At 42.0% G+C, this 62,508-nt stretch overlaps 5 protein-coding genes across 9 annotated transcripts; 3 read left to right on the forward strand and 2 right to left on the reverse strand.

The window, feature by feature from the left end:
* Positions 1-13,394: 13,394 nt before the first annotated feature.
* LOC147328517 (E3 SUMO-protein ligase CBX4-like) lies at positions 13,395-20,823 on the forward strand. The gene is made up of 5 exons (XM_086296942.1): positions 13,395-13,931; positions 14,131-14,174; positions 14,706-14,771; positions 16,619-16,685; positions 18,148-20,823. Exons 1-5 carry the CDS (start codon positions 13,641-13,643, stop codon positions 19,621-19,623), a joined length of 1,944 nt encoding a protein of 647 aa, XP_086153068.1. The 5' UTR covers positions 13,395-13,640; the 3' UTR covers positions 19,624-20,823.
* Positions 20,824-27,585: 6,762 nt separating this feature from the next.
* Positions 27,586-31,434, forward strand: cbx8b (chromobox homolog 8b). Its single transcript, XM_086296943.1, has 5 exons — positions 27,586-27,850; positions 27,981-28,024; positions 28,227-28,292; positions 28,408-28,474; positions 29,882-31,434. Exons 1-5 carry the CDS (start codon positions 27,782-27,784, stop codon positions 30,722-30,724), a joined length of 1,089 nt encoding a protein of 362 aa, XP_086153069.1. The 5' UTR covers positions 27,586-27,781; the 3' UTR covers positions 30,725-31,434.
* Positions 31,435-33,082: 1,648 nt separating this feature from the next.
* Positions 33,083-40,321, reverse strand: lg6h17orf67 (linkage group 6 C17orf67 homolog). 2 transcript variants are annotated; one of them, XM_086296950.1, is made up of 4 exons: positions 39,657-40,321; positions 35,380-35,480; positions 34,009-34,128; positions 33,083-33,285 (listed from the first exon to the last, which is right to left on the reverse strand). In XM_086296950.1, exons 1-3 carry the CDS (start codon positions 39,673-39,675, stop codon positions 34,012-34,014), a joined length of 237 nt encoding a protein of 78 aa, XP_086153076.1. In that variant the 5' UTR covers positions 39,676-40,321; the 3' UTR covers positions 33,083-33,285; positions 34,009-34,011. The 2 variants fall into 2 exon arrangements, with proteins under 2 accessions (XP_086153076.1, XP_086153075.1); XM_086296949.1 differs by lacking the exon at positions 39,657-40,321 and adding an exon at positions 36,609-36,732.
* On the forward strand, positions 39,708-51,044 carry dgke (diacylglycerol kinase, epsilon). The gene is made up of 11 exons (XM_086296948.1): positions 39,708-40,411; positions 40,878-41,037; positions 41,130-41,249; positions 41,354-41,497; positions 41,588-41,745; positions 42,743-42,791; positions 42,910-43,023; positions 43,181-43,252; positions 44,732-44,859; positions 44,973-45,084; positions 47,077-51,044. Exons 1-11 carry the CDS (start codon positions 39,960-39,962, stop codon positions 47,296-47,298), a joined length of 1,731 nt encoding a protein of 576 aa, XP_086153074.1. The 5' UTR covers positions 39,708-39,959; the 3' UTR covers positions 47,299-51,044.
* Positions 50,575-60,466, reverse strand: LOC147328521 (E3 ubiquitin/ISG15 ligase TRIM25-like). 4 transcript variants are annotated; one of them, XM_086296945.1, is made up of 11 exons: positions 60,449-60,466; positions 59,060-59,822; positions 58,299-58,394; positions 57,972-58,205; positions 57,693-57,861; positions 57,570-57,599; positions 57,367-57,432; positions 56,727-56,921; positions 53,553-53,663; positions 52,843-52,959; positions 50,575-52,568 (listed from the first exon to the last, which is right to left on the reverse strand). In XM_086296945.1, the coding sequence occupies exons 2-11, from the start codon at positions 59,798-59,800 to the stop codon at positions 52,420-52,422; spliced, it is 1,908 nt and encodes a 635-aa protein (XP_086153071.1). In that variant the 5' UTR covers positions 59,801-59,822; positions 60,449-60,466; the 3' UTR covers positions 50,575-52,419. The 4 variants fall into 4 exon arrangements, with proteins under 4 accessions (XP_086153071.1, XP_086153072.1, XP_086153073.1 ...); XM_086296946.1 differs by having other exon boundaries at positions 60,445-60,461; XM_086296947.1 differs by lacking the exon at positions 60,449-60,466 and adding an exon at positions 60,014-60,377 and having other exon boundaries at positions 56,727-56,918.
* Between the last annotated feature and the right edge of the window lie 2,042 nt (positions 60,467-62,508).

A 62,508-nucleotide genomic window follows, 5' to 3' on the forward strand; every position in this document is an offset into this window, starting at 1 on the left:
CCCCCTTGCTCTTAAATTTAAATGAGTTTGTGTGTGTGCATATAAAATGTGGATAACATGTGGCCTGTTTAAAGCACCTTGTGGTCTAAAAGACTGAAAAAGCACTAATATATTATATATATATATATATATATATATATATATATATATATATATATATATATATATATATATATGTGTGTGTGTGTGTGTGTGTGTGTGTGTGTGTGTGTGTGTGTGTGTGTGTGTGTGTGTGTCTCAGTCCCTTCTGTTCCAAGATCATGATGAAGTTTCCATCCTGCACCATTTGCATGTGTAATGAATAAAGACAAAAATGTTCATCTATACAGGAAATGTGAAATAAAGTAAAGTACAGCAAAATGCAAAAGTTGTCATGAAAATTCTGACATCTGAGCTCATAAAATTCTGCAGTAACAAAACAGCAGGCCGACGATGCAGCAATGGTGCTATACTTTACTGAAATTGCTTTAAATGGACGGCTCCAAAGCCAGGATGTCTGAGTTTATTTTATTTTATTATGCTGGTGCCTCAACTCATGTCTCTTCTTCACCTCCTGTGGTGGGAGAGGATGCAAGAAGAGGACACAAGGAGAGGAATCAGGGATGATTCCTCAGGGATGAGTGAGAGGAGTGGTGTCTGCAACATCACTCTGATTTTTAGATTTAGATTTTGACTGTGTGCTAAATAAATCAATGGAACTTAACATAATTTTGCTCAGATGATTTATGGGCAGACTGAATCAACAGAGAGTCAAGTCTGCCTTATTTCAAAAAGAGGAAATATTGTATTTTGCTGTGAGACTACACAGTAGCTTGCTGCTTTTCCTCAGTACTCTCTGAGTATTGACAAAAATCAATCATAGAATCAAAATGTTGTGAACAACAAAATAAATTGTAATTTTTGCTGTAAAATTTGAGAGACACATTTTATAATACAAACTCACAAACCAATCAATATGTATGAAATAACATAAAAATAGTAATTTTCATTTAATACAGCGTCTTATTATTAATCCAAGTAGGACATCTTGTAATGGCCTGAATTGAATATTCATACCCAGCTCTCTACTTTCCCTTTTTTCTCTACAAATAATCAAAAATACCATTTCATTTCCCCCCAGTCAGCCCCAGGTCATGTGCTGATGATGAGATGGAAAACACAGCATGTCGTTAAGCTGCCTGCTAATCAGTGTTAGCTAGTAATCCTCCCCCTTTCCATCTACCACACGGGCCCCTTCTCTCCCTCCACCTCTGCTTCTTCTGCTGCTGCGCTGCTGCTGTAGTCTGCCTGCGAGATGGATGGCACAGCCCTAATCACCCCCTGCAGTGCACTGTCAGCGTGGCTGCGGGCCGCTCTTAACATTTACACCACATGATCACACACGCACACGCAATAAACACAAGCCAATAAGTGAGAAAATCTACCCTCCTCCTCCTCTTTTCTCATCCTGCAGGTACCGGCTCCCTCACCCTCCACTCTCCCCTCCCCTCTGCCTCTGCCCAGGGCCCACCACGCACCAACACTTCTCTCACTGTCACCTTGGATGGATTCAGTGAGATGTGGTTATGTCCTGAGGGCTGAGATAGATAGTCCTCCTCCTCCTTCTTCTCCTCCTCTTCCACTGCCTCCTCACACTGCGCCTTCCTGCGGTTATCTCCAAGCTGGAGCCTCATCAGCCTGCACAGTAGCTCTGGCTTCCAGCTGTCTCACCAGCAGCTCCAACAGGGGAAGAGGCTGCCAGAGGAGCTGGGAGGGAGGCCGCTCCTATATCAGCATCCTCTCATGTGGCCGGCTTCAAGGTTCCTCTTAGGCAAGCTTTCAGTCTTTCAGACTCATCTTGAGGCACGCACATGGAAACACAGCCTCAGTGGTTGGCATGAATTTTAAGAGTCTCAGAAGTGCAGATTTTAGCCCAGTTTTTATGATTTTAAAACAAGCTTTGGTTTGATAGTGTCTGTGTCATAGCTATTATGTGGTCAAATAATAATTCATAATAATTAAATAAATCTAGTGCAACGAAAATTGAATGTGTCCATAAACATCACGAGGAAATATCGTGTGGATGTGGAAATTCTTTCTAATTGAGAACCAGATGTTCTTTCTGCATTCATACGGGAACAAATCAATCAGATATAGACAGAAGTTCCTCAGATAATAATGATCTGTGTTTATCAGATTTCTAAAAGAAACACGTCCAGTTTGAAGTCTTATTCAAGAACACATGATGTGCATTTTGTACATTTTGTTCCCTCAGCTTCTCAGATTCACTCTTCGCTCATTGTGTCTGGTTTCATAACACCAAGATGGCAAAAATGCTCAGCTCAGATGCTTCAGGACAGGACCTCACTAACAAGGGTGTGAAATCACAGTGGCTATTAAATCTTTAAAAAGAAAACAACAAAAAACAAACTTTGCTCTTAAAGTACATTTGACATAAAAAAAAATAATTATTTTCTCATGCAAAGGCACAATTTGGTCTCCTTTACACTCTCACACCACCGTCATAATACTTACAGATTCACTGATACATAGAAGTTTGATAGAGATCTGAGGAAAGAGATCAAGATCTTTTTTTTTGTTAATTTCCTCACGCCACTTTTGAAGAATGTTTGGGAGATAGCATGACTTGATATGCTTTTTTTTATGCTAATAAAGCAAACAGGCATCTGGGAATGTTATTTTCCTGAAAGGGTGTAACTGTTTTGCAACAGTTTTGTAGATTGTACCTGTTGAGAGTAACAGCCACATGTCAGATACCTGGGTTCTCAAGAACTCTACTGTCTCTGGCAGTCTCGATGTAGTCTCTTTCCCAGGTAAACGGTGCACAAAATTCACTTCTTCTATTGCTCCACGGTCCAGTTCTGATTCTCACATGCGAACTTCATCCACCTCTAAAACTCACCACAACGTCTGCAGCTCTGCAGCCTCTGTATGCAGGAAGCTGCAATGCTGTGTGTTTTCTGGCATCGCTCTTCTGTGGAACTGGACAGTCGTCACTCCCAGCATTCATCTGTGAGCCTTGGGCAGCCATGCCTCTGTTGCCAGTTCACTGGTTATCCTTTAATAGATATAATGAACACTGGGAAAATCCCACCACAAGATGTTTTCAAGGATGCGCTTACCCCGATTAGCAAACTATCAATACATTGGTCCTTGTCGTTAACTTCATCTGGTTTTAATGTGGTGGCTGACTGGCCACAAAAATCCTTTTTCATCTATTTCTGTTCAAATCTCTGACCTGGGTTATCCAGCTCCTCTTTGGATTGCTCCTCACCAACCAGGTCTCCTATTGCCTGGTTTGCTGAGTTTTTTTCCTGACTAGAGACATTTCTTGAAGGGGTTTTGAAAGAATCTTTCTTGCAAACAAACTTTTCAAACCATTATCCTTTTGACTTCCAGAGCTTTCAGAGATTGTGAAGTTACAGCAGTTTTTATACCTTCTAGAAGTCTTTTCTGTTGAGCTCCTCAAGTCTGTTCACTTTATACTACAGTCTGTCATCGATCTTCTGCAGGCGTGCAGCTCCAGTCTTCTCCATTATGGCCTCCAACCTGCCATTCTCCCTCTCTGGGAGAAGAAAGGCCTTCAGGGAGATTAACTTTATTTTTCCTCCTTACTTTTCTGACAGTTTCTTAAACTCTGCAACTGTTTCTGGTTCAAAGACAAAGGTCATTTTCCTGAAAGTTGCACATTTGTTCGTCTCTCTCACCTCTCGTAGCGTTTACGTCGTGCCTCCAACTTTGAAACTTTGAAAGCCTGAAGAGCTTTTTCTGACGAGAATTCCTTACTTTTGCTGTTCAGCGTTTATGTCCTCCATAGTTTTTCAACACTCCTGATCAGAAATATTCACATTATAAATAATTTAAAAGGTGAACCTAAAACAATAAAAGATCCTGAGAATTTATTAATTTGATGTTTGTTCGTATTAACTATTTCAAATATATATTATATTTTCTCAGTAATTAGTTCTTAGTTCCGAATTTGTTAAAAAAATGTCAGCAGCTAAGAAGGAAACAAAAATGAATTAAATGAAGTATAATTGTGAAAAAAACATGTACACATCGTAATGCAATTAAACCCATGATTGGTCCATTTTGGCTCACTACCCACTTAGGGGTGGGGATAGGTTAGGTTTTAAAAGCATGTTGTGCACATGCAGAAAGTACTCCGTTTGGGCTGGGGTACAGAGGCGGCCCAAAGCGAGGGAGCTCAAAGCGAGGAATCTTATTCACAAACAATGAGAAAGGTGGAGCATGAGGTGGAAAGGCAGATTTGGTGTGGTTGGAAGTTGAAACTTTTGATTTGCTAGTTCTTCTACATTCCAACACTCACCTGTGGAAATGAGATATGAGTGTTTCCACTGTTGGGTGGCTAGACTCGCCATTAAGGGTGCCAAAAGATGCCAGCTGAGGTGGTTTGAGTCTGGTCAGAGTGCTTGCTGGCTGCCTACCTTTGGAGGTTATCTAGGCGTGCAAGCTGGAGAGAAGATCTCATCTGGCCTGAGAGCACCTTAAAGCATCGGTCCTCAACCTTTTTTGCACCACGGATCAGTTTAATGTCCAACAATATTTTCACAGACCGGCCTTAAGGTGTCGAAGATAAATACAACAAAATAAAATGATACGACCAAGACAAAAACTGTGGTGTTTTGTAAATATAATAATAAACGCAAATTCACTGTGTAATTGTGTAATTTTGTTAGCAGCGTCCTCCTGAAATGTGCCAACAACATTGAGAGTAACATCCTCCTCTCTGCCCCTTAATGCTCTCTGGTCGCTATGGTAACGTGTAAATATTTCTTTAAAAATAAGACACACAACTACAACAAGGCAAAGATCCAGGGAAACCGAGTTAACGATAAAAACCCTGAAAACCATAAATTTCACACCCGAGTCTCAACTCTCGTGGCCCGGTACCAAACGACTCACGGGAACTCGGGAGAAGAGTTCACCAGACAGAAGATTTCGATTTACCAAAAAGGTTAAAATACCATTTAAAAAACAAAAACAAAAAAAGAGTTAAACCTAACACTACAGGTTGATAGCAACGATAAAAGGCAGCACTCATGCCTTCCACAATGGAAAAAGCTAATTAAATGTTATTATTCATTGACAATACCTGAGAACTACCAGTAAAACAAGACAATCCACTGGTATGAGAGACAATGAAAACTGATATTTCTAGTTTTTATAGAGTTTCACTCAAGCGTGACGTTCACTTTGAGGCTATAAATTAGTCAGCGTCTTGTTATGGCATGCATTAGCTGTGTTTTGTTTGGCACTTCACTGTAGCTTCCTCATATGCTTTTATTTTCCCAGGATGCCTGCCAGGGCAGTCCAGCAAATTCCCTGCCCCATTCTGACTAAGCACATGTGTGTTTGTATTAAACATGCCCACGTCTGCTCCTCTCATGACCTGCTGACCAGATCATCAAATGAAACCATGTGTCCACTACAAGGCCAGGCTCCAGATGATTGCACTCAGCTGCTGTCCCCGTCCCTCCTCCAGCCTCCCCGCCAACTACACACATGTCGGCTCCGCCGCTCCCTGCCAAATACATAATTATCCCGCTTTCCATTGGCATCAGCGGCATCAGGTGGAAGTGTGAAAGACAAAGAACCAGCAGGATGCCACTACACATCTCCTAGGAGGCAGTTTAACAGTTCAACTTGCTCTTATTTTTTTTGGCAGCTTCTTGCTTTCATTTGTTGTACGAGGACATAAGGAGGTACACTGGAGCTGATTAGTCATAAACTGCACACTGAAGTCAATATTCGCATTTATGGACTTTTGAGTGAGTCAGGCAGGATGGAAGATGAACTCTGGACTGACTGGAAAATTTAAAGATTTGATAAAAAAGTTTCAGGCCCATGTGATGTTTGCGGGAGGCTCAGCTCACGTCACTATCCGCGCAACATCCATTATGTACACTTTGCTGCTGTGAGTCACTCGGCACAGTGGTCACTGCTCATGACTGGTACCTGCCTTTGACGCACAAACACACACATCTTTATCAATTACATGTCTAGATGGGAGGCTGAGTCACTGCGATGCCGGAGCACATCTTTCCTGCTTCCACTCTAAAATGCACAGGAGAGGCTCACAGCTTGCGTCGTGGGCAGGTTGCCGCTGCTGACGTAAGCATGAGGTCTCTTTAGAAAGCCTGAGCAAAGCCTCTCAAGAGACTCATTTAACCCCTGAGTCACGCTCACCTATTAGCTTCCACATCATTACAATCCAGATAAAAATAACTTGCATATCAGGACGGAGTCTTGAGTCTCTAATTACATGCCAGTGATTTATGCACGAGGCTCGATTTCTGCATCTCTGAATCCTTTTGAATTATGCTCAGAAGAAGAGACAACACGTGCGACTCCATGAATCCCGTCGAATTGACTCTGTCGCCTCAGCAGGTTAAAAACATTTGTCACACGCTAACACGCGCTGGGAAATCAGATTCTTTAGAAGAGGCTCTCAGGATTTCATTTCGCTTTCATACAGTAACTCCCACAGAGACAAATCTCTGAAGACAGGCGTTTATGACAGGGTTGCTGTTTCTCTCCATCTATAAAATCACAGCACATCAATAAGTGGCTTTGACGCTCTTTATTAGAGTTTTTCCACTTTATTCTAGAAGAAAATAAAGTACTTTTTTACTGGGTTACATTTCTTTAAAAGCTATAATTAATTTTCATTTTAAAGGGACAGTTCACTCCAAAATCAAACGGTCATGTTTTTCCTCTCGCCTTGAGTGCTGCTTATCAATTTAGGTAGTGTGGTTTGCGCACTTCTGGAAATATCCACTGCAGAGTTGTCTCCCTCCTCTTGAATATCATGGATCTGACTGACACTCACTTTTTGGTGCTCAAAACTTTAAAACGAGCAGTGGTTTCTGGCACAACTTCAGCTACTTCTAAGGTGCATATTAGATGAGTACAAAGTCTGAAGAGGATAAGGTTCCAGCAAAACAATAAAGAGCAACTTTATTGTTTGACCAACATATTTTAGTCCAAAGAGCATCTGCCTTCCGTGGCTTTAATCCCGCAGAGGCATTAAGGACCACCTCATTTCTTATTTCTGCACCAAATGATGTTTTGAAGTAACTGTCTGAATATATGAGAAAATAAGAGATGTTACATTTTCTTAAGCCACCTTCTTTGCACAAGGATAATCCAGAATCCAACTCTGCTTGGAACAGTGTTCTCAACAAATACTCCTTTGCACCATACAACACCTCAGTGAAATCAGAGATGTCTGAAAAGACAAATTTCTGAAAGATGAAAATGATTACGAGAAGGACTACACCTCTCCAGCTAACACACAACCGGCATACAGTTTAGTTTAAAAACTCAAAGCACCAGTGCCTCTTTCTAGAAATCATCCTCCTGTATCCAGCTATTTTCTCCAAACTACACCCTACCAAGTGTATCATGCTGCAGAAGGAAGGGTCCATGCACACATCTGGAGACACTTGTGCAAAGAACTTCAAAATGCTCAAGAACACCCACTCTCTGGACTTCTGGTTTCATGGCGGGCGCTCGTGAGATGAATGAATGGGGCCATATGAGGCTAAAGGGTTCATTTTCAAAGGGGAAAAAAATAATAAATATAGCTCTACTTCTAGTTTTGAAGGGTTCAGTAAAATCTCTTTCTGTGAGCATTACAGATACCATGAGCTACTTTTTATGGCATGAAGTGAGCAGTATGCTGATAGCACTCAGCTTCACCAACACGTTTAAGCTTGTGCTGCGATTTAGCTGCACTTCTAATATCTCCTTTAGTAATCATTTGTAAGTGGGGCTCATCAAGAGAGCAGGTCAGTGTCAGCATGTATTACCTGAATGCCGGTATTTTATTTGCAAAGTCATCATCACTGTAAAAAGAACAAGAAAAAACAAACCAGAGATGTTGTTTTATATTATTTCAGATTTATCCTCAATACTGCTTTTGTCAAGGTTTAGCTGCCTTCAGTGAGGACTACCTGGGCCTGGGTTCCTGCTTGTAAAAACTGCTGTTTTACAATACAATACAACTTTATTTATATAGCACATTTAAAACCGAAGGTACACCAAACTGCTTCACAACAAGGTTAAAACATAAGATATAAGATAAAAGGCTATAACAGAGTACAAGCCCCCCCCCCAAAAAAAGTACCGGCAAAATAAGAAATAAGTTTTTTTCTTTTTTTCTTCATTTTTTAGTTGTGATTTCTGGGTAAAAACACGGCAGCTGGAATTTCCAAATCTACTTCTGGCACCCGGTCACCACTGGGCGAGAGCCATTTAGAGCTATTACATTCAATAGAAGGCAGACATGTCTATACCCGATATCTCCAAAACTGGGCAACTCACACTAAAACGACCAAGGTGAATAAAGAAACTCCAGGGGAAATATATGTAAATCTGACTTTTTGGGCTGAACTGGCCCTTTAACCTTTAGATGATTAAAAAAAAAAGACATGATGGGTTATTAAAATAAAGCATTAAACCAACAATTTTCTGGTTGGGCTCCCCAGAGTTTATACCAGTTCCACTAAACATTCCTGTCTCCTCTAAACGTCTTAGATGATTTCATTTCATGAAATCCAAAGCAGTAAAATATATTAATTAATTACTTCAGACTCAAACATCAAACACCTGAGTCGCTTAATGAATTAAAACTGTCAGACACGTGTCGAGTGATTTAAAATACTACAAAGTTAATGTGCTATATTTACAAAATTATACATCAAACCAAATGTGAAAGTCTCCTTGAAGAAATCTTTGTTAACATATTGTACGCGCTATATTTATTAGGGATTGAACCATCAGTGTGTCCATTCACGTTAAAACATTATGAATCATGCTTTCTTTGTCTCCCTCCCACCAGCCGTCGCTGCCTACCAAAGACGGTAGAACATGTCACGAGCGCAGGCTGAGAATGGCATTAAAACCTGTCTGTAGTGCAGCGCTGACTCGTTCATTTGATCTGTGTGGTGAGAAAAAAGAAGCTGCGGTGAATCCCAGCTGAAAAGGAAACGCGCAGTGAAATAGAGAGATGACAGACTGGGCTGTTCGGCTGTGGGCAACAACAAAACTGCAGCAGTTTGTACCAATAATGCAGATTTCATTATACTCAACGTGTGTTGGTTTAAACGGTTTGGTTTCAGGTAACAGTTTAAAAAACAGAAGTATTTTTAAACTTTGTGAAAATCTGCACAATTCAAAAGTCTGGAATCATTTGGTGAATGAAGTCTGTCATCCTTTCTTTTTCTATAGCCAGTCTCAGCAGAGAGTCTGACGTCTGCTGCTTTTCTCCTACATTAAAGAAACCTTTCAATTGATTAAATAATTGTAAAGCTTTTAGTTCCAAGGCAGCACTTTTCTTTATGTGCTTAATATGTACTTAAAGGATGTCAGCCGTGGTGGTTGGCTGACCTTTCACCAGAAAATATTTTGATTTAAGATTACTAAATGCCTCTGAGGTTAAGGTCAGACGACTTATTTATGGAAACTCCAGAAAACCTGAATCTCCCCTCCAAGTTCTTTCTTCAGAAGTCAAACAAACAGTAGTCGATTTGAAACTACACATCTGGATCTCAGCTTTCCTTTCACTGCCGTTAATCAAATCTTTTCTTCTGGACTTTAACGTCACCTCATCCCTCCATCTCCTGTTTTTCCTCTGCTATTATTGGATCTGCAGCACTGCGCTGTGATGCAGGCAGAGCGTCATGTCTTCCTACGTGGAAATGTCATCTTAATCAGATGTTCCCACTCAGAGAAAGAGCGTCATCAAATGCTGGGGATTGGAGGATTTTTGTAAATGAATATGAGCTTTCGTGTCCACCTGCCGATTCACCTGCTGAATACTTCAAACTTACATTGGTTTCATATAAATCATGCATGTAAGACACTTATGTGATGCATGAGGAAGAGTTTTCTCTTTTTTTTTTCTTTGTTTTTCACTTCTTGTAACAGTAATGTCACTTCTTCCCCTCCACTCACCCTGTCACTAATGAATCCAGTCATTATTTTACTTCAACCCCCCTCCACCGTGTGACACAAAGACTTGCAATCATGCGCTTTAGTTTTTTAGCAGAGGGGAAGTACTCCTTCTAACTCATAAAAACAAGCAGATTTACTTAAAGTTTGCATCTATTAAGACTGAACAAGCAGCTCATTACAGGTGGAGAAGAGTGAAGGGTTGGGCAGGAGTGGGTTTAAACGTTCTCCTTTCAAAACTAAACTTCAAATGAGCTAATTTCTCTGTAATTTCCTGTGGATTTCTCCTGTTAGTGCGCTCCCTTCATCCTGTCCTCTCACAAGCACTGATTTCATAGATCTGACTGGCACATGCACGTCGGGCTTTTCCATCTAAAGGACTTTCCTGTCCACACACATACGAAGGAAGACAGAAACGTTTTTCTTTCTTTTCTTTTTTTTGTTAATGGGAATGTGGCAGAAACTTCCAACATATCCCTGCAGCATCCTGATGCATTTATTAGATTTTTTTTAAACAGAAAGTTGGCATGAGGATGAATTTAGAAGGAGATCGAGACAAAAGCGAATCCAATCACGCGAGACCAGTTTGTTCTCTCTCTGCGTCACTTTTTTTTTCTCAGGTGGTTTTAAAATAAAACGGAGCCCGGGCTGTGGGAGGAATTAACGCCGAAATATTAAATAAACTGCGCTCGTGCAGCTGGAGAGAAACGGGCTTATTTGCGCTAAACTGCCGACGACTGCGCTGGTTTTCGTTCCTGCCGTTGGCGAATTTTAAAAGCGCAAATGCAGCCGCGCGGTGCTGCTCAGGTAAAGTTTCCGAGATACCGTTAATAACCAACACGCACGTGCGCCATCACATTACACCCACCCCTGGAGCACGTGCCCATGTTCCCAAAACACGAGACAAAAAAAAAAAAAAACGAAAAGAAAAGAAAAAAATATGTAGTATATCAACACTTGGCGCCAGCAGCCTTTTTTGCTCGAAGACAAATATGATACCTAGATACGATATTTGATCTTCAGCAGGTTTTGACATCATCAGGTTTGAAGTGCAGACAGGTGACACGTGCACGGCCGCGCGGACGCTTGGTAGAAGCTCTCTGGCGAGCACGTTATGGCACTGGCACCTTCACCTTCACCTTCACCCCCAGATTCTAATTTGCGACCTCGGCTCTTCTGCTCATCCTTAATTCAGGAGTGACGCAGATGAATTAGCAGACCGCACGAGCGGCGCTGTACGTGTGCGCGCGCCGAGGCTGCTATGCAGCCCAGCACAGAGGGGCCGACTTGATGAGTATTGAATGTTTTGTACATATGAAAAGCTTTTTTGGGGGAAAACAGAGAAGTGCGAGTGCGCTGCGTTCGTTCGTTTCAGGCGATATTTCACTGCCGATTTGCGCCCATTGCCTTATAAGGAAAGACCGCCATGCCTGCCTGCAATAGGCCCAGCGCAGCAGCCTGCGGGAACTCTACACTTTAACCCTTTCGCTGCTGAATTTTATTTAGTCCTGCCGTCTGAAACAATGCGGCCGGGGCTGCAGTGATATTTTTACGCTTTTGTTTTCGAATAGATGTTTATGAAATGACTTCCTCCCTCAGATTCGGATTAAATGTAAAGAATAACAGTGAACAGAGAGCTGCGTGTGCCAACAGCGGGAAAGAACAGCACATGTTATTTGTAACCTCCCTCTGTGTCCGTCTAATTATATCAAAATCCTCAACCTTCCCTCAGGTGTAAATAAGCGCAACCATTTCTAGCACAAACCGTCGGCTTTGGTGCTGCAGGTCCGTGTGCCCCCCTCAGCTTCAGGCCCGAGCTGGTTCAGGCTGTCCACAGGCTGTCCGTGCCAATAATGGAACCGGCTGGTGCCTGTCTTGTCGGGGCTCAGTCAGAAATAACCCCTCCGGAGTTAAAACTGAGGGCTAGAGTAAGAGGATGACCTACATCGGCTGCCACTCAACCAGGAGCTATCTTCTAACAACGCGAAAATCCACCAGAAAATCCCCGCGACACGCTGCCATGCGAAATGTCATCTCTTTGTGTGACCTTGACTCAGGGAAGATATGGAAATCTATTCATTGTAATGCGCATTGCAGCGTAGGGGCTCTGTTCGCAATTTAACTTTACACAGGGTCACGATTCATGCCGCATTATCCACACTACAGGGCTTCGGATGGGAATGTTTTTCCCGTTTCACTGGCATTTGCCGTAATAGAGAAGGCCTTGTTATGCTGGCGGTGATAAATCAATGTCAGACGGGCTCTGGCCTTGACTTTGGTTGGGCCTGTTGTGTATTTTCAGGTGGATGGTTTCCATTTTGAGGCATACAATCTTAAGTTAACCACCTCATCGTGTGGCCCTCATAAAACACATTTTGGATAGCGCTTTAGGTGCTATTAAGTGCGAAGGCGCAAAGATAAGAAAAAATATCTCGTATAAACTCGGACTGTTGATGTGCTGTGACTGCAAATACAACATTAATTGCAAGGCCTTGCTCAGATGCTGAATTCAGGCAGCACATTCGGGCCATCACGTTTCAGGATAAAACACTCACCATTCATAGCAGTCTCTTCCAGTTAGATCTGGCTTCGCGTTCAGCGACAAGGGAGGGAGGTGAGGCGTTCAGGCTCTTGTTTTGGCTCGTAACCTTTACTACCCCAGTCACGTTGTGTAGTGCACTTGTTTTTCTGATAGGCGTGTCACCCTCACGTTAGTTCTTTAGTCACAAACAGTCTAATTTGATCTCACGTGGGCCAATAAAAGGGTGGGATAATAATCCACTTTTGTTTCAGTATAAGGAGACTATTGCTCACGAACAGATAATAATCAGGCTACATCTTAAAGATAAGTGGAATGTCAACAATGCGTCTTCTGACAGGTGTATCACAAAGGTTCTGCAAGAACGCGAAACCTTCATACATAAAGTTTTATATGTATATATGTATTTAAATAATCACATAATCACAGCATTTCACTATTCGTGTTTCCAGCAGTTTATCAAAATATAAGAAAAAAACGTTGTAATTATATAAATGTTTGGTTTTTTTATTTAGAAAGCAAATCAAAGATGGTAAAGACATCACTGTATTTCTCTCACTTGGATGTAAAGCCATCCTATATGGTAGTTTGTACCGTATCTGTTCCCCAGAGCCACATATTGAACACCCTTGCTTTAGGTAGAAAGTTTATTATTATCTGTCAAGGTGATTTTCCGCCCAGACAAACAGAAGAGCAGGTGATTTCACACACTGGCATCTCCCCACAGTCAGACATGGAGGACTTAATGATATTAGAACTTCCTACCAACAGGCCGGAGAGGTACAAGCTTAGACACTGTCATGTAGGCAAAATTAGTGTCATATTTTTGTTTTTCTACAGGAAAAAAGTAAACGCCATTCATGTCTGGTTGGTGTTAATATCCTGGCACAATAAACTAGCCCACAACAAAATTTCAGCTACCAGATTTTGCCTTGGTTTTCATCCCTCGCCAAATTTCTCAAAGACATCCTCTACATCAGCCACTTACAGCTTTTTTCATGTTGTTTACGCGCCGTTGAAGTCGTGATTACACTTTTTACGACAGTCTCCGAATGCAGCACGGGAACAACCCCCGCCCCCAATAACCTCCCCCTCATGTAACGTCACACCAACGGCTATTTGCATGAAGTGTTTTCTGGCTGCAGCTCGAGCTCGGCTGCAGAGCGAGATCCTCAGAGGGGGAAAGCGAGGGAAGCGGTGCAGTGAAAATAGGAGGAGGGGGAGTCTTGTGTTTCACATCAGAGGAGCAGCGAGGGAAAACGGGCTGAAAGCAAGGATAAGGTGTCCGATAACAAAAGCAGAGAGGGGGGGGAAAGCAGAAGAGCGGCTTCTCTTGTATCGGAAAATGGAGCTACCCGCCGCGGGAGAGCACGTCTTTGCGGTGGAGAGCATCGAGAAGAAGCGCAGCAGAAAGGTTTGTCACAAGAGCACCGAAGGACATTTTTGCACACATGCACTTGGAAAGGAGGCTGATTTTTCTTTTTCACTTCTGCTTTCAGCGGAGCATATGTTGTTTTATTATTACTATTATTGTTATTCGATATTTTAAGATGACTGTGCAGCGCGGAGTAAAGTAACGTTACGCTCATTATCCCGTTTCTCCTCCTTCACAGGGACGGGTTGAGTATTTGGTCAAGTGGCGTGGATGGTCTCCAAGGTGAGTGCACTTGATAACAGAAATACACTCAACGAGGACGCCACATCCAAAACAGAAAGTGTGCGCAAGTGTAAATGCCTGCATTTTTCTGTGCGTGGGCGCGCGTACGGGGGGTTGCGCGTTCTTGCTCTGGGCACTCGGCGCGTTTATTGGCCCCGATGATGGATGTGGTTTCCCAATGTATGCAATCCCCAGTGTGCCAATTAGAGGAAGACATGTCTATAATTGAACACTATGTTTAAGAAATGCCACGTATCGAGATTTGTGTGGAGGCCGGACCGTTGTTTCCTCCCCCTATTACCGTGCGTAAAAGTTACCCATGATTTATTACACGTGTATCCACAGGGAGGACAAGCGTCTCAGCATGTTGTTTACATGCACGCCCACAATTATGACTCTAGGGAGATTTTATAAGTGATAGATTGAATTAGGTCCTGTCACCTGGGTATCTTCAGCCAGTGCCTGTTATGGTGAGCCGTTTTTGACTGGCCAGCGTGCACTCACTGCTCTCTGTCTCTCCTCTGTGGACAGATACAACACATGGGAACCAGAGGAGAACATCCTGGACCCAAGACTACTTGATGCGTTTCAAGACAGGTACGTTTGATAAAGAAGCTTCACAAGCTGCTGAAAAACATGATAGAACAGGTTTTAATCCACTGTATCTTACATTTCCAGTTTTTGTCACAGCACATAAAATATCTGTCACCCATCCCCAGAGAGTAAAGCAGGTTCCCCTGTAAGTTTTAGAAGTGTAGAGAGTTTGGTTAACAGAAAAGCCTTAATGTTTGTCTTTAGATTAAACCCTGTGTCATCAGAGTTGGATCAGGGTTAAGCTCAGGTTAGGGTTATCAGATCAAACTGAACCACTTTGTTGCGCATCTACTTTTTGTTACCTGATAGTTATTTGAGTGTCGGCATCATGTTATCCTGCTAAAGTGCTACCTGCTGTCCTGCCATCCACTCACCAGATGACCAGTGTCATTTTCCACAGCATGACTGTATAAGTGAATGATGATTGTTCAAAGGTTGTTTGATCCCTTTACTTTTTTGCAGGTTAGACTTTTTTCCCCTGGATTTTCTGATGTGCACCACTTTTAAGAACACAAATACAGAGGACACGAGACACCAATCACCAGCTTTCAGAGATGAATAACACTTAGTATTCAGCTAAAAGATCTCCATTAAAAATCAATGAAGTCTAGTACTAGGATCAGTCCACATCTACGAGACAGAGTTATGATGTCACTTTATACTTCTTTAGTTGTATAGGTGTACTGCTTATTTAAAGTATCTGCATCTTTCACATTGTTTAAATTGCTTATGGATTTGCATTTATACAGTTTCTAGTGCTATAAATCCAGCTTGCCTGCACACATGTTAAAGTCAGACTTTCTGATGGCACAAAAAAGCCTCAGCAGACAAATGTGAAAATAATTTAGTCACATTCTGCACATTACATCATCGTGCATGGTAGAGTTTAAATATCTGTCTGAAGGAACATGAAGCAAAGTGTATTTTGGAGTCGAGGGGAAGTTTACATTATGGTTCACATCTTTAAGTAATCGGCTCATGATGTGATGACGCTGCAAAAGCAAAGCAAGATTGAAGGAACTACATAGTATCTTAGTAAACGTATATATCAGAAAAATTCAAATATTACCCTTTAGCGTTGGCTACCTTGGTGACTTTAGCTGTTTGGCTAAATACTAAATACTCTCCTGAGTGGCTGACCAGGCTGCTCCGTGTGAAGGGCAGTGTAATTGAATTTCCTAAATGCATGCTGTGTTAAACTGTCACTGGCTTCTCTCTCAGTCTCCTTCAGCTTTTGCCTACAGCAACCTTTCAGGCGCAGGTCACACGTTAAAGCAAAACATCGACTTCACTCTACGGCTGTTTTCGCAATTATCTCTCGCTTGCTCCAAAGAGGAGGGATTTTATTGAAACTAATTGCATGCCTCTCGGGGGAGCCAAATCGTCTGAATGCCAGGCTATGAAAATACACTGAGTCGTCATTGTAATTAGATGTGAGGGGGGGAGGGTGGGGGAGGAATCTGACATCACTCCTGTCTGCGGTATTGAATTACTGTCTTGGAGGGACTTGGATGGAGACTGAGGAAAGTCAGAGAGGGGTTGGCCCTTATCTTCCACCATGGATAGAGTTTGTTTACTGGATTATGAGTGTTAGTATAAACTGACTGTTTAGCTTTTGTAGCAGCTGAGGATAAATGTACATTTGATCCTGTTTAAACAAAGGCGAGGACAGGTAAATATATGATGAACAAATAACAATGTATGCTCACCTTACATCAGGAAGTGTAACACATGCTCAGCGTTTTCTAATAGAGCATGAGGAGGACACCCATGACGTCGTGTTGCCATGCAACTGCAACTCATCTCTGTGTCATGGTTCACTGATTGGCTGGTCTATTCCTCTCCCGCAGGGAACGTCAAGAGCAGATGATGGGGTATCGCAAGAGAGGACCCAAGCCAAAACATCTTCTGGTCCAGGTAAGAAAAAAAACATATAACAAGGAAACAGGACTTCAGTTTTTCTGTTTTTTATTAACCAGAACACCAGAAAGGCAGCAGCTCAAATAGCATTGTTTACACACAGCGCATTCACACACTGAAATATACTTCAAAACATGATTCTAAATGCTAATCTTGATTATCAGTAATGATGAATGATGCTTAAGTTTCATTTTTATTTGTACCTCTCTCTCTAAGGTCGGGAAATTTCAGAAAATATTAAAGAACATGTGAAATATGTCACGTTTCATCATGTGAAAATGATGAAACATGTCATGAAAGTTGTGATACTAAAAAAAAAAAAAATAACGTTTTCGTCTCTAACATGGCTAAAGCTTTTGGTACCATTAAAGCCTACATTCCCCAAAATGCAACTCAAAGCTCCTTTTGTTAGACCCCGCCTGTTAAACGTTTGGGCTTCACACTCAAATTTTTTGGCTTTCAAGTTGAAGATGAAGATGTTCCAAATAAATATGTGGTTAATATGTTTTTCTATTTTGTTTTTGTTCTTGTTGTTATTTATACATGAATAAAAGCATCTTTGTATAATATGCATAATTTCATGTCTGTAAGCCACTTCACATTATCTTTTTAACGTGAAACTCGTGGGACACAGCAGATTAATATTGGCCACAGACATCTGTAAATGTATTTGGGTATCAGTCAAGTTGTTACAGATATTTGGCTGATATATCAGTATTCCCTATTTTAAACTGAGATGACCCATCATGGTTTACTCCACAGGGTTTTGTTTTACCTGTATGATGAGATAACAAAGCTTCATTTGTAAAAATTTAGGTGTTGGCTCATTTACGGAGTGAAAATTTGAATGAGCGAGGGACGTTATCTTCATTAAATTCTATAGGAATCTGTCTCCTGACCTAACAGTTGCAGTTAGGTGACTGCGATTGTACATTTAATGCATCAATCACTGGCCCAAAGGGCTAAGGGATCCCCTCGGAGGCATGTTTTTGTTCCTCTCAGGAGGGTGTTGGTGGTAACACATGGGATAAAGTCAATGCCGGGACACAAAGCAGCCAATGACATTCCTCCAAGCTGAGGTCACAGCCACGGGAGACACTTTGAAATGTCACTGTGATGGCCGGGCTGGTGGCTCAGAGAGCTGCAAGGGATCTGTAGGAGGGCTGTGTCAACATGGACCCAAGGCCTCTGAAATAAACCTTGTGCTCGTTTGGAGCCCCGTCACACATTCCAAGCACAGTGTCTTCATTGCAGCTCGTGGGCCCCATGAAAGCCTTTTTTTTGTACCCAAGGAAAGACACGTGTGTAGAAACTGGAGACTCTTAATCATTAATCAAATTCCCAGCTCAAAGGGATGCTCTTTATTTTAAATGCTCATTAAAACAACACAAATCATTTGATTCTTTATCGATGGGGCTTGGGCGTTTTTAATAATGCTGATTACTGTGTTTGCTCGCAGGTGCCTTCCTTTGCCAGGAGGTCCAGTATCCTGGCTGACCTACAAGAGGCGTCCCTGGATGAGGACAGCTGTCAGAACGCCAGTCCCATCCAGATGCTTCGTCCGCAGCCCCAGCATTACCAGCTGAACAGTAAGAAGCACCACCAGTACCAGCCGCTGTGCAGGGAGCGTGAGGCTGAGCAGCAGGCTAACGGCAAGAAGTTTTACTATCAGCTTAACAGCAAGAAGCATCATCACTACCAGCCAGACATTAAGGTGCACGAGCCCATATTTGCTAAACCCAAGATAGACGTCCAAGCTCCTGAGCTGGCTAACAAAGAGTATAACCTTCCTCCGGTGCTGCAGCAAAAGTGGGTTCGGGACAAGGACTCGGGCTGTCTGACCAAAGTGAAGGATATCACCATGGAGTTGAAGAAGCTTCCGGCAAACTTCAACGGACACAAAGAGCAAGAGAAGCCAAAACCTAAGGAGGACGCTTTACCACAGCCCAACGGTGTCAGCAGCAGCAAACTAAAGATTGTGAAAAACAAAAACAAGAATGGCCGGATTGTTATTGTCATGAGCAAGTACATGGAAAACGGGATGCAAGCAGCTAAAGTGAAAAACGGCGAGTGTGATGCTGCTGAAAAGCCACCGCAAGGCACCGACAATGGTGCGGAAAAGCACCTGGAAAAGATGAAGCTCGTCAAAAAGCTCGGCCTCATCAATGGATTTGCTAAAAGCCCCGTAGACAAAGCAACGTCTCTCAGTTCTGGATTTAATGGAAATTGCCCCAAAGAAAAGGAACCGTCCCTGAAAGCGGAGCTAACTGTGACAGAACAGGATAAACATGTTGAGGTCAGGGGTCAGGGCCAGCTTCCAGAGGATCAGCCTTTGCAATTGACAACCAAACCTAATCTGCTCTCCCGGCCTTTGAACAGGGGAGTCCCCTCATCACAGGACAAAAGAGAAGGCCAAGGTGGGTTTCAAGGGCTAAAGCGACACCTCTCTGACACAGATGGTGAGGAACGTGAGGGTAGTAAAAGGTTTTTGAGCTCCAGGAGCATAAGCACTCCCAACACAGCATCATCACCTGTCCAAAGCATTAACATCGACCAAAATGGACACCACAGTCACCCCGGGCTGCAGGATTGTGGGTATGTGGACCAAGTGGAGCCCATTGACTTGAGTATTGTCAAGTCGAGGCCTAAAGCTCCAGTTCCCACGGCAGCCCAGCCTGAAACGCACACACAGCCCGAGGCGCTAACACACACAGAGGAGGAAAGACAAACAGAGGCTGACACACAAACAGAAACTCAGCTTGAAACACAACAACCTGCAGAAGTGGAGAACGCCGAGTCGCTGTCCGTTTCTAACCACGAACAGAAAAAGGAGGACACATTTCCCTCCTTCAAACCTTTCCTTGGGAATATAGTCATCACGGACATTACCACAAACTGCCTCACCGTTACGTTCAAGGAGTACATAGCAGCGTAACAATCTGGGTACCAGCTGTTCATCTGTATAAATGTACATGACATATATTTGTATTTTTGGATGCTTGAATGTACAAATCGACCCTTGATGTTGTTTTCATTTTGTATATTGGTAGTTCAGATAACAAGAGAAACTTTTTATTTGCATATTTCTTCTTATAAGCTAACGAGAAACTGTCTATTTGCATATTTCTTTCTTATAAGCTCAACCTGTTGTTATTTCTGGAGATTTTATAACATGCAGTATCTTCTTGAAACCTAAACTGCAAAATTAGATCGAGCAAATGAGGGGATGTAATTAAAGATGCACTTACTCGTGTAAATAAATACGCTTCACTTTTCTATGGATGTAACTCGTTTTATACAGTCAACCGTCTACATGTCAGATAATGTCAAACAAATGTAGGCTATATGGAGAATTTTGTTAGGAAGAAAATTATATTGAATCCTGGTAAATTACACTGTGTGTGTGTGTGTGTGTGTGTGTGTGTGTGTGTGTGTGTGTGTGTGTGTGTGTGTGTGTGTGTGTGTGCGCGCGCGAACAGATGGACAGATTTAAAGGATGCGTGCTGCTTGGACAGATTATGCCATTAGGCATGCTTAAACAAGCAAATAAAGAAAAATGAAGCGCCTTTTTGTCAATAAATATGATTTGCATTGTTAAAAAGGCTTTTAAATGGAAGATTATTCAAGCTCGATGTTTGCTTCTGTTCTGTTTTTTAAGCCATGCCTCTCTGATGCCGAGCACCAGTCGCCTGTGACTCTGATAATTTATGTTTTGCAGCAGCACACTGACTGAACGTGGCTTCTTTTTCTTTTATTTGAATGACATCAGTCACAAATCTGCTAGTTGAGCTCTCTAATCTTACAGACTAATACCACCAGCTGGGTTCTCTGGATTCAACTTTTCATGTCTCTGTTCTTTGGCACCCTGACGTGTTCAGTGAAGGCAGTGCAGTTATTATGTATGGGATCCCAGAGGCTTGTCTTGACATAGTTTGCAGTGGAGCTGCAATTAGAAGTGTGTAAAAGCACTTTTCATAATCACTTCTGATCCCCTGTGTCTCTTCCTGCACTGCTGGAGGTGGATTGAGCTGCTCTGTGAGAACCTGGAGCACCGTGTGCTTTTGTGTGCAGAGGAAAAAATAATGGCTTCTTATGATGCATCATAATTTGCAATAATAAAATTGTTTGCAACTGAGTGTGTTTGATGTGTTTATTCTCCATGCTCCTATAGCAAAGGGGGGGTACCCTGGTACCCTTAATCACGTGATGCGACCTCGGCTTCCCTCAGAGAGCTGAATGTTTTAGCAGGAAGAGGACGGCTGCTGTTGTCTTAAAAGGTTGCCTCAGAAGAAGCTAAATCTGATCTTGGCTCTGTCTGTCTCTGTGTGTGCGTGCGTGTGGGCTGCAGGCCACAAGGATTACAGAGCCGGGGTGTATTTTCAGATGAGCATCCTACAATCCCACAGGCTGTTTTGGACCAGCATGTGTGCCATAGTGGAGCTCAAAGTCAGGCCTTTTCACTTGTATATGTGCAAATTATTTTAACTCACATAAAAAACTGCTTTTTACAGAAGTTTGCAGTTTAATTCTGTCCTATATCAGCAACTGAGTTTAAAGTGAAACGATCACAGGCCTGAATTATGCAACAGTAAAAGAAAGACCTTAAATATTGAATATATTGAATCGCTGAATTCTTTGACTGAAAAACAAAACGTCTGTTTTGTGCTGAAATGAATGCTAAAGAAGTACGTTTGTAATTTAAAGCTCATAATTTTGACCTGAACAGCTGTTCGCGCCAGGTGTTTCTTTGATAAATCATGCTGCCACGCTGAGAGACTCAACAGGAGGCAACTGATTTCTTCGCTACAGGTTCAGCTTTAATGGCAGAGGCGGGGTATTATTTTCACGTTTCTTGTTTAATGCATGCATATAGTGAAGGAGCTGGTTCGTGCAGGTGAGCTCAGTCCTAAAGCTGCCCGAAACATTTTTGTCTTGCCACACGAATGCATCATCTATCCGTCTGCTGTGAGGGGAAATGCGCGATATCCGTATTTTCCGACAATGTGTGTGCATAAATAATCTTTAGAAAAGCGATGAAATCTGACATTCCGACAACCGCAATGACAGAGATGGCAGCTCTCGACCATTTCCTCTGCTCCAACCCGCCAATAAAACTGCTTTCTGTGCGCATTAATATGAGCGTCGACAGAGAAAATGGCTGTCCTCTCCTCCTCCGTGCGCGCTCTTCTCTTGCGTCTCTCCGAAACGCTGAGCAGCAGCCCGCAAATTATTACCGCGATGTTCCAGCTGAGGAGCTACAGCGGGAAATTCCCCGCAGGATCTAAGACCAAGTTACTTCCTTTGTAATGGCTGTTTGCGCTTATTCGTGTAAAGAATCTAATAAAAAAAATGTGACAGACACCAAACAAGTTGGTTTCTTACTGCAATCATCTAAAGAAGAATTGCACAAAATGCTGCACGGAGGATTTGCGCTGTTTCTCTTCCTGATTTGTGTCAGGTTGAGCTGATTTTGCGTGTGAGTGATGAACAGATCCAGGGCTCGTCTCACAGAAGACACGTGCTTTTTGAATTGCCAAACTTTTATTCCGAGGGGAGTCTCGAGTGGGCCGGCACTTTCTCCACACACATCCTTAAGTGCAGATTTTGGACTGCGCCACACATCAGCGCAGTTACAAACCTCTTGACCCGCCTGCCCTTTTTAAATTTAGATCCGGTTTAAATGCTGTGAACTGGACAGAAATTTCCACGCGTGACAAAATTACTGACTGAACCCGACTGTTTTAGCTCTTTATGATGTGAACATTAGTTCCGTTTGTAAAATGGGGAAAAACATCCTCTCAGGTTTTGTCCCAAACCCACCAATGAGCCTGGTACAAATATTCCTCTGAAACTCTTTTTAAAGCTGCTCACATAAAGGAGTCTTTGTGTCGTTTTTACACAGAAAAAAAGTTGTTTGAAGGGGAAACGGGTAGGAATAGAAACTGGAGTGTAAATTGCACATAAAAACATTAGAGACTAATAGTTTCATTTACGCAGGCAGCCTGCTGGGATCCCCCTGCCTTTTCCAATGAACAAAGTGACTAAAGCTCCAGTCATCCAGCGGTGACTGGCAGATGAGCTCAGCCCTTGTGAAGACTGTGAACTCATGAAGACTCTGGTGGTGGTTTTTTGTTTTGTTTTTCGTGTCAACGTAACATAATTATCCACAGTGTTTTCCCTAAGTAGTGAATTGGAGCCCCGCGCCTCTGATTTCGGTCTATTCTCTGTTCTCTGATCATTTTCACCCTGCAGGCTGTACGAGCCCGGTTGGTTTGAAACCGGTTGAGCCTGCACGAAAATCAAGTTTTCATGAGACATGACGGGAATCCGTGAAAGGAATTCAGCTTTAAAATGAAGAGAACCATGAAGAATATTGACTACCTGCCATGATACCTTATTGAACTAATGTTTTTTCTTCAACTGCCCATTAGTGCGATTACCTATGGGAAAAAGGAAATTAATAAAGGCTAAAAATTGGGTCTAATGTAAACGTTTAAATCCCCAGACAAGTGGAAAAAAATGGGGGAAAGCTTTAATTGGGGCAGGATTCCTTCAATGCTTAAGCTCCACAGAACGGACTGAACTTGGTCAATTGGATGTCTGAAATGTCTGGTTATTATTGCGCTATTTTTCGTATTAGTCCCTTTGTGCTGTAGCCGGGGATTCCTGTTTTGTGCGCACACCGGGAACACGCGTCTTGCCCGGATACAAGCCAACCAATGGTGTTTTAATGGCGGCGGCACTGCTGCACTGCAGGCGCGCCGAGACCAATCGCATCCAGAGTCTGAGGTGCGCCCATCTTCTCTTTCTGTCTGCGCTCAGAAGAAAAAAAAGCCGAAGCATGGATCAGAACCTGTAGCCTGGAATAATCACCGGGCCAGCTAAAGGCTTAATCCGAGCTTTGCTTCCTTTAAGAGGTTCTGATATGTCACTCACCGCAGCCTACAGATCCAGAGTAATGCTTTGGAGATTAGGGCATCTTTCAAATATTTAGTTTGGGTTTGGTGTTCGACCATTCCCTTTGGGTTTCACCTCCGGGGGAAATTATCTTACATAAATGGTAAATATTTCCCTCTGTGCGCGCAACACCAAATTACTGCTAGTCAATTTCTGTTCTGGCTCTTTCAGGTGATTTTGAGCCGGTTTTAATGAGTTTTATTCGAAGATCCTTTCGCTCAGAAACTGAGAAGAACAGAAAAAATGTTTAAATTTGGTTTATTAGAAATTTGGGGAATTTTAATGCGTCGTGGCATCTTCACTCAGCCTGTAGTCACACCTTTTTATTAGCAACAGTTTAGGAATTTAAAACGACAAATGCTCCGGATAGTTTTAAATTTCCCCGAAATTGTTGGTGCTCAGTCGATCTCTGCTCTTAATTATCCCGATGTGAGGCCTCCTCACCCCCGTGTGGTTTTCATGTTTTTGTTCCTCAGTCAGTGATCGTGGGCCTGCTGGACCTGCGCGCATGATTGAGATTTTAAACCAACCTCAGTTATTTGTTTTATTACGCTTAAAGCAATAAAGGCAGCATATTGTTTACCATGTACCTACATGTTTAGCTTTACATGATAGTGTTTATATTTTAAAGTGATGAAACGTGAAAAAGAAAAAGGAAAACGTGTTTTATTATTCAATAAATATAAATGAGGAATGTTATTAAATTGAACACATTATGTCGGTCTAAAAAAATAATGTGTGTGTGTGTGTGTGTGTGTGTGTGTGTGTGTGTGTGTGTGTGTGTGTGTGTGTGTGTGTGTGTGTGTGTGTGTGTGTGTGTGTGTGGCAGAGACCTATACTGTAAAATGTAATTAGTTCTCAGAAAAAAAATTATGCAAACTTGTTGCCTTAGAAAAACTAAGTGCAGCTTACTTAAGATGAATTAGGGCATCTTATTCGTTGAGAGTATGCGAAGTTAAATTATGGATTTCTCTCACCCACTCACACACGCACGCACACACAGAATATATTGTTAGTGAAGGCATCATCCTCCTGCTCCTCACGGAGTGCTTGTTCTTGAATTTGTCTTCTCCGCATTTGTAGTTTGCACCAGGGCCTTGCCAGGCTCCTCGAGAAAATCCTTTGCTCTGGAGCTTTCCTGTGTTCCAGTGTGACTTTGGATATATCCAGATGATGAAAGCATTTCACGCTGGGATGTCTAAGATGTTGAAACATATCACAAGTATACCGTATAGGGTTCTCATTTTGCAGCTGTAGCCATTCACCAGCTTGCCCATGTCGTCCAGCCGTCCCTCTGTGGGATTATAATCCATGATGATTTCCGGTATTTGATGCTCCTGCTCAAACACTCTCACACCCTTGTGCGGCAGACTTTTCTCCTTTTTTATGTAGGACACTAGGAGGTCTGGGCTGTGAACGCACACCTGGAAGAGCTGAAAGATTTGTGTCTGGGCCGTGTTCAGGACGGTCCACCTTTGTCTGCTTCCTCTTTAGAGGCTCCGATCACAGTTTGTGTGACATAAAAACGCCATTGCATGTTGCATAATTTCCCTGTAAACAGATGCAAGTTGCATTTAAATGCATTTGATGACTTAGCATCACAAGCAGCCCTGCAGAGCTTCCTGATAAATGGCACCAATGCTCGTCCCAGAGGAATTCTGTGAACTCCCGTTAGAATCCGAAACCCCAGCAAGGAGTGCACGGGAGTGGATTTGGGCCATCTCTCTCATCCCTCTCTAAAAACGCTTCTTCCCTCTAAATCAATGTACCTCAGAGTGATTGAATGAATCCGGCACAGCCAGAAAAGGTTAAAGGGAAGACTGGATATCCAGCACTTGAGGAAATGACATCGGTGCTGCATTTTTACACTGTCAGCTCTGCGGGGTGTTTCTTTCTTTGGTGCAGGGAGACCATTTTCTTCAGATCCGTATTTTATCCCTTGCTGGCTGCTGATTGGCTGGCTGTTAATTGGCCGGTCCCGCGGTGTGCTGCTGAGCAGGGGTCCTGGGGCAGACTCGTTTTGGAAGGGGCTAGAGGTCAGTTTCATCCTCTTCTTCAAGCTCACCACAGCCAGAGTTTGAATGGATAGATGTAATGTTACGTTTCTGAAACATTGTCAAGCTTCTCTGTCTTCGAAAATCATATCTCTCTTGTGGTTACCCTAGCGTTACATAAATGACTCCTAAAAGAATATTTGGGAGTGGTGCTCAAGGACGAAATAAATAAAATAAATAAAATGTGTATGTGAAAGAATTTACATCAGTTTTGTGCTTGAACATATTTAACAGTAAATGATCGCAGGTAAGTTTAACCTGACCTGCTGCTAAGACGTAATAGATTTAGATGATGAGTCATGAGTCTGAGGCATTTTTGAAAATTTTTAATTTATTTAAAAATATTCCAACCCAAGAGGAATTAAATGCATAATTAATAACCAGATTGTATGGCCATCCTTTTTTTTTAGTTACTTACTCATTCGCTTCCCTTTATCGCCGCTGTCCTTGTGTTGGAATTCATTTCATCTCATTTTTAACTGACGAAGAAAGATCAGCCAGTCTCAGCAAAGATGTTCAAATGATTCAGCCAAGACTAACCGCTCTTTATATATATATATATATATATATATATATATATATATATATATATATATATATATATATATATATATATATATATATAAACGTAGTTATTCTTACTATTTCAACCTAATAAAATCGAATCTAAAAAATGAGCAAGTAAAAAATTATAAATATAAAAACAGTCTAATGAAAAAATAATAATAATAATGATAATAATAATAATAATAATGTTTTTAAATAAATTTTTATTTTATAGTTTCTTTATCATTACACTGATACCAAAGTAAATGCATAAATAATCGAATTTATTTAATTTGTTGTTTGTTTTTTTGCGGGTAACATAAATGTGGCACTGTATGGGAAAACAGGGATCGGATTTATGAGCGGAAGGGCGCCTCACTGTGAGAAAGGAAAAGTGAAAACTGCGGTTTAACTTTGACCTTTTTGTTTGATGTGCGTTAAAAACAAGGGGCCTCGCAGGAGCTTATCCATAATTTCCGATTATCTGGGCTGAGAAATCTCATTATCGGGAAAAATTAAACAAAAATTCAAAGATGGCTGTGTTTCATAATTCAAAGAAACAAATCACAACCCCCCGTTTCACTGAAGAGACCAATCAGATGCCTTTAAACCTCACACAGCGAGAAGCTTTCCCAGATCTCTTCCTGGAAAATTCGTCTTATTACTGCTTATCTTTGGGCCGTGACAGCTGTTTTCCTAACGTCTGATGAATCAGTGTCACTGAAAGGTTCAGTTTAATCGCTGAGATCCAATGGACTGACCTCTTACCAAAACACAAATTTATTTTATAACATTACAGGCATGTATTTGATTTAAATGTATCACCCACTTTGCATTTATTTCAAACAACAGAGCGCCGGCGTGTGATATGCGGTAAATCAGACGGCTGAATATAATTACAATATTTTCTCTTTAAGGTGAACGCGCAGAGAATAATTAGATAAAATCACGTGAACGGACCGGGCAGATATGTAGCACTTGGCCTGACGCAGGGAGGACGTGGAGGCGATCGTTTGGTGTTTATGGAATAACAAAAAATAACCTCCGCTTCATCAGCTGATGAATACGCTGCTGTAGCGACCAAACGCAAATGGGGGAAACTACCTACGCGCTGGCGCGCAATTCAGGCGCCCTCGTTATTTCCTACTCTCTCTCTATTTGCCTGACAAGGCTGGCGTGTCCGCATAACGAGACCGCGTGCATTTTTGCGCACATAACTTGCGCGAAATGATTCACTCGCCGCGCGGGGAAAAAAGCCACCATTTCCCCCTCCCCGAAGAATTCGCAGAGGCGCAAGCTCCTCCTCTCCACTTAGCAACCAGAGCACGTAGCAACGGTTCGACCAATGGGTGCTCGCCTAAAGGTTCCACCGACTGCGGTTCCTTAGCAACGCTGTGAAAAAACTGCGCTGACGTCCATTCTGTTCGGGAGTATTATGGTCTGTCGGGAATTCAGAGTGGCTGGGACTGGAGAAAAATATCTGCTCTGCTAGCGTTAGCGTCCACCCAGCTAACGGGAGGTAGCACTGGGGTAAACATGGAGCTTTCTGCCGTCGGGGAGAGGGTGTTCGCTGCCGAGTCTATCATCAAACGCAGAATCAGGAAGGTAGGCGGGAGATGTAACGTGCTCTTTTCTCCCAGAATGCTGAATAAGACCACCACCGCCGCACTCTCATACTACTGTTAACCCTTGCGAGCTAACCAAGTCCTGTCTGTTTGTTTCTGATGGCATGCAGGGTCGCATTGAATACCTCGTGAAATGGAAGGGGTGGTCTCCCAAGTAAGTCCCGCTACACTGAGCCTCATTATGTTTTCACCCCGCGGCTGCCCTGCCCGCACTGTCTCGGCTGTGGCTGTCGTTAGCACAGCACATCACAGCTAGCGGGATTAAAACTGAGCACGGTGGAGATTTTTAGCTCGCAGGCTAGCGCCGTGTGTCAGTCTCCGCTCCCTCTGTCTAACTCTGCGTTTTTAATTCGCAGATACAGCACTTGGGAACCGGAGGAAAATATTCTGGACTCCCGCCTGTTCGCCGCTTTTGAACAGAGGTAAGATGTCTGTGTGGCCTTTCTGGGCAGAGCCAGTGAGTGTTCGGTAACTGTACGCTGTCCTCGGTGCACTTTGCTCCCGTGACACTCAAAATGGGTGTCTGGTTTTTCACAGGGAGCGTGAAAGGGAGCTCTACGGGCCCAAAAAGAGAGGACCAAAACCCAAGACGTTTCTGCTTAAGGTAAAGCTGGCAGCTTGCTTTATTTTTTTATTGCGTGTCTCTAATAAAGCCCCAACAAACCCTTCCTGCGCTCTCTTCACTTCTGTAGATTGTGGCTTCTTAATTTTTTTCTTTGAGTGCATTAGTGAATGAGCAGGTTAAATATGCTAATTATGCATAATTAGGACAGCCTACCCATGAATGGGAGTGTATTCAGTTTGTTTATTGCCTAATGGGGATGTATTGACATGCTAAAACGGGCTTTGACTACCTAAAGACAGGGGTGTCAAACAAGCGGCCCCATAGGGCCAGAAGCACATCGCAAAAGGTGTCCCATCAGGGGGGCTTTTGTCAACTGGGGAAATTGAACTGTTAATTTTGTGGTGATACCAGGCATTAGAATATATATGATAAAATAATTTCTAGGTCCTGACAAATGGGTTGACCCAGAGAGTTTGGCATGTATCTGGTTATTTCTGCTTCTCTAAATGAAGAGAAAAATCAGATATTATGCAGCTGTTTTAATGGACTATAGCTTACATAAGGACTCTTTGTGTCCTGTTAAATAAAATGTGTTTAACAAACAGCCAGGCTGTTTTTCCATCTTCTTCTTTTTTTTACACGCTCTGGGTCTGTTGTCTCTTTATTAAAGCCACTTTTAAAGCAAAAATGGAAAAGCTCCAGGTGGCATGTAATAAATTAGAATTCAGGAATGTTTAAGTTCTCCAATTTTGTAGATCAGTAATAAAAAAAAATCTCACTTGAATTTTAATGTACAAATTTATTTGCCTCTAAAATATAGTTGTAAGAACTATAAAACTACTCTACTTTAAAGGACATGAGGTGTTTTTCTTTTCTTGAACACATGCCGTTTATGCATTTGTTGTCCCTGTTGTGTAATTTATAAATAGATTAAAAAATATAAAACAAATAGTTTATATACTGAAATGGATATGTGTCTGAAATAAATTATTTAATAAAAATTTTATGATTACATGTTACTTTCCAATGAGCCGAGGAAAACATCACGGCCTGATGCTTCATCTGTTCAGAGCGGTGAACCGTGAAAATTGCTTAATGAGCGGCAGTTTGTCTTGAACAAAATGCCAGAGTCTCCACTGACAGGGCTCGTTTAAAGGGGATTGGTAGAAGTTGAGTAATAAACATGGTGCCCTGAAACTAGTTATTGCTGTGAATTATTGATGTAAGATTAATATCCACTCTTTCGATAGTTAGTTTATTAGCAGTCCAATATGACAGGTGTAGGTAGAAGCAATCAATAGGCTGTTTAAATTACATTCTACAAATTAATAGAAAAAGCAGACGATAAAAGAATGAATGAATCCCTTTTAACTGATTCAGTTTGATGTTCGCTATGAAAAATGGTGTCATTTTCTTAAAATACTAATTTCAAAAATTTTCTGATAGGCTCAGGCAAAGGTGAAGTCCAAGTCCTATGACTTCAGGAGCGAAGCAGTCCGAGGAATGCGCGTCACCTACCCGACCCCAGAACCGATTGCCACCCCCAGGGCCAGAGAGGGCCTGAGAGCTGTCGTGCCCACCATCTTCCCACCGAGTACCGTCAACCGTGGAGAAAGCGTACGCGTCCGACCGCCTGAACTGAGCCCTCGTGAGCACCAGCAGTCTTTGCTTCATACTAGTTCAGAAGACCTCATCCACATACCTAAAAAGAGAGGTCCCAAGCCTAAGCCGCGGTTTAATGAGGTCTTCTCTGAGCACCATAAAAGGAGAGGGGAGGAGCAGGAGAGCCACGGCCCTCACAAACTGGCTAAGCTCCAGGGGGGCGAAGACATGAGGCTGGTCAAACTGGCCCACAGACATCCAGAGAACCACGGCCACAGCCATAAACATCATTACCACCACCATCACCACCACCACCACCACCACACACAGCGCTCTGGGGAGAGCTCCTACAAACAGCTGTACTCAGACCGCGGCCTGCATCCTCACAGAACAGACATGGACACTCACAGAATAAAGGACGTCTCCGCCTACCTGGTACCTGCACACTTCAAGCACCACTCCAAAATGAGTCTGAGTCGTCCCGCCGAGCTCCCCCAAATGGAAAAGCCTTATTTTCTGGACAGGCCGTCCCCAACGCGGCTCGACGACGATTTGGACGAAGTGACGTGGAGGCCGTCTCTCGGCAACGTGGAGAAGGTCCTGGTGACAGACGTGACCACCAACTTCCTGACGGTCACCATCAAGGAGAGCAGCACTTCTAAAGGCTTCTTCAAGGACAAAAGATGACTGACTGATGCTCTGTTTTCTGACTTTCAGCAGATCTGAAGTTTATAGGACATGGTGGGATTATCAAGCAACGCAGATTTTGTATGTAATGTAAAAAGGCAAATAACATAATGTGCATATGTGTATATAATATAAAGCTGGACATCTATTTAATGTATTGACCAAATCAAATGAAGTCCCTTTCACATTGTGCAATGGTTAACATGAGTTGCATGTTTCCTTTGCAGCGAGTGGCTACTTTCTGTACAGACCTTGTGACTTTTACTATTTTGCATTTAAAACTAACAAGAATGTATTTTTTCCACGTTTCTTCCCACCTGAGCTGTGCAGCGAGGATATTTAATTCAGGTTGTGGTCTGAATAATTCTCTTTATTTGAACTGATTTGACTGAAAGGTTTCGCTTGATTTCAAATCCTGGAATAATATTTAAAAATTAACTCAAGCACTTTGAATTTAAAAGTATTAGAAAAAATCTTTATGTTGTCTTCAAAGACCGAGTTTGCCTCGGAGATTTCTAAAACCTAAAGTAAATTAACAAATTCAACACACTCTCTGAAGTTTTCCCAAAGTTAATATAACATTTTCCATTAACATAGTTCCTATATTTTACATTTTCATAGAAAAACGATCATACAGCTTTGTTGTAACTGACAAAAAAGAGGTTGTTGTCAAACTGCTTTTTAGACGCTTTTCAATAAATCATTTGAATTTCTCATTTCTTTGTGTTGTTTTTAAACCATCGTCAGCCCTCCGGGTTCCGCTTAGATCCATCAATTAGACCCGACAAACGACTTAACCGCCGGGCTTACTTTTATATTCCCCACATATAATAATATCTCTCGATTTCAACGCGTTGTTTAATATTTATTTATTTATTGAAATTTCTGCAAAGTTGCGCCAAAAGTTAAAGGCCTCGGGCTCATCACCCAGCCCGGCTCGCACAGTCCTGCGGGAGGCCTACATGATTCTCCCTCCAGAGTTGCAACAGCACAAATTTCTCCCCCCTCTGGTCAATAAAAGTCCGTGAATCTGCTTTCATTGTTTAATTTTTGTATGCGTCGTGACTCTACATGGCTGCATGACCGCTTAGTTTTATTATTAAAAAAAGAAAACGATTGAAATGACCAAATGCAGCCAGTCATTCCAATAATTATTCCATTTTTATTCAAGGTATATTTAAAAGCAAACACATTTTTAATGTTTTTGATTGATTTCATGATATTTTCTGTGTATGCGATTGCGCCAGGACAGGCCTCAGACAACAGCCTCAGAGTGCGGTGAAAAATGAGAAACGGGTAAATTGTTCCGCATGCAGGTGCACACATTTCACAGCAATATAAAGCGGGGCTCTGCTTTATTCATCCGCGACACAGGCCTACTCACATGTGGACCGATCGCGGGTTCTACGGCGTTCATACTGTACAGATTGGAGCGCTTCAATCACCGCACGTGTGTGGCGTAAAATCAGGAGCGACGCGGTCAGACAGGAAAACGGGTGAGGTCATTAACAATCAATTTTATCGGTTTTTAGAATAAAATAATAATAAAACATACATATGTCGCCTATAAAAATATGACAAAAACAAACCCTCTTTAGCTTCATTCGTAATTTCTGTACGTAAACAGACTGGGGGGCGAATACAGCAGGCCTGTATATGTCCTCCACATGATGCGGGTGGTGCAGTGGCTGATGTGGGTTCAAACTTTCTGAACGACTGTCTGTGGAGTTTGTGTTCTCTCAAAGCCCGAGGACATGCGCGTTAGGTTAACTGGTCATTCTGAGGTGTCACAGTGGTGACCTGTTCACGGCGTGCGCCTCCCTTCGCCCTGCGTCAGGTGAACGATGGTGCACCTTCAACGTTTGCTTGTGTTCAATTTTCTGTCAGCTACAAGTGTGGACTGCCGTCTTGCGCGCGCACGTTTTGTCCCACATTTAGTTTTATGCATCCGGTCAGCCAGTTTATCCAAGTTTGAAATCCGGTAATTATCACACAAATATACTTTATCAGAACAGCAAAATCCTTCGTGTTTGTTTCATTTCCCCAAAAACGAAATAAAATGTTTCTTAGAGCTTTTGTAAAGCAAAGCGTGAGGACGGGGGGAAAGGTGTGTGAAGGGGGCGTTTAGACGCACGAACACGGCTAAGGAAAAAACATTCTGGCCTGCCTCCGCTTCAAGGTGTTAAGCAGAGAAAAAAACGCCATCTAATATGCAAATAACTTGAGGCGCTAAAACTTTTATGTCACTGAAACCAGAATCCAGTCGACTGTCTTCAGAAAAAAGGAAATGATTAAGATCTGCATGCAGGTCTGCAGTCTCGCTCTTATTCAAACAAAAAAATACAACTTTATTGGAGCTTATGATTTATTTTATTTTATTCTATTCATTAACAAATTTCAGTCTGTGCAGCTACAGAAATAAAGGCGTAAAGGAGCAAATTACAAAGAATTCACTCTAGAAATAATACAACACATGCATATTTTGGTCATTAGATTGAAAGATAATGAGAAAAGAGACTCCAGCTTCAGTCCATGGTCAGTCAGTCACAGCAGGCCTTTTACTGCAGAGAGAGAAAACAAATTCAGATTAAAAACAAGTTTGTCAGTGTAGTTAAAAAAAAATAATTCTATATCCCCTTAAATCCATATGTACTGTGAAGTGAGGCACAAATCAGTCTTAATATTCATATTAACATCTAATATTCAGGTATAGTTTTAGATTCAAGCAGGCCACCAAACTTGGTTTACTATCTTTATGACCAAACCACATGGACATCACTTCACCCTTAACTGAAACTTTATCACAGGGAACTCAGATCCTCTTTCATGTCAAAGTGACACTTTGGCGTTATCACAATTTAACTCAGAACTGGCGAATAAGCCTGATTTTGTCATTCTTAACCACTGATAGTGAGCCAGTTTGACTTTTGAAAAGAGTTAAGCAAGAAAACTAATAGTGTTCAAAGAAAAGAGCCCTGGCTGTGAGATATTTTCTCACAGCTTTCTGAGGTTTCCTGTTGTGCCAAACAGTCTTGATAAAATCGCAAAAAACAGGAAGAGCACTAACACAACAGCAGAGACAAACTTCCAATACAGAAACAAGTCATTCAGTTCAAAAGAGACAAGGGCTTTAGCCATCAGGGAATAAAAGGTGTCTAAAAAGGTGACTGAGATGAAAACTGAGGGGTCTGTTGCTGTGTAGATGCACTGTGCTGTAGTCACTCATGAATAGTTTGCAGTTGGGGTTAGAAGTGAAAGTTGAGACTTCGGGCGACTTTTGCCACCTTTTAAACCGGGTGTCCATAGTTTCTGTCGCAGCGTGGGTAGCAGTGAGGGTTCAGCCAGTGCTCCAAGTTGGTCTCCCGGGCCCTCAGATCCAGAGCCTGCATGTGGAGCAGATGCTCCTGCAGGGAGAAGATTGACATCATTGAATAAGACGAACCAAAAGACAGATGAGTGCACACTGAAAGAAACAACGAAAGAAAAATGCTGGAGCTCATTTTGCAAACTGAAACACAGCACAACATAAAATGACAGAGATGAGTAAACCGAGGGCGATATCACGTGTCCTGTACAGAGCTGGGGGATGTAATAAAAGCAGTGCACGTGCTTTCAGAGAGATTACTTTAAGAAGCTCAGGTACTGACAGGAACCGACAAGCTCAGAGTCTCAGCTGTAACCTGTAAATTAGATTAGGTGACTCGGACCTTTGTGTCCGTGCTCTCTTTGTCCCACAGAGAAAGGGTCAAAGGTTTTTGTTGTTTTTCTTTTACAGGTACCATATGTATTAAATAATATGTAATGACACAGTTTATTATAAATATACACATAGAATATATTCTGAAAAATGATCCGAGGTAAAATTCCCTTTAATTATACAATAGATGGAATTATATTGTATTTATTTGTTATATTTTATTTAATTTTCATTTGTTTGTTTTTTTTACCTTATTTTAATTTTTTTTAACATATATATTTTTCTTGTCCCACTTGACCTTTTTTGACCTTATTTTAATTTTGCATGTGATTTAACGCAGGAAGAGTCACTAAATTACACTAAACAAACAAAGACTAATAAAATGAGGTGATATCAAAAGTATTTGCAATGTACAAAAATTCTAAAAATTCATTCATAAAAACACTCACAAAGCTTTAACGCTTACCATCTCTAAGCAGACTATAAACAATAATAATAATAAATGTTTTATAAAATATTGTAACACGCTTTAAATGTTCTCTGAAGGTCTATGAATGTTTTAAAAATACTGCCTTTGCAAAGCTCCTCACCTGAGTCAGTGCTGACTGGTCTAGAAACAAAGTGATAAGACAGATTTGCTTATGCTTTTATATCTTCAACTTAAAACTGTTTAACCCGCATAAATGTGATTAAACACTATAACTAAAAGCTTTAAAACACACACAGAATGAATTCATTATATGGACGAGTGACATGAGCAGGTCTCAAATTTACCAGAAAAACCAAAATTTAAATTGCTTGCAGCACTTACACTGTGTTGCAATGTTCGGCTTTTATCCTGCTGACAAACAGGACAGCACAAACTGTGGCAACAGAGCTGAAGAGGTTCAATACTCTTGGTTAAATCTGTGCTTTTTCCAATATACTAACTGTGCTCTTTGCTCTGAGTGGACCTTACCCTCATTGGCTCATCGGGGTAGCCAGCCTTCATTGGCCGGTCCTGCCTCTTGGTACGGAGCAGCTGCTTAGCTACGCTCTCCTTGATTATGGGGTTTGCATCTAAAGGGAAAAAAATGTAAAGATAAGAGTTTGGAAGTAAACGTTTACTTACGTTGACTTCTTTCGGTGCTGTAGAAGAAGGTTTAGCAGGTTAGGATAAGACTGTTTTGCTCTTGCCTTGTAGATGTGAGTCAGTGTTTGTGTTTTGGCAGCTTTCTCTGTTTTTGCTTATTCTTAGACTCAGGAACTAAAAGTGCCTGCTTTGAATTTAACCTCTGCCTGAGATATTTTGTTTGTGACATCTGTTTTCTTGGCAGCTAAGTTGTGGTTAATAAGAATAGCATTCTTCTCACTGAAAGCTGTACTCAGGCCCATAAATAAAACTCTCACACTATTTGCTGCTCGTGAGCTGTGGCTGGCCTGATCTATTTAGCTAGTGTCTATGTGAGGCTGTTTATTCCCCAGTGGCAGGCAGGCAGGCGCGCACACACACACACACACACACACACACACACACACACACACACACACACACACACACACACACACACACACACACACACCAGTGAGGGCTCTCTGTCTCCCTCTCTCTCTAAGCCCGGGCCTGCATTAGGAAGCAGGGTATTTGGTGGAAGGTAACAAAGTGCCCATTCAGCCCCCTCGCTCCCCAGGGAGTCGAGCCCATGCAGCATGTTACCCCAGCAGGCTTTCTGTTCCTCTCCTGCCACAGGGAGCTGCTGTGAAACTCTGTCAACACAGGCCTGAGCTGCTGGTGCTGCCTGGAGCCTCAGAGCAACGTGGCAAAAATACTCACGGTGTACGTCCACCTGTGGATTGCCACAAAAATAAACCATCCTGATGACATGAAAGTCTTCTGGCTTAAATCAGGCCAAAAGTCAATTGTTATAAAATACAACAGTGTTTCAAAAAGATTGGGCTAAAAATACAAATAAAGATCTTCTGCACATCTATGTAAATATTTCTACCACAACAAAAGGAAGGTGCAGCAAACTACCCTTAAAATAACCTATTCTTACCACAATGGTATGCATTACTCTTCAACGTCTAAGGATATAACTACACCAGCTCCCTCACAATTGCAAAAAACAAGACGCAGAGCACCTGAAAAGGTGTTCTGATGTGACAGGTCACTGTCCTCCATGCGTCAATTCCCTGAGAATTTCCTACCTGTGTAAATGGTCAGCAGGACCACGCAAAGCAAAAACACCACCAGCTTCTTCATCTTTTTCTTTTTCGCCCTTTTCCTGCCTGAGCCCTCTCAGCTCTGAGGTCCTGACCAGAGTCCAGAGGGGGTGAAAAGAGGAGATCCTCCTCCTCCTCTGCTTCCTCCTTGACTCTGGCCACAACACACTGCCTCAGACTACCAAGGTTTCAAATAAACTGTAAATATTAGTGACACATTAGCACATGTAAAGATATATAGTTTACCAATTAATGCTTTAAAGGTGAACAGTTCCTGTGAATAACTAACTAATTTACAGCTCCTTATTTTTATTATTGTACCCTAACAGTGTCGTTTTGCATGATTGAGTGTTAAAAATTATCCATATTATCGTATGCTGAGCTTTTTGTAGACCCCATCAGTTCCTCCTCTTTCTGAAACAAGCTGCTTTAGATCCTCCCCCTTTAAGACAAATTTGTTATGATCAGTTGATCCATGTAAACAGAAGATTTGCACGCCAGCTGGGCGGAGCTTCTGTATCCTCTCAGTGACATCATATAGAGCAAAAAGTAGAAAAAGCAGTCTGAAACCACCAAATACCTGTAGAGATGAGGCACGTCAGCTGTATGGGACAAACAAGATCCAGGCTATAAACAAAAGCAAAACAATCCTACCAGTGGCTGCTCTGAAAGACAGCACAGAGGCACTAATCACAGCAGCACAGGAACAAGCTCTGAGCACAAGATCATAGAGGCTGGGGTCTAGCTCACAGATACAGACAGACAAACTGGTGATGGCTAACCAACCGGACATAGTAGTAGTGGACAAGCAGAGGAAAACGACCATAGCAGAAGTACCAAGGACAGAGAGAGAGCTGGAGAAGATGTGGAGGGTGAAGGCAACAGTGGTCCCAGTGGTAATCGGAGTGCTCAGTGCAGTGACCCCCAAGCTGGGCTAGTGGCTTCAGCAGATCCCAGGAACAACATCCGAGCTCTCTGTCCAGAAGAACGCAGTCCTAGGAACAGCAAAGATGTAAAAACAAGGAAAAGCAGAATAAGTCTATTTCAATGTATTAAACGTAGGTGTTAGGTTAGGTTGCAGGTAAAAGTCTGTCCACTAGATGGTGCTGCAAGCATAGTCATATGCATAGTTATGGTCTTGTTTTTAGATGCTCTTATATTTTTATGTCATACCAGCTGTGCACCCCATTCATAATGTAATATTTACATGTATCCGTCTGTTAACTACGTTTTATTTTCCCCTTTCTTTCTGCCTTTTTTCTTACAAAAAAAAATGTTTGTAAGACAACATTATTAAATAAACGCGTTTTTTTTAAAGAATATCCCACACAAAGTACACTGAAACGTCACTTTGCTTGACCTGTGAATAGAGTCTGTACTGTGTGGCGCAGCAGGCGAGTCAGAGGAAATAACCACGATGACCGGACATGTGAAAGACGGCATCATGGGAAGTGGAGGATCCGCTGTTTCTACCGTCTAACCCATTTGGAGACCAGTCGGCATGTTCTGCCTTTTTCTCGTTCAGTTTTTCCACTTTGCATTTCTAATTTTTACTCTCCAAAACACCAGTGATATGACTGAATAGTCACTAATTAAGGTGAAGTAGCAGTCTAGCCGTTCTCAGCAGGGTTGTTATTCATTATCCTTTGTCACACACATTCGGACGGTGTTCCATGTTAAGTTACCCCTGCAGCTTAACCTTATACGATGTCTGCGCTAAATAAAAAATCTGAATCACAGCAAAGTTAAGAGGTTTTTTTTTAAAATTTCATTTAAAAAAAACTGCCACAAAGAAAAGGAAGTGCAATTGCAGCAAATATGGGAAATCTCTAGAAACTGGATTGAGCCGATTGAATGTGATTCTCGCAGAATTATGGATCAGGGTTTCCTATTTTCTTTTCTTTCTTTTTTTTTGTTAAATCAGTTATTTGAGTTTCACGGGTGCGCCCGTAGCATACAAACAGATGCATCCTAACGAAACTCAATAAACCAGCAGCTAAAATACAGTTATGAACAATGTTAAACGTTATTCTCAGAGAGAAATAAATCGATTCTGTCCCCGAAATCCAACTTTTGTGTTAGTTTCAAATATCTCTGAGCATCACGGGTAAAGTGTCCCACACTCTCTCTCCCCTGCCTACATTTAGTTTGCTGAAGTCTGGTCATCCTAATCTAACCCTTAATATTTATTTAGCTGCTGTACAGGAGTGCCTCGGGTGACGTTCGATGGAATACGTCATTGTGCGTCATTGTTACCGTTTCCTCGCGACTCCCTTTGCACGTTTAACTTAATGCACGTGTCCTAATAACCACGTGGACTTATTACGGCCTCATAATGTCACTGCTCTGATTAATTCCCGGGACCCAGAGAGCTTTCTGTTCTCTCGACGCGATTATCTAATGCGCTCTGCGCTCGCAAGGCGCATGCGTGCTGATAACCAGCTGCTAGCAAGCCGGGGCAGCTGAATCAGAGATGAAATTTGAATTGTGAGATGTCGACTTTCAGTTACTTCCGTGTTCGCTCACATTCCAACGGAAACGGAAAATAGTCTCACCCCTCAGGGATCCCAGTTCCTCTTAAAGTACTGTTAACCTTATAATGCCAAACACAGCTGACCAAGAGCATGAGGATGGCCAGTGGTGAAATGAAACACAATACATTTACTGAGTGAACAGGTCATCAGCCTCACAGGGCAAACACCGACGACCACTAACACTCACCTTCACACCTACGACCAATTTTAGAACCACCAGTGAACCTAACCCCACTAACTGCATGTCTTTGGACTGTGGAAGGAAGCCGGAGAGAACCCACACAGACACGGGGAGAACTCCACACAGAGATGCTGGATTCAAACCCAGGACCTTCTTGCAACAGTGCTAACCACGAAAACCACCCTGCTTCCTTAAAATATGATAAATACTTCTATAATATAAAACTTTAAACATTTTACAAATATTGTAGGCCTACATTGTGCTTCGTGCCATCTATTATAAGCGTTTAGTTTGCTGAATCATTATTACTGAAATTACCCAGCAGTATGTAAGTCATGACGTTTTTTCCTCCGTGGGTTGATCATCTTGTCATGTGAAAACTCTCTGCTGATGCTCTATCAGGAGGTGGCTCGTGGTTTTAACGTCATATCTCTGTCCTCTTGTTTACACCTTCCTATACAAGAAAATATATTTTAGCTGGATTCAGAACCAGCTTCCGGCTAGTGTTTGTGATCATGAGCGTCGCGTGGAGCTGTGGAGCGTGTCCGGTCTCCTTTAGGTGCCGTTTATCTGCCTTCTACTGATTTCCGCTCGTTAGCGTCTCGCCACGGTCCCGCAGCGATGTGCGGAAAAGGGGACGAGGCGCAGGACGACTGCGGCTCCCGGGAGGAGTGGACTCTACTGTTCTGGACCTCCGTGGCCGTCGTGGTTCCGGTCATTATCACGCTGTGGTGCAGCGCACAACGCTCCAAGAGGAAATCGCACATGAAGGATTTCTTTCGCAAGAGCAAGCACGGCTGGCACTACACCGACCTGTTCAACAAGCCCACCTACTGCTGCGTGTGCTCCCAGCACATCCTGCAAGGCGCTTTCTGCGACTGCTGCGGCGTGTGCGCCGACGAGCAGTGCCTGCGCCGGGCCGACCGCAGCCTGTCCTGCAAGGAGATCATGGCCCCCTCCAGCCCCGAAGGAGCCATGGAGCATCGCTGGGTCCGCGGAAATGTGCCTCTGGCCAGTTACTGTGCTGTATGCAAGCAGCAGTGTGGGACCCAGCCGAAGCTCTGCGACATCAGGTAGCGTAGCTGGACGAGAACCGCTGAAGGGATGCAACAGATGTGCAGCCGTGTTTCTGCAACCAAAAGCCTCTTTTTACACCCACGAGTTAAAAGAAAAATGATCAAGTTTCCTGAGTTAGAGCTGGATGATAAAAGACCTCACTCTTTACTGTGGTTATTTAGTCTTTTTTATATTTGTAGATTGGTTTTTAATCACATCGATATATTCTTCTTTAGAATTTTAAATCTGGGTTTTCTCACGACTCAACATGACTTTAGGGTTTACATGTAATAACGGAACCACCTCTAATGGGCTCCTGCTGCTGTTCAACATAGCAAATTTCAATCTTAAAAGACCCCACCTCAGCATGACACTCATCCCCCGCTTTGTGAGCAGTTCAGGGTCTTCTTTTCATTGGCAGTATTTCTTTTTATGTGCTTCATCACCTTTCTTATAGTTTCGCTCCCCCTGCTCCTCCTTCAGGTGTGTGTGGTGCCAGACCACAGTGCACGATGACTGCATGGAGAGCTTGACGGATGGAGACGTGTGCGACTTGGGCGAGTTCCACAACCTCATCATCCCCCCTCACTACCTCTACCGTGTCAACAAGCTGCGCCGCAGGCACCCCGACGAGTACAGCAAGGTGTTGAAGTCACGACTGGCCTCGTCATAGTGCTCCTACGTCGGGTGCTCCGGAGATGTTTTAAAAATGCGTTTTCTGCTTGTATCTTGTAGCTCGGCTCTTCCTGTGGCAGCGGCTGGACTCCAGTGTTGGTCTTGGCTAACACGCGTAGTGGGAACAACATGGGGGAGGTGCTGCTGGGGGAGTTTCGCACCCTCCTCAACCCGGTGCAGGTCAGCTTGCAGCTCGCCTGCATCTTTTGTCTCAGTGAGAGCAAACTTTGTCATTGCTCTTTTTCAGATCCTGGAACTAATCTTGTTTTCTGCTTCACCTCCAGGTGTTTGACTTATCTCAGCTGACTCCTTCCAAAGCCCTCCAGCTGTGCACCCTCCTCCCCCCCGGCAGTGTCCAGGTGCTGGTGTGTGGAGGTGATGGCACAGTGGGATGGGTGCTCGATGCCATCGATGCTATGAAGCTAAAGGTGAGACGTCTCTGCGCTCAAGAAAAAAGAGCGATCTTTCTTTTACACATTACTTCTTCGCTTTGACACTTTTCTGCTTTCTTTTGTCAGGGCCAGGACCAGTTCATCCCCAGGGTGACCATCCTGCCTCTGGGGACAGGAAATGACCTCTCTAACACTTTAGGCTGGGGAGCTGGCTATGCTGGAGAGATCCCCGTGGAGCAGGTTCTCCGTAACATCCTCGATGCTGAAGTGGTGAAAATGGACAGGTGAGCGGTGTTGATACTGATGACAGGTACTCCTCAGGATCAGTCAGAAATGCCTGAACAGACTGATCAGGTTCACCAGTCTTTTTAAAACTGTAGTCTCTTAGGTATTTGGGGAATTAAAACACCCTGTGTCCTGTGTCTTTGGCGACTATATCTATACAAAAGCGGTCAGATGTGTCTTCTAGTTGACGGCTAGTGTTTACATTTTCTTTCTATATTAGGAAATTAATTGGTGAGTCACTTTGACCATTGTCGATCATCAACATCATGATCATCCACTAGCTAACCCCTAAGATGTACCCTACTTTATTGTCCTTTTTGAGTTGAATAGGATCCATACCTTTAACCATAACCATGAACTCATCAGGAAAGTATTTACTAAGGTCATAAATCAAGGGGTACAGCGTTTGTTATTCTCGTAGAAAACTTAAACCTCGGTTTCTGGCACAATTTAGCCTCCTTCCAGAGGTACTTGGGTGAGAGGGTAAAGCACGAAAAGGTCAGAACTCCAGCAACCGTTGCTGAATATGAAAAAACTTTACTGGGTAACATGTTTCAGCTTGGGGCCTTCTGTAGGGTCGTCATCAGGTGGCTGTAGCTCATGTTCAGTCAGTGGTGTGGGCTTGTAGTCATTTACACTGCAAATCAGATGTGGTCAAATGCGTCTCACTTGACCTCGAGAAGTGGTTTGAGTGGCTGGGTCACATTGTGTCCTCATGGTTGTTTACATTGGATTTAATGTTTTCCACTTGTGATCTGATGTCACAAGCTGCACTTTCAAAAGCATGTGAATTACAAATGAAAAGGACATTTATGTTTTATCATTTACGCTTAAAAATTTAGAGCTGTGTAATGTTATTACAGTCAGCATGAGTACTGAGACGTGAGGAAATGTAAATAGTCCAAATAGAAATAAAACTTTGATTCCTGAAATCCAACGTTTTGACCCGTTTGTGTTTGTTTTCATTCCGCTAAACACCTTCATGATTATTTTCAGATGGAAAGTCCAGGTAGCATCAAAAGGCGTCTACTTTCGTAAACCAAAGGTGAGTTTTTTCTCTCTGTGCTGATTGATGAACACCGATGTCTTTCGTGACATGTCAATGCCTGACCCGCGGAAGCACTCAGCTGTACTATAAAGCAGACGCTGGATTTCCTCCTCAGGTTCTGTCCATGAACAACTACTTCTCTGTGGGGCCCGACGCTCTGATGGCGCTCAGTTTCCATGCACACCGTGAGAAAACGCCCTCCTTCTTCTCCAGCCGCATCATCAACAAGGTCCGTAATTTGAATAAACAAAGCAGGCTCAGGGTTTAAATATGAATGCAAAAACCTCTTAATCCTGTAACTGTTTTTGTTATTTTTGTTGTTTTTTTGTAGAGACATAAAGATGCAGCTTCATTTTGTAGTAATGAGTACTTTCCTCTTCCCACAGGCTGTGTACTTCCTGTATGGCACCAGAGATTGTTTAGTGCAGGAATGTAAAGATCTGGATAAGAGGATCGAGGTACGGTGGACTTGTGCACGTGATGAAGCATTATGCAAATTTTGTTTTAAGCTCATAAAGAGAATCCGAGTCACTGTAAGTCACTGCCATATCAAGCTTTCTCTATAAATGTGAATTGGTTGTCCTGTGACTTCAGCAGGGGGCAGAGAAACCAGTGTCTCATCTAGAGATGGACCGATCCGATATTACGTATCGGTCCGATACTGACGTAAATTACTGGATCGGATATCGGAGAGAAATAAAAAAATGTAATCCGATCCATTAAATATCAAAAAAGCACCTCACAAAACTTGCGACATGGCGTAACTCGGCTCATAACCGTAGTATGTCGGAGCAGTGTGCTCACGTGATAGAGCGGCTGTGTGTATTTGTTTTTTTGTTTTTTTGCTGGGAGTTTGCAACCCTGTTAGTTAGGTTGCTTAATATTTCTGCTAAGGACTCTTTAAAATACCAGAATAGGGAGGATAGAGCAGGTTTAAATTTATTAGATTGATCAGTTTTGCTGAACTATGAAATATTTTGGGTGCAGTTGTGTTTTTTTTACATACAGGTATAACAGAATAGTTTTAGTGTTGTTGTTTATTTAAACTTGAGTATGATCTTATACAAAATGCAGCAATATATATAAAAAAAAACTGTTTTATTGATTAAAAAACACGATATCGGATTCATATCGGTATCGGCAGATATCCAAATTAAAATTAAAACAGCGTCTGTATATAAGCCGACTGGTCCCAGTGTTGCCAAGTCGGTCCAAAAGCTTCTGATGAGACATGAAAAGAAAGTTCCAAAATACAAACATGTGAATTTACTTTAGAAATAATTATCTTCACACAGGATTTGAATCCTTCAGTCCTCTGCTCACTTGCGATTAGTCAGAGTCTCCTGTCACAGAGCCCAAAGACGCTGTGCAGTAATCCAGTTCTTTATCAGATCCCGTACAGTTTGCTGAATGGGTGTTTAGATGTTTTTGGTGCTGTTATGTAGCCAAGCTTTAATAAAAATTCACACTTGTCTTGATTACACTTTAATGAAAGTGCAAAGGTTAAAAAAACAACCTGACAGCTTTTCAATTATAGGTTTCAACATTTCGGAATCAAGAAGTGTTAATTACTCAGCTTTGCAGGTGTAAAGATGTTTATTTTAACTTTAGTAAGAGCCTTGTTTCCAGTGCTGCCAGTAATAATGCTAATCTAATTAATTTGTTTATTTAATGTGTAAAAACAAATTAGATATTTTATAGTCTGCACTGTCTCATTTTTCTTACCTGGTTGATGTTTTCTATGTTTTGATCAACGTTTTCAGACATATTTGCCCATTTTGAGGTGGTTTTACTGACAAATGTCTTGATCAGTGTGTATCGTAGCTACAGCTGTTTAATATAAGACATTGTAAGAGAGATCCTTATTAAAAAATGTTTTTATAACACATAAAGATTTGTGAAACATTTATGTGTGTTTGCATGTGTTCCTGCCACAGCTGGAACTGGATGGGGAAAGGGTGAAGCTTCCCAGTTTGGAGGGCATCATAGTCTGTAACATCGGCTACTGGGGCGGAGGCTGCAGGCTGTGGGAGGGTATGGGAGATGAACCGTGCCCCCCTACCCGGTAGGTCATTTAAGAGCATATTGGTCAGGAAAATATAAACGGTCCATCTGGCACCGACTGCTTCAGGTTACCGGTACTATGGAAAGTAAACATGCTATTTCCTGTCTCTGCAGGCTGGATGATGGCCTGTTGGAGGTGGTGGGTGTATTTGGCTCCTTCCACTGTGCGCAGATCCAGGTCAAGCTGGCCAACCCTGTACGGCTGGGACAGGCTCACACTGTCAGAGTAAGGCTTCCTGTTTACCTCATTTACTGGCCACGCAGAACGACAGTAATTACTTTTCACTGCCATTCGCCTCAATCCAATCTAATTGTGACTAATCTGATTAGGCTTTTGTTACTGAGCTCCTGCATGTGTCCATTTACCCTCGATTGATTTCACCTTCATTCATTCTCCTTTTACATTGTGACATAAAGAGCGTTCATTAAAAAATTCACTGTTAATTAAGGCCTTCACACACCAAGCATGTAGTGAAAAAGCGATGCGTTATTGCAGAATAGATACCCTGATGCATGCTTTTGAACATATTTCATGATATCAGGGAGTAAGTTGAGAATAATTAATCTTGTGCATTTTTTGTAACACAGGAAATATTCGCACAGATTTTACACACCTGGTGTGTAAAGCCTTAAGATTACAGCAGCTACTTTCAAACATCATTTTGTAAAAACTATAAATGCACACACCTGCGTGTGGATTTGCCTTTGCTGCCAGAGCGTACCCACAACAACAAACTCATTTTACTGGTATTTGAATACCTCACATATTTAACTACATAAATATTGTAACTGTGGTGATATTTTGTACGCAGGCAAAAAAAAGTCCAATGTCCAAAACTTTTACGGTTTATTTATCCAGTTTGGCAAGCAACAAACAAAGATCCATTTTATGTTGTTTCCTGCTGCTTCTCCAGCTCTGGAAAAAACCACAGGCCCACCCCAGTGCATGCTGGTCCTATACTAGTCCTTTTACTTACAGAAAATGTCCTTACAGTTCTTCCTGTCTGACTTACAAAGATACAAAACAAAAAATTAAGCAATTATTAACCTAAAAATAAACCTTGTAAATAACCCAAGATAAAAAGTAAACCAAGAACAAAAAAAAAAGGAAAAAAAGAATAAATGGCTCCAGCACTGCACAGATTTTACACGCCTGCTGTGTAAAGCCTTGAGATTACAGCAGCTACTTTCAAACATCATTTTGTAAAAACTGCAAAGGCGCACCTGCGTGTGGATTTGACTTTGCTTCCAGAGTGCACCCACAACAACAAACTCATTTTACTGGTATTTGAATATCTCACATATTTAACTAAATACATTTTAAAAGCATCGCTGCTAACTGAGGGTGTAGGTAATGGAGGAACAGAGTTATAGATGAGAAGAAAAATAATCTATATCAGTAACATTTTTTGTTTTGTTTGCTCTCACAGGCTTCAATCAGAAGAATTAGAAATAAAGCTTAAAATACTGCTATTAATGGCCAAATCCTGTGTTTGCCTAAGCTTGCTCTGAAGCCCCCTGGTGGACTCTGAAGGTACTTTAGGGTGGCACTTACACATACCTTCCAAAAAAAAATAAAAATAAGAGAATACATATAAAATCTTTCATATAAAAAATAAATACTGATTTAAAAAACAGGCTGTTAATGGCGAGGAAAGCTTTAAACTGGACTGTTGCCAATCTGATCTGAAATAAAGTTGTTAAAGGAAAAAAAACACAACAAATAAAAAAGAACAAAGATGAAAGTTACTGATTTTAGTCTCACGTTGAGTTGTTATTATTAAAGGTAATAAAGTAAACCTTTTCTGAGCTACACATTTGTATTATTGGATTCTACTGGAGTAGCTTTGCATTAATCACAGTTCAAAATAAGTCTTATTTATCTTATACATGTCTCCCTATAAGTCAACTTTCTTCTGATTGGCTGTCTCTCCTAAACAGAAGGTTTGTACATCTGTGTTCACATCTGGAGCTGTGTGCCTGTGTGCTATATATGGTCATCTACAGAGCCAATAGTAGAAAAAAAACCTGAAACAGTGATCACTTTTATATACATAGATTTAAAAATTTGGTCGTGTTTAGCATGAGCACCCACTGTTGCACCAGTATGTATACTTGATCGCTATTTAGACTGTGAATGATTGGCCTAAGCTAACCTATAGGCCTATGTATGATTTAGCTAACATTTTTTCATTGTGCGCTGCTCTTCCATCTCCAGCTGGTTCTGAAGAGCTCCACGATGCCCATGCAGGTGGATGGAGAGCCGTGGGCGCAGGGTCCCTGCACCATCACCATCACCCATAAGACCCAGGCTTTTATGCTGTACCACAGCGCAGAGCAGACGGACGATGATGACGATGAAACCAGCGCCTCTGAGACGGAGAGCCCAACTCCTCACGACTCACCCAGGGCGGCGGGGCCGGCGTCTGCTCGAGCGTGACCCGCCGCAAACATCGTGTGACGTGAAGCTCTTGTTATCCTCGTTACTTATTTCTGCCTAGTTTGCATTATTCCCTCCTTTGCATTAGTCTTCCTCCTCCGAGGTCTTTGTAGTCACATCGTGATGATTAGAACAGACGTTTTAATTTAGAATCTTTTCAGAGAGCTCACAGACGGAGAAAGATTAGTTTGTTACTGAGCTGGCGTGAATTGTTTCTTCGGTCTTTTATCTACACACTCCCCTTTTAACTCAGAGCTCAGGCAGTCTCTCCTTGGACAGATTGCTCTTTAATTGCACTGATCCTCCGTGCCATAGATAATCTATAGACGACGATACTGTATTTATTACTCTGTATTTACAATTGAATTCTCCGTGCTGCCCTGCAGGTATCGGTGAGCCATTCTAACAGGTTGCCCAGGTTTAACCGACCCCTAAAAGCCATGTTTAAATCAACAGCAGGTGATGACGTTGTGTTTGTTGAGAGAACAGCAGGTTGCGCTGTCTGGTTGATGCTTTATTTCCCACAAATTTTGTATTGCACAAAAAGCACAAAAAGTGAAAGCCCTGCGTTTGCTGGCAGGCCCCAGTGGCTCATGTGTCAAATGTGTTATCGTCTTTGAGGATCCTCATCATCACACTGCTGGCAGGTTTTTAGTCACACAGGCTTTGAAATGTGTGGACTCGATGGGGCATGGACTCTGATAAAACCGCAGTGTGTTATCAATCAGCAGACATCAGTGTTTACGTTAAAGTGCACTGCCATTTGCCAAACTGTTAAATTATAATACGTTAAAGTGTATAAACTATGGTTGACATTCCTGTATGAGCTACAGGAAATAGCCAGAGTTGCTGAGGCCTGTTTGGGAAGTACTGCCAAGTAGACGTAGTTTAGTGGGTCCATTTTGCCTTCATTTTGAACCGTTGTATTTCCTCTGTTTTGCTCCTGTTTACATATTTTGTGTTGCACTTTTTGGCATTTACACTGATAAGTACCTTAAACTGCCCAGGATGTTGACCTTTGATGTTACTGCCGATCGTCGTAATAGCTGCTGTTGAGATTATGCTCCCATTAACCCAAAAGTCACCACAAGGTGGCCCACTTAAGACAGTATTTCTGTAGACAGGATAATAGAGTGGTCTTCATATATATTAGGATCATTACACGCATGTACGTATCCATGTAATGTTCAGGTGAAATACTAATTCCTGTTTATTCTGTACTCAGCAGAATTTCTGCAGGAGGACTTTTGTGTTTCTGTGTTTTGCTGTTTGAGGTGGTCTGCTGCTCGGAGTCATATCAGGAATGTCTGTAGCTGTTAGTTTGTGCTTCGTTTTGAACCCGGAGCTGCTCCGAAGGCTGAACAGGGATACGAGTTTTGCCGCGCGATGCCTACTGCTTTCAAAATATGCACCTCCCTGGCAGTTAACCAAACTGCATGGTTTCATCGCCCTCTATTTGTTTGGCGAATGTTGTCGCTCAAGGACACCTGCTTGAACTTTTACCTTGTCATCCATGTTTACCAGAGCTGTCTGTGTTGCACTGAATTCTGCTTAAATGTGACAGGGTTTTAAAGCCACTAGGTCCTTAGCCACGCTAGCATCATGCTTCTAGTATATTTATAGAGAAAACACCCTGCTTTTTGTAGGAGTCACTACAGTTTTGTAGAGAAAGTCATCTCCAATGAATCCTAATGTTTGGTTGATTTAGAGCACTTCAGATCATGATGTGATACTCAAAACAGTAAAACTAAGTGTCTGTCTCAGGCTCAGCTACAGTTTTCAAACTCTAAACACAACCTGAGAAATGTTAGCATGATGCTAATTCGATATATACTTTTGTTTATAGAGAATTAGCATAATTAACATAGCAGGAACAACATGCCAACATCCTTGCTTGGAGCTGAATACAGCTGCAGTGGGTGTCATGGCTGCATCAGATACACATATTTTCAATTAAAATTTAATAAACGTGAATTAGACTGCTGATTCCACCAGCGTTTCTGTAACTTTAGCTCAATCTTACCAAACATATAAAATATGGACATTGGTACTGTCATGTCACCTAAATTTTAGCATTTGGACTTTTTGGTTATTTTGAGCCAGAAGTCGCCATATTTGTATGAGAGGGTGAAGTGCCACATTTTTAGCTTGATTACCAAGTTCTGTGTGTAAATACTGTTACATTTAATCATTAATTATTATTAGTATTATTATTATCATTGTCTTGCTCTCTTCCACAGCAGTTCTTTGTCCTGTCTTCCCCCCCCCCCCCCCCCCCCCATACACCTAGCTGCTCGCTGCAGGTTTCTTCCTGTTAAAAAGGAGTTTTTCCTTCCCACTGTTGTCGTGCTTGCTCATAGGGGGTCGACTCAGTTTTCTCTGTACACTTTAGGATCTTTACTGTTGAATCTATAGTGCTTTGTTTTGAAGCGACTGCTATCTAGATTTGGTTCTACATAAATAAAATTGAAATGAGTGCAACATGCAAAAAACAGCCCTTATTATGACATGCTTTTAAAAAATTATTATCATTGTTATTTATTTACAAATTAAAAAAAATATAATTAAGTTATAAAAAGTGAAGCACAACCTTCTTGGATGGACTGTAGCAGCAAGCTAAGTTATATGTAAGATAACTGCAGTGAAAAGATTACATGCTCAGTGTAACTACATTTTCCATCGCATTAATCCGATTATCTGAGGTAAAGTCTAGAAGACAGCGATTGTTTACAGCCGTCTGTGTTGACATCCACCTGTTACAGCGCTAACAAAGCAAACTATAAGCCTTAATAAAATTCACCCGCTGCACAGCTGTTATGAAACCCTCCACATTTTTTCTATCAAGCTGTGAACGTGTTTTCTTCTGCGGCAAAGCTGGACACTCGAACACGGCACTCTCGTTTGAATAGAGCCTCAAGTGGTCATTCAAGGAACTGCACTCCCTGTGATGCTAGCGCGGCTAATGAACTTGTTTGGGAGATATGACTGTGACATTAATTGTTGTTTTGAATTCTGCCAAGTTATAGCTTATAGTTTATTATTTATGAAGACACAGAACAGTATTTATTTAGAGTCTAAGGCAAATTGAGTGAAGCTGTGCAGCTGTCCATCACTGGGATTAGATTACTAGAGCTCAGCTCTTGCATTTGAAATTCAATTGTTACATTTCACTGTTGCTGTTGATATTACTTCGTTATTGCATATTTGAATATAGCTATTTCTTTTTGACATGGGTAAAATTATAATAATTATAAAGAGTGAGAGACATCTGCAGAAAACACAAAAATCACAAATTTTTATTACAAGATGACTCCATTAGAAAAACAACAGAAAAACTTTAAACACAGAAACGCCATCTGAGGGGGGGGAAAGCTTTTATCAAACAATCATGTCAAACAAAGCTGTTTACAAAAAGAATCGTAGCGAGGGTTTGATGGGTTACTACTACTACTACAGGTGAGAGAAACTCATTTTGATTGAAATGAATGTAATGAAGCGATCTTTTGAATTTGATGACATTCCCATAAATATTTTCATATATAAACCAATCGTGTTTGTCTCTTTATTCACTTTTATATAGACATCTGAAAAGCAGCAGCCATGATCTCTGGTCAAAGATTACAACAGCAGCTACATACACACTAACAAACATGACACATGATGTTTGAATTCGTTAATCATTGACCAGTTTTGCAAACACTGATAAAGAGACAGTTTGAAACAGCAGCTACAACACTTACACTGTGTTTTGTGCTGACCTTTATTCACGTAATATTCATCTTGGATCCTTTTAATCATCAAATCATTATTTAAAAAGGAAACATTGGGTGTCATTTTTAAGGTTCTGATGTAAAAGGAGAGGATCCCAAACTCTTTAAGAAAAACAAAACTGATGGTCTCCACCAAGGCCAAAAATCAAGTATTAATGTAAGTGTTAATCACACATCATCCAAGACTAAACAAAGCTGTAATAAAAATAATAATAATAATGATGATGATGATGATGATGATGATGATTGCACAGCACTTTTAAAGACAGAGTTAAAAGAGCGGTGTGGAACAGTTCAAAGAACCTGACCAGAAATCGGAGGCCAACTGCTCCAATAAGGTCTCAGCAGGTCTGTAATTCTACTACTACTACTAATAATACTAATACATTTTATTTGAAAGTACCTTTCAGAAGACTCAAGGACACTGTACACAGCAGAAAATTAGAAAGCAAGCATAAAAGCAGACAATTTACAAAATCATAAAACAGGGTTAAAATAGCAGAATGGAAAAGGTTACGTGGGATAAGCTATTTTGAACAGGTGAGTTTTGAGTCTAGACTTAAAAAGAGAAAAGGAAGTGACATTTCTTATGTCAGGAGGAAGGGAATTCCAAAGTCAAGGAGTAGAGCAGCTGAAAGCCCTGATGGTGGCAAGATGAGGGGAGGGGACAGAGAGAGAAAGAGAAGAAGAGGATCTAAGACACCGAGATCGAAAGTTGATCTGAACCAAATCAGAGAGATATGGAGGGGAGAGATGATGAACAGCCTCACATTTATACAAAAGTATTTTAAAACTGATGCGATATTTGACCGGGAGCCAATGAAGCCGCTGTAGGACGGGGGTGATGTGGTGAATAGAAGGGGTCCTGGTGATAATACGGGCAGCAGAGTTCTGGACATGTTGGAGTAAGACCAAAAAGAAGTGAATTACAGTAGTCAATCCGCGAAGTAACAAGGCTATGAACAAGAATGGCAGTGGCATGGTGGCATGTGGAGTGAGACAGTTGCACAGTTGGAAATATGCAGACTGCGTGACATTATTGATGTGTGAATTCAAAGATCAAGTTAGTTAAGTATGAGTGGAGTTGTGTGCCAACTACCTTATCTAATACAGGAAAGAGACTGGCTTTCTAGAGCTTTAAATGTTGTTAATAAATTTTAAATTAGAATCCGATAGATGGTAAATGGTCTGTATTTGTATAGTGCTTTACTTGGTCCTGAGCACCCCAAAGCGCTTTACACTATACACAATCATCCACCCACTCACACACTGGTGATGGCAAGCTACAGATAAGATATATACACAAATCTCATAATGCATTCAGGCTTCAGATTAAAATCAAATATTGGTTCTACTTCTTCTGATTTCTATGAGGACGTGAGTGTTGTGTTCCTGAAGAAGCATGGCCTTTGGGTTTATCTTTCTTGGTGAAATCAGATCCTTTCCCGGATCCTGAAGACTTATGCCCTCCAGCAGCGCTGTGCGGCCTCCTGTCTGGATCTGAAGTAAAACATAGTAGTTAGTCAGTTGTCTTTAATGTAGGATGCGCACCACTTGCTAAACAAATCAACAAACAAATAACACTCCTACACAGTTTTTATGTACAAAATACAATAATCCCTTAAAACTATACACCGCGCACAGAGTGAGGTTTGTACCCAGAGAGCTTCTTGTTGTATGTGTCCTGTTTATTTAATCAGTGGAATCGTGTTGTTATTCATCATCTGATTGGCAGGCTGACATTTTTTATAACACGTGAGGATTTGATTCATACTTGATTTCTCAGAAGAAGCATGGCCTTTGGGTTTATCTTTCTTGGTGAAATCAGATCCTTTCCCAGATCCTGAAGACTTATGCCCTCCAGCAGCGCTGTGCGGCCTCCTGTCTGGATCTGAAGGAAAACACAGTAGTTAGTAATTTGTCTTTAATGTAGGATGAGCGACACTTGCTAAACTAATCTGATTTAAATTTATTAAATATCAAAAAGTAGAGAAACCCATGGTCAGATCAACAAGCTGGAACCTTTTCTGGAAGCATTTTTGTTTTAAATATCACAATATAGTTTGCACACAGTTTGTCACATTTGACCTCTCACCTCACTTCTACATTTCACATCTGCCTTCCTTTCAAGTTGACTGCAAAATGTGCTTTAATTTAAAAAGAAATACTGAAAAAAAAAATACTGTCAAGAGAAACAGAATGAGCTGATGATTTATGCTGCGGTACACAATTATATAAGCCCACGTTTTACATGGCCAGTTATTTACAAATGAATACATATTAGCCATTAGCTCCTATATAGTTCTTAAGTACAAAATGGAATAATCCCTCAAAAGTAAACACTGCCCAGAGAGTGAGGTTTGCACTCAGAAGGCTTCTTGTTATGTGTACTGTTTATTTAATCAGTGGAATAGTGTTGTTATTGATCATTTGACTGGCAGTCTGACATTTTTTATAACACATGAGGATGTGAGTGCTTCATACTTGATTTCTCAGAAGGAGGATGGCCTTTTGGTTTATCTTTCTTGGTGAAATCAGATCCTTTCCCGGCTGGTTTACCTCCTCCAGGAGCACTGTGCGGCTTTCTGTCTTGATCTAAAGGAAAATATGCAAAACGTCTTCCACAGTTAGTCGGTTGTCGTTAACACAGGAGATGTGCAACGCGTCCACTAATCTGAACTGTACACAGGCATACTGAATTACATTTTGTCAGGTTTAAAATGAACAGTGTGAATGCTAGAATTACTATAAATGTTTGATTTGTGAAGTTGCTTTTAAAGGCACATTTACAAACCCAACATACAACATCTGCTCAATGAGAAGCTGTTTTTATTGGAAAGGTTCCAGAACTTTGGTTACTGCTGCTGTTAACTTCACTGTTGAGGACTGCTGCAGACACGCACGGCACACTGAACTGTAATGTACACAGTGGTCGCAGACGCTGCAATTCCTCGCGCCTCCAGCTGAGCCGCTGTCTCCATCGACAGGGAGGTAAGCATGGCAGGAGGCGTTGGATCCGGGGAAGGATATCTGCATATGTATGTATGTGTGTGTGTGTCCAGAGTTCAGCTGAGACAGTGTTCTTCGCCCTGCCAGGCTAAGTAAACAGTCTTCCAGCCAACCCCGGTGGCCTTGCGTAGGATAGGAAGAACAGTCTGTTATCAGGGTGTTTTTGTTCAGATCCAGCCTTGAGACCACAGCTGGCGCTGAAGTGGTAGCCGCATGAAATAATGGTGGTTTTTACTTTAGTGCAAACAACTCATTGGAATTTCAAAGCTGTTCTAACAGTCCGACACTGGTCTCTCAATCTCCCGTTGGAGAGCCGTGAGCTTCTCCATGATGTTGTCATTCTTGCGCTCAAAGAGCAGATTCTGAGAACTCACAACCGCTGTGAGCTTCTCAAGGATGTTGTTAGGTTTGTAGCATAAACCTATTCGCTGGAACGTTAAGACAATATAATTACACTGCTAAGCAAGACACAAATAGGCAAAGTTCTTCATGTTACTCGTGCACGGGAGAGAACCGGACAACCGCTTGACTCCAGTTGGTCTCGTCCGTTCTCCCATACACTGTCCTTTTATTGAGGTTACATGAATATGCATAGGTTCATTAACATACGACGTCTACATACAAACAAAGAGTACCTTGCCTGTGTGTGTGTGTGTGTGTGTGTGTGTGTGTGTGTGTGTGTGTGTGTGTGTGTGTGTGGACTGCTGATCAAAGGGTCAAACATCCTTGGTCAGGAAGAGGGTAGCCTCCCCCTCACCCTAGATGGTTCATCCTAGATAACACGGTGAGGAAGTCCTGCAGTTCATCTAAACAAAGAGCACCTAGACTAGAACAGACGCAACTACGTTAATCCTACCATAAAACAATAAGACACGGTATGACCTCTCATGCTCCCAAAGTGCTGTCTAATACACACAAAGTTTGCAGACTATCAAGGATCAAAACCTCTACCAATCTACAACTAATTACAAAACTCTAAGCATATATAAGTAAATATTTCTAAGCATAAATGACAATCAACAATACAAATCTAACAGATGTAATCCAATTTTCGCTCAGAGGTCTTATTCTGAGCGTTCACGGCAGCCTCAAGCTTCTCCAAGATCTTATCCGTGCTGCGCTCAATGAGCCCATTTTAAGAACGCATGACTCATCCCATCATTTCAATCACAGCGGGCAGCCTTGTGGGGGTTTGAACAGCCGATTCCGCTTTCTTTAATCTTCGATAAGCCAGGGCCAAGCCAGCTCCGATCAGCAAAAACCCTGTTATCATGGTTCCGAAAAGGTAGATAACTTCAATGTCCTCGATCGACAGTCCCGCCAGGCACACGACCCTCCAGTTATGCCACCCGTCCATCGTGTATCCAGCAGGGAAAGTCCCTCCAGGACACTCAGACTCACCTGAGCTCAGGCTTCTCGTTGAGAAGAGGGTGTCAATTTCATTCAGGGACCAGTTGATCAAATCCATAATTCCTCTTTTTTTTTATGAGGACTTATCACTGTTATCAATGGTGTGCTTTTTATTGCAGTTAATCAATTGAGTGTTCTTAAACTTTGGGTCCAAACATTCATTTGGATATTATTTTGACGTGCGCCAACCAACCTAAACATTTCAGAGTAAGCACTCCTCATCATGGCAACAGCACTCCCCATCAGCAGTGGTCTCCCCCACCAGGAAGATTTGCCACACCTTTAAAACTGCTTAGGAGCAGATTGAAGAACATAATAAAGTTCAGCCCATCGACTTAAACTCCAAACTCCACAGACCAAAATCCAGCTGAGCATCTGCATGAACAAGCTGAATCTTTCCAGACGCCACAGCAAACACAAATGTGTCAGAGCTGCTTTTGCACCACAATGAGGATCTACACAATACTGGCTTTAATGTTACGGTCGATCAGTTTATGACCTCAATCTTAATAATGACTGCCAGGAATGAAGACAACACTTTGGCACAAGGCTCGTTTTGACATGTGTCTTTTATACTTTGAAAGTTTAAATAATTTATGATGGGTTTACTGGTTATGGGAGGACTCGGCCTCAAAGTGTGCCTAATAGCTTGTAAAAGTGCCTAGCTGCATTCTATTACTGCCAAACCATGAAGGACATCTACAAATGTCCGTAAGCTTCTGGGTGAGTATGGGCGATGAAGTAAGGTCATTTTAGAACCAATCCCTGTCTAGGTCTTCACACACCTTCTTCACATGTTTAACTGACTGCGCGATCATGGTTGTCTTTCAGAACAGAGACATGCCCAGTGGTAAGTTGTTAAAACACTAAATGCACTATCAGATTGATCGAGTTTGCCTTAAGCACACTGACTTTTAGTAGATGTGATTTCATATCAGGCTGAAATAAAACAAAGGTGTTCCTTCAATGTGTGTAACAAGTCATATCCTGGATAAATCTTATACTGTTTATTAAAAAAATGGGGCTTCATCTTGCTTCTGTCTTTCATTATTTATAAGCTGGCTTGCAAAGGGTAGGTATTATGTGTCATTGAATTTTTAATTAGCTGTTAGGGCACCAATTAATTAACACATTGTCCCGTTTGTGGTGATTGGAGACTAAGCTGTTTACACAGACATATATGATTTTTGTCATTACAGACGTGTGTGTGTAAGAGAGAGATTTTAGGTTGTATCTTACTTGTGTTTTGTTGGGCATAAAATCGAGGTTGCCCAAAATGTTGCAATCGAGGTTGGGCCTGTGGATAATGGGGTGGATTCCATCTTTGCTGTGGTCTAATAAAAACGGGGATGGGAACCGGCTGGTAGTACGGCTGGATGGGTGGACTGCTCAGTGGACTTTGGAACGAGGGGTTGCTTCTCTGCTGAGGCGCTGCTGAGTAATGAAACAGTGAAATGAGAACGCACTCTGAACATCTTTATCACACTGTAAAGAATCACGTGTCACAAAGTGCTTGTAATGTTTTAAATAGTTTTCACGTATGTGCTTGAGGAAGGAAATTAACGATATTACAATATGATTTGCAGTATTTTAAATAAAAATGTAATATACTTTTTTTACACAGTGTGCCTTCTCTTGCAAATACACTCAAATAACAAGTGCAGGGAGGTGTAGTCAGTAATTATAGCTGTACAACAAGACCACGTTATCGTACGTGTATTATTAACATGAGATCGTCTTTAAAATTATAGTTACAGTGAATACCTGTATCACACTAGGAGATAGTCATATTGGCAGATGTTTTCAGATACTCTTTCAGTTCACATGTTACTGTATTCAAATATCATCCTATAATAACTCCTCGCTGATATAAACTTACCAGAATTTGGCTGGGATTCACTACCTCCAGCACTTTCTGGTCTGGAGACAGGAGCTGCTGTTTCACCTGTTAAAAACAAAGGTTACATTTAAAGAGTGCTTCCCAAAATACTTCCCAAGAAATAGTCACCACTGAAGAAGAATAAATTCATGAGCATTTAACAGAAAATCCTCAACAGTATTTTCCACAAGACAGAAACTCACCAGAATCCCCAAATGCACCAGTGTTAAGATCTGCATCAGAACGTGAAAATGATTGGCTTCGTTAATCTTTTAGAATATTAATCCAAATTTAAATTTTCTGCTAATGCGTGCCTGCACGCAGACCTGCTTTAAAGAATGGTAATCTGGCCTCAACTGGCTGTTTAAGCATCGCCATCAGAGTCTCCCTCAGGGCTGCAGCAAAGCTCTGCGTCGCTATCACCTTCTTGGAGTCCAGATTGATTCGAGGCACGTGAGGCTCAAACTTTACAACTTTGGGCAACACAACTGAAGCCTGTGGGGGGCAAAAGAAAGGTTTTTATTTAAATTTCCTAATTATTTAACTTAACCACGCCCATTCTATCTTATTCTTTAGTTTAAGTTTTCCACGGGTGTTCGTATCACCTGTAGAAAAGCCGAGGTTTGGGATTGACTCATCAGCCTGTTGATATCTTCTCTGGCTTTTCCCATCCTATTATAGTTTTCGTCGAACTTCTTTGTGAGATCCCGAAGTTTCATCTGACCGAGCTCCAGCTCACGGTCCACCTCAGTTTGGGCCTCGCGTTCATCTTGAGCCAAGATGTCCCTCATCTGCTGATAGACAGCTGCGAGTGCAGTCTTTCTTTTGTTTGCTCCATCCTGGAACAGTGACAATAAGATATGACAACAGTGAGTTTTTCATAGTTACTGCCAGCACATTTACTTTGTCTCTGTATGACATGTGGAAATTACCTTCAGCATACTCTGCATGTTGTTCATTTGAAACACAACATTTTCAGTCTTCTCCATTTTCTCATTCAGCAAACCCAACTTGTCTCTGAGGTCAGACTATAAGAACAGACACAGAACAGCTTAAGTGCACAAATTCCATACAGACACTGCTCAGAGGGCCTGGAGAACTTTGCAAGTAATGCTTTGACTGCATGTCCACCATCTGCATTATTCCATTATTTCATTTTTCCACTACATCTTACATGCGGAAATATTTTGAATTGTTAAACTTTATTTATAATGAGGTCATTCTTATCTGTTTCTAGTGTTGCCTTGACTAGAGATGTGTGGGCCAAAGTCATTGAATCAGATATTGTGGAAAAAGAAGTGTAATACAACCTGATCCATCAGCCTAAAGCAGTGGTGTTAAATATACAGCCTGAGATCAAAGCAGACACAGCTCAATGCCTGGCATACAACACTAAGAAAAACTTGTTAAAGCAAGGAAGACTTGAACTTGGCTGTCATTTACAAACAGTTGTACACAAGGGTCCCTTTTCAGGTATGAACCCACTTCCATCTTTTTTATACAGATGGAATGTTTCCTCTCCAGGAAGTCAGCTGACTGTCATCTTTGTTTAAAGATATACACACCAACATATTGATTTATAATATTACAAATTAAATAAGTTAAAACATGTATGAATTAAGGAGAAACAGTTAACTCTGTACATAAGTCAGTGTTTAATACAGTATAATCGTCAATGTGAATGCAAACACACCTCCTTCAGGTTCCTCTGCTCCTCCGGAGTTAAGAAGGAGCATCCTTTGTGGATATGCTGGAGGCAGAAGCTGCAAATCAGACGGTCATGCTGGCTGCAGAAGAACTCCATCAGCTTGTGGTGGTCGGAGCAGATGCGCTCCGACAGGTCTCCGACAGGCTCGCTCAGCTCGTGGAGATGGAAGACGGGGTTTTCCCGGTGAGGGCGCAGGTGCTCCTCACAGTAAGACGCCATGCAGGTGAGGCAGGTCTTCGATGCTTCTGCTTCCATGCAGGTATCACAGCGGATGACATCGTCTTTCTCCGCTTCGCTCTCTTCTTCGCTTTCTTCTTCTCTCTCCTCTTCGCTCACTTCTTCGCTCTCCTCTTCGCTCGCTTCTTCGCTCTCCCCTTCGCTCGCTTCTTCGCTCTCCTCTCCTCTCTCCTCTCCGCTCTCATAGCCTCTCTCCTCTTCGCTCTCCTCTTCATTCGGGTTGTCTTCGCTCTTGCTCGATCTCAATTTAAAGGTCTCCACGACGGCGATGAGGACCGTGTTTTTCTTCAGCTCGGGTTTGGTGTCGAACACGGTTCGACACTGAGGGCAGCTGTACGACTCCTCCCAGCTGGCGAGCAGGCAGTCCTGGCAGAAGTTGTGTCCGCAGGGGATGGTCACCGGACAGTCAAAGGTGCTCAGACAGATGCTGCAGGTCAGCTCATCCTCCAGACTCATGATAGAAAACTGAGACTCGTCCACTTCGGCCATGATGGGACTGATGCGAATGAAGCTGCGAGGCACAAACGAAACTTATCATTACATCAGATAATCAACGAAGGCCAACCCCTCCTGCACCAAAACTCAGAACAGCCATTTTACTGCAGTAAAGTTCATGACGTTGCACATAAATAACCAATAACAAAGAATCCACGCGGAGCTGCTGTCTGCAAAACAAAACACTGCAGACCGCTTTATACTCACAGGCCTCTGCTGCACGTGATGAAAACTAGAGTTTCTTCTGGCTATAGAAAAAACAGTCTTCCTGCTTGCGTAACAGGACTCGTGATACAGGTTCCACCCTCCGAGCGCACGTCAGAGCCAAATAATTTTTTTTATGAACACATTCTGATTCTCGCTGTGAGAAATAAATGAGTTATTTCTCATCCCTTTTTACACATTCAAAACATTTTTTAAAATGGAAAACGGTGAAAAAGTCTGTTCGAAGAGAGTCGTGTGCCCGCTTTAACCTAAAACGTACCTGCTCCTTATGCCACCTGTCCTTCTGAAAAGAAAGACATGTTTTTTTCTTGTCTTTTTTTTTTTTTTTACTAGTAATCACTGGTGAATTCAGAAGACATCTTTTTTAAACTAGAATAAATGAATTGTAGCAATAATTTACCAAATACACTTACTTACACTCTGATCCACAAGTATTTGGACAGTTACAGAGGTTGTGTGACTTTACCGCTGTATACAACTATAGTGGATTTTAAATGAAAAATAAATCAAGCTGTGACTGAAGTTTTGAATTTCAGGTTAAATTCAGGGGGTTAATCAGAATATTACATTATCTGTTTAGAAATTACAGTAATTTTTTATGCATAGTTCTCCATGTTCAGAGACTCAAAAGTCCCTGGATAATTAACTTGACCAAGAACCAAGAACACTCTTGATTGTATCACTGTCGAGGTCTGCAATCACGAGATGCCTTCATAAATGTAAATCCAGACGGTTTAGAACAAGATGAAAACCACTAGTTACACTAGGAAACTGGAACAACAGGTTAGGAAAAGTATGAAGAAGGGGAGACACAGCTCATGATCTGAAACAGACGACATCATCCGTCAAACATGGTGGAGGCAACATTATGGCACAGGCCTGTACGACTGTCAGTGGAGCTGGCTCGCTGTTAATAATGTGACTGCTGATAGAAGCCACAAGATGAATTGTGAGGTATACGGAGTTATACTCCCTGCTCAGATTCAGCCAAATGTTGCAAAAAGGAGTGGACCCTTTACACTGCAAATAGATAATAACCCAAAACATATGGGAAAAGCAACATTTGGTTATGCCTAGCTGAGTGCTGGCAGGCACTGACTGCAAATGATTTTCTTCCAAACATTAAAAAGCAATCTTGATGTTGTAAAGGCTCACCTTTCAGCACATTCACTTCACCAGATGCACCTTGTTTCTTTTCCTCACCTTTGATTGGGTGTGGTGCTTGGCCTTAATTGCACTCACCTGTCACTCGTTATATAAGGACTGCACTCACCTACCCCTCACTCTTTCTTCACTCCCACATGGGGCGGCAGCTGAGGTGAGTTTCTCTTTGAGTCTCCTGAGTTCATGTATCATTTTGAGTTACTTAAATCGTACTTTATGTCCTTTTTAGAGAGAGCAGTCCATGTGTGTCTTTCTTTCCTTCCTTCTTTGCCTTATTGATTTGGAGAATAAAAGGAAAACCCTGAGAATAATTAGATGACTGCTTATTCTTATTCTAACCGGATGAGCCCATGATGCTGATTGCTTAAGCCCTGAACCTTCCTTCCTTCAAAACATGGTCCTCCGAGCCGGAGTGGTATTAGCGTCATGGATTCAAAGCAGCCATTGACTGAAGGTTTGAGAAGATCCATTCGTGATAGTCGACCTCCTGCCTACCTGCAGCAGTATGACGTTCAGTATCCTGGAGCTAGAAGAGCTACATGTGAGACAGAGAGTCAAACAGAATGCCAACATAGTGACAAAGACACACATGGGCTGCAGGATCCTGTCGGAGAGTCAGAAAGACAACCAGAGACATCCCCTGCTCCTTTACCCACCAATCAAGATGAGGTGATGAGGGAACTCCTGATGACAATGAGGGAGATTAGGCAATTCATGATTCAGTTATCTCCTCCCCATTCTCACAGTTCCTCCAGATCTTCAATTCACACTGTCTCTGATGAAAGCAAATCCTCTGTTTGCGGTTTACAAGCAATTCCCCAAACACATCAGCAACATGAGCAGTTCCCAGTGATTGATCCAGCAACATGTCAATCACACTCTCAGCCCCCCCAGGTTAGCCGTCACTCTGGTGCAGTTCTGGCTGCTAGCCCTTCTTTCCCTAATTCAACAATATTAGATGCTGCAGTTCCTTCAAGTGGTTTGCCTAGACCAGTTTTTCCTACACCAGATGAGACTCCTTTTAATTTCCTGGCCACACCACTGCAAGGTCCCCACCAGATTTCATGTGTTCAACCTGCTGTTCCTCTAGATGAAGACCCTGCTCAACCTCTCGTTTGCATTCCGGAACCAAGGCAGCACCCTCCTGTAAAGCAGCAACCAGCTACATCTGATGGTTTGCATGCACAAAACCCTTCAGTACCCATTACTGCTAGTTCTAGTCACCCTGTTAGCACTAGAACACATGTGTATAAACTTGAGGGTCCTTCTTTCCCAGACCTTACCAGAGAAGATGAAATCCAGTATAGGCTGTT

The sequence above is a fragment of the Aulonocara sp. 'chitande type north' Nkhata Bay genome, linkage group LG6 (assembly GCF_057382095.1).
Source record: "Aulonocara sp. 'chitande type north' Nkhata Bay isolate Kocher_YH1m ecotype deep benthic linkage group LG6, A_spYH_male_GT1.1, whole genome shotgun sequence".
In the NCBI taxonomy this organism is placed as follows: Eukaryota; Metazoa; Chordata; class Actinopteri; order Cichliformes; family Cichlidae; genus Aulonocara; species Aulonocara sp. 'chitande type north' Nkhata Bay.

Excerpts from the sequence above, each read along its gene's own strand:
- LOC147328517 (XM_086296942.1), top strand. The coding sequence starts at position 13,641 with ATGAAGTGTTTTCTGGCTGCAGCTCGAGCTCGGCTGCAGAGCGAGATC. Across the intron at positions 13,932-14,130 it reads AGAAGAAGCGCAGCAGAAAG|GGACGGGTTGAGTATTTGGT; the intron begins GTTTGTCACAAG and ends CCTCCTTCACAG. Across the intron at positions 14,175-14,705 it reads TGGCGTGGATGGTCTCCAAG|ATACAACACATGGGAACCAG; the intron begins GTGAGTGCACTT and ends CTCTGTGGACAG.
- cbx8b (XM_086296943.1), top strand. The coding sequence starts at position 27,782 with ATGGAGCTTTCTGCCGTCGGGGAGAGGGTGTTCGCTGCCGAGTCTATC. Across the intron at positions 27,851-27,980 it reads TCAAACGCAGAATCAGGAAG|GGTCGCATTGAATACCTCGT; the intron begins GTAGGCGGGAGA and ends GATGGCATGCAG. Across the intron at positions 28,293-28,407 it reads TTCGCCGCTTTTGAACAGAG|GGAGCGTGAAAGGGAGCTCT; the intron begins GTAAGATGTCTG and ends GGTTTTTCACAG.
- lg6h17orf67 (XM_086296949.1), bottom strand. The coding sequence starts at position 36,663 with ATGAAGAAGCTGGTGGTGTTTTTGCTTTGCGTGGTCCTGCTGACCATT. Across the intron at positions 35,481-36,608 it reads CCTGCTGACCATTTACACAG|ATGCAAACCCCATAATCAAG; the intron begins GTAGGAAATTCT and ends TTTTCCCTTTAG. Across the intron at positions 34,129-35,379 it reads ACCCCGATGAGCCAATGAGG|GAGCATCTGCTCCACATGCA; the intron begins GTAAGGTCCACT and ends TTCTCCCTGCAG.
- dgke (XM_086296948.1), top strand. The coding sequence starts at position 39,960 with ATGTGCGGAAAAGGGGACGAGGCGCAGGACGACTGCGGCTCCCGGGAG. Across the intron at positions 41,746-42,742 it reads GAAGTGGTGAAAATGGACAG|ATGGAAAGTCCAGGTAGCAT; the intron begins GTGAGCGGTGTT and ends GATTATTTTCAG. Across the intron at positions 43,024-43,180 it reads CCAGCCGCATCATCAACAAG|GCTGTGTACTTCCTGTATGG; the intron begins GTCCGTAATTTG and ends CTCTTCCCACAG.
- LOC147328521 (XM_086296945.1), bottom strand. The coding sequence starts at position 59,800 with ATGGCCGAAGTGGACGAGTCTCAGTTTTCTATCATGAGTCTGGAGGAT. Across the intron at positions 53,664-56,726 it reads TTATGCCCAACAAAACACAA|ATCAAGACAGAAAGCCGCAC; the intron begins GTAAGATACAAC and ends ATTTTCCTTTAG. Across the intron at positions 52,569-52,842 it reads TGCTTCTTCTGAGAAATCAA|ATCCAGACAGGAGGCCGCAC; the intron begins GTATGAATCAAA and ends GTTTTACTTCAG.